Source organism: Malania oleifera, chromosome 6 (genome assembly GCF_029873635.1).
Source record: "Malania oleifera isolate guangnan ecotype guangnan chromosome 6, ASM2987363v1, whole genome shotgun sequence".
In the NCBI taxonomy this organism is placed as follows: Eukaryota; Viridiplantae; Streptophyta; class Magnoliopsida; order Santalales; family Ximeniaceae; genus Malania; species Malania oleifera.
The window spans coordinates 54,798,859-54,870,947 of NC_080422.1; the positions used below are offsets into that span (position 1 = coordinate 54,798,859).

Sequence of the window (72,089 nt, forward strand, 5' to 3'; positions counted from 1 at the left end):
ATCATAGATTGTGAAATGGGTTTATTTATGGATTAGTAGCACTCCAGGCCCCATCGGGTTCACGACGCTACAATTAAAACTTGTCAAAGTGAGTTTTCCCATAAATATAAGATATATTGTTAATAAAAACACATTTGAAAAACCATTTTGGTATCTTATGTAACAACCTAATTTTTCATGTCATTTATATATATATCGTAAAATTATACTACTCTGATACCTTGAATAAAGTCTGTAACGTCATCCCGATCCAAGGGGGACCGTGAAACCTAAACATACATATAATTTCCTCTGCAGTGGTAAACATAAAGACATACATCCACATTTACTATACCAGAGTTTCAGTATACCCAAAACACATACATACAATGTGAACATTCCCCAAAAATTTTCCATCTGATCTCCAAGAGACCACTCAAAATTCATCTTTCTAACAATACTCACCCTATGGACAGGGCAGTACTGCAGTCCCCTCTACCTCCGAGCCTTATCTACACGCCTATTTGATTCACTTGAAAAGTGATGATTTTCTAGGATGAGACAACGCTCAGAAAGACGAAGTATGCTATTATCAGTGTGTGGAAGATGAGTTTATATAACTGTAATATTTGTGATTAAAAAATATTGTATGCTGTAAACAACTAAGTCTGAGTAAACACACATAAATAAATTATAGTATAACGCACACTTATGTTGCTTAACATAAACTGTTTTTCTGAATATTCTATTTAAAATACTTTAATATTTATAAGTACGATTGCAGTTTCTGTAATTCTAGATATATAATAATATCTGAGAAAAATTTCCCTGCAAGGATAACTGAAAGTCATGATTTAACCAATCACGACAGGGTTGTGCAACCCGTAGGTGGGACTTAACACTGGTTGGCCGATCAGGATAAGTCAACTGAACTTCAAGAGTCATATCGGCTATCTCAACCCTAACTGACGGGGAGCCTGTCCACAACAAAGGCACGATCGATTGGTGAAAATCCACATACTATCTGAGATATGTGATTGCACTCTAAACTAAAATAACTACGGTTTCGTGCTCTGAAAATTGATCTAATCCATCAGGGTTTGATACTATAAATATATAACTGATATATCCATATTATTGATTAACCATGATTATGTTTAACTGAAATAACCATAACGCTGTAATAAACTTATCTGAATAAACTGAAATATTTGTATGTTATGGTTCTTAATTTGTATATCATGGTTTACTGAAACTGAATTCTATATTTATGTATAAGCTATAAAAATCATAAATTTGCATATATCATAATTTTGGCTAATACTGCGTATCGTGTTTTCTATATAAATTGTATGATTATGGTATTGAGAAAATTGAACATTTTAACTGGGTAAAATTACATAAATCCTAATAACATGAAAACTGCATAAATTCTATACTATACTAATAAATTCTCATGCCACACAATTAATTAAATAATACACATATATTGAAATCTATAAAACTATATAATTTTTCTTACTCTGAAAACACCCATAATCATATATCATATTTTACTGGTAAATATTTCTAAATCAACTAGCATAGCATAATTCCCTTACCTAGCTTACTGAGAGTCTAGTTAAAGCCCAAATCCTATGCCCCCGGCTCCCGAAACTCAAATCCTGCAATTCACGTTCTCCCCAGATTAATTAACTCATTTCCCAAAATAATACCCATATAACCTTCCCTAGGCTTCATATACTCCAAATTAACATTTAAACAAATATTTAACACCCTTACTTGATTTCCTAAACTGTGCCTGTAGGGTCCCAAAATTACACCCGCGGCGCCTACCAGAACCCTAAATTCAATAACCCTAATTCAACTTCAGAATGCCCAATATTTTAACATTTCTAAATCTACATTAATTAAATAATAATTAGCCCCTTAATAACCCCCTTATCCTAGGAATAAGAATTTAACTTACCCCAATTGATATGCCTACACCGCTCTTATGGCAAATTCGCTCCAATAGAAATGTCGATGGCGAAAAATGGAGTCCATTGAAATTTCTTGATTTTTGATCGGCACTCGTTAGGCCATAAAAATCAAAGAAAAAGAGAGACAGGCGGAGACGAGCATGAGGGGCCAGGGCTACTAGCAGGATCTCTCTAAAATTGAATTTAGATGCTTCCTGAAGCTAAGCTTACTTATATATATATCTATTAATATAAAATAATAATAATAATAATAATAATAATAATAATAATAATAATAATATCATAATATTGAATTAATAATAATAATAATAATTTATTTAATTAATAAAAATAAAAATAAAAATTAATTATTATTTATTATTATTTTTTTATTTTTAAATTTAATTTAATTAATTTTTTTTAAACCACTCCACTAATCTTGTATAACCATTTTTGGGGTTATTACATTCTCCCCTCCTTATAAAAATTTCGTCCTCGAAATTGTTATATACATTATACACCATCCTCTAAGGAAAATTGACTACTTATTTTATTAATTACTCTCACTTATGGTAGAGGAATACCATGGTTACATTTAGGGTTCTGGGAGATTACAACATATACCTAAAAGAAAACTCTCCCAAAATCAAAAACACTATCTATCTTATAATCTAACATACAATTCATACCTTAACTATTCTGCACTGAAATAAATAATATTGATTTTCTCCAAACTATCACTCCTAACTACTACTAATTCCCACCAAACAACTGTGGGTACCTCTGTCGTATTTCCTCCTCTGGTTCCCAAGAAGCCTCCTCTACTACATGATTTCTCCATAAAACTTTTACTAACGAAATTATCTTAGTGCGCAATACCTATTCTTTCCTATCCAGGATCTGCACTGTTGTCTCTTCATATGTTAGTGAATCTTTGAGCTCTATCTCTGCATAACTGATCATGTGGGAAGGGTCTAGAACGTATTATCTCAGCATGGAAACATGAAATTCATCGTGTATTCTAGATATGGCTGGTAGTAGAGCTAACCTATAGGCAACTGACCCCACTCTCTCAAATATTTTGAATGAGCCAATGTACTTAGGGCTCAGCTTACCCTTCTTCCCAAACCTCATAACTCCTCTCAGTGGAGCTACCTTCAAAAATACCCGATCTCCCACGTCAAACTCTAACTCCCGGCGACAAGTATCTTCGTAACTTTTCTGCCGACTCTGAGCTGCACTGATTCTATCTTTAATAAGTCGGACTTTATCGTACGCCTACTGCACCAATTCTAGTCCCATAACTTATTTTCCTCCCACTTCTTCCCAATATAATGGAGAACAGCACCTTCTATAGTACAGAGCCTTGTAAGGTGTCATGCGGATGTTGGCCTGGTAGTTGTTATTATAGGCAAACTTAACCAGTGGCATATACTGGGTATAACTACCCCCAAAATCTAGCACACAAACTGGCAACATATCCTCAAGTATCTGAATCATCATCTCTATCTGTCCGTTAGTCAGAGGATGAAAAGCTATGCTGAATGCTAACTGTGTCCCCATAGCCTCCTGAAAGCTCTTCTAAAATTGTGATGTAAATCGGGGGTCATGGTCTAAGACTATGGATACCGGCACACCATGGGGGTGAACTATCTCCTGAATGTACAACTCTGCTAGCCTATCTATAGAATAGTTGACTTAGATATGAATGAAATGAGCTGTCTTCATCAGTCGATCTATGACCACTCAAATACTGTTTTGTCCCTGTCACGCTGGCGGTAGCCCTGTTACAAAGTCCATAGAAACGTGATCCCATTTCCACTAAGAGATGTAGAGTGGTTACAACTGCCCCGTGGCTCTCTGGTGCTCAGCCTTTATCTGCTGGCATGTCGAGCACTACTTCACGAATTCAGCAATCTCCTTCTTCATGCCGCTCCACTAGAAGGATTCCCGTAGATCCCAATACATCTTTGTGCTGCTCGAATGCATAGTGTAAAGGGATCTATATGCCTCCTCTAAGATCGTCCTCCTGATCTCGGCATCTACAAGAACGCAATCTTGGTACAGATACTCAAAACCCCATCATCTAAAATACTGAACTCTTCCCCCTGTCCACCTTGTACTTTTTCTATTAGCTCCATTAACTCTGCATCATTACTCTAAGTGTTTTTAATCCTCTCCTGCAAAGTAGGCTGTAACACCAAAGTAGCAATAAATACCTGGTGATCACCCTCTACTATCTCTACCCTGAGTCTCTCCAGATCCACTTGGATCGGATGTTGAATCTTTACTGCTGACAACTCTGCCCCCACTGATTTCCGGCTCAATCCATCAGCCACCACATTTTCCTTCCTTGGGTGGTAGCTGATAGTGCAGTCATAATCTTTAATGAGCTTTAGCCACCTCCTCTGCCTCATATTTAACTCTCTTTGGGTGAAGAAATAATTCAAACTTTTGTGGTCCATGAAGATTTCACATTTTCCTCCATACAAATAATGCCTCCAGATCTTGAGAGCATTCACCACTACAGCTAATTCTAAATCATGCACAAGATAGTTCTTTTCATATTCATTAAGTTGCCTAGATGCATAAGCAATAACTCCCTCGTGCTGCATCAACACGCACCCAAGTCTCCTCTAGGATGCATCATTGTATATGAAAAATCCATCCTCTCTTAATGGAATAGCTAACACCGGAGCAATAACCAGCCGCTGCTTCAACTCTTGGAAGCTCTACTCACACTCATCAGGCCATGCAAACCTTGCATTCTTCCTTGTAAGTCGTGTCAAGGGACCTAATAGTCTGGAAAAATCATCTACAAAGAGCCGGTAATACCCTGCCAGACCTAGAAAACTCCTAATCTCATAAACATTCCTCGGCTTTAGCCAATCTACCACTGCTTCTATCTTACCTGGATCAACTGATATGCCTTTCCCGGAGATCACATGCCCTAAAAAGGTGACTTGCCTCAGCCAAAATTCACATTTCTTGAATTTTGCATACAATTTTCTTTCTCTCAATATCTGTAACACCAGTCTCAAATGATGCTTGTGCTCCTCAAAACTCTTCGAGTAGACCAGTATATCATCTATAAAAATCACAAAAAACTGGTCCAAATACGGATGGAACACCCGATTCATTAGGTCCATGAATGCAGTCGGTGCATTAGTCAGACCAAATGGCGTAACTAGAAACTCATAATGCCCATACCTGGTCCTTAAAGCTGTCTTCAAAACATCCTCCGCTTTAACTTTTACCTGGTGGTAACCTGACCGGAGGTCAATCTTGGAATAGGACCTGAGTCCCCTAGAGTTGATCAAATAGATCATCGATTTTGGGAAGCAGGTATTTATTCTTAATTGTTACTTTGTTTATCTCTTTGTAATCAATACACATCCTCATGGTCTCATCCTTCCCTTTCATGAACAAAACTGGCGCTCCTTAGGGTAACACGTTGGGCCTGATAAAACTTTCATCTAACAACTCTTGCAGCTGGTCTTTCAATTCTTTTAATTTAGCTGGAGCCATTCTATAAGGCGCTTTAGATATTGGTGCCATCCCTACAAGCAAATCAATTGCAAATCCTATCTCCCGATTTGGTGGTAAGGCAGGTAACTCCTTTGGAAAGATATCTGAAAAGTCTCTAACCACTAAAATGTCAGCCTGTTTCAGTTGTTCCTTTGGCAACTCCTTTATGAAGGCAACATATCCCTGAAAAACACCCTGAAGTAGCCTCCTCGCCTAGATAGCCGACACTAACTATGACGAGGCACGCACACGCGAACCCATGAACCTGAATTCTTACTCACATAGGGGTTTAAAGATCACCTCTTTCTGATGGCAATCAATGCTGGCGTAATTAGCTGTTAGCCAATCCATACCCAATATCACATCAAACCGATACATGTCTAACTCCACAAGATCGAATGGTAACACTTTTTCCTGAATACCCACTGGATAGTTTCTAAGTACCCTCCTACGTCTCACTATTGATCTAGTCGGTGTAGCTACTAACAACTCAACATCTAATAATTGTGCCTCGACCCCAAATACTCTAACATATCCTGACGACACAAAGGAGTGGGTGGTTCCTGAGTCAAACAAAAAAAACAGCTTTATATGGTAAATCAATAAGTGTACCTATAAGAATGTCTTCGGCAGCCTCGACGTCTCCCGGCGTCAAAGCATAAAACCTCGCCGAAGCTGCATTCCTCTGTTGACCTCCACGGGGTGCCTGATAACCACCCCGAAATGGTCTGGGAGCTGGTGCGTGAATTGGCAGTCCTGGACATGCTCGTGCCATATGGTGGGGTCTCCGACAATAATAGCAGATGTCTTTCCTTGCTCGGCTCTCTCCTAGATGTTTCTTTCCGCACGTCTAACACATAGGGTAGGTCTGCATACCGTGATTCTCGCGATGTCCCATTATCTGCCTCTGACCTTCTCCTCTCCATGGGCTCCAGCTAGAATCGGCCTGAAAACCTACGGGAACAGACCTCTTCTTCTAGCTCGATGTTCTTGGATCTCCTTGATTGCTCTCCTATGCTATGGTGACCCTATCTACTAACTCAAAGAAATCTTGTACCTTTAGAACTACCACCTATTTATAAATGTCCCACCTTAAACCCCTCTTGAACATCCTAGCCTTATTAGCTTCATCTGGGATGATATAAGGGCAAAAGTGCAACAACTTGATGAATTTTGCCGCATACCTCTGAACTGCCATCTGTCCCTGGGACAAATTCAGAAGCTCCTGTACTTTAACCTCTCTGATAGTGGTGGGAAAATATCTATCATAGAATATCTCTTTGAACCAGCTCTAGGTCATAGCCACCGGTATGGGTCTTTGCTCCTCCAATAACCTCGTAGCTGTCCACCACCTCTCAGGCTCGCCGGTCAATTTATTGGTAGCATATAGGACTTGCTGCTCATCTGTGCACTAGAGCACCGTCAGTATTTTCTCGATCTCTTGAATCCAGTTCTCAACAACTACAGGATCAGTTCCTCCTGAAAGTGCTGGATGATTCATCTTTGTAAACTTTACTATGGTACAGCCCGGGCTTAAAGTCGAACCTCCCTGTACTCTGGAGCTCCGTGTAATCTCAGCCATGACTTGCTGAGCTATACTACGTAATACTACATCTGAATTAGCTCCATCTGCATTCGAGGGCCCTGCACCCTCACTACTGCTCGCATGAGCACTGCCATCCCTAGGGTTTATCCTGAAAAAAAAAAACAATAACATGACTTAGGGACCCTATCCTTAAAATTTATGTATCTAACCCAAAATCTCATATTATCCATCCATCCTGACATTCTTATTTTTAATTCAAGATTCAATCCTACACTTTAAAAACACAACCCGACAATAGTTTACTATGGCTTTCCTGAAATCGTCACCCAAGGAAAGGCACAGAAACCACCATGGAAGTTCTGCCTCCAAATTGCAGAACAAAACCTCAAATCCTTTTTTTTATACTTTAGTATTGTTTCCGCTGCACTCTAGAGTCTACAAAGATTTCGCTCCTCAAAGAGCTGATTAGTACTACAATTCAGCACTGTAACATACTTCAAAGTAAATAACAATATGGAAATTAACTTGAAGCTCAATGAAGTATATTACTAATTTATTCTTTCAATGATTGAAATATTTAGAATTTGTAGCACAATTCTGGTGGAAAAAGATGAACAAAAACTCAGTTGAATTCGTGCAAGTTGAGAGCAAGAGAAAGCCTTGAGAATTTGAGAGCAATTTGAGAGAGACTTTGAATTTTTCAAAATTTGAATTCTTGGTGCATTGATTCAATGATCTTTGAGACTTATTTATAGACTTTAAAAGGTATGTAACTTGATCCCCAAGTGTCTTGGAGTATTCCCCAAGTTTTTTTTTAAATTTTGAGCCCCAAGCAACCTCATTTAAAAATTTGATCATTATGAAAAAATTCAAAACAATCGTGTGGCAGTAGACTGTCCATTTGTGGTAGTCTTCTATCTAGTTAAATTAAAGACATAGCAGGGTGGTAGTCACTTGTCTGAACATGGACAAGTGTCTGACAGTGCAACACCAGCTTCTATGATAGACGACTGTCAAGCTGTCAACTTCGAGCACTCATCAGTCTTTTGGTCTTAACTTTTTATACATAACTTTAAATTTGATGATATTGGTGTCAAATGAATTCTAAGAGAAAATCCTAAAACTTTTATGTTGAAAACATTTTAAAATAAAGATTTTTTGATGGATAAAAATTTACATAAATGCAGATGTAGAAAAATTGATAGCATTTGAGAAATCCTCTTTTAGTGCTTTTCATTCCAAAAATGATTCTAACCTTTTTGAAATAATTTTTGACCTTATAAAAATATTTTTCAAGTATGTTCAAAGGTATCTAGGTCCAATAAATTTATCTAAGAGTTTCATGCATCCATATTGAAATTCTTTGAAGTACTTACATGAAATTTCCTAGACTCTTTCGAATTTTCAATTCTTGAATTCCTTGAGGTCTTTATGCTTGTTTCATCTTGCTTTGAACTTTCCATGTTGATCACTTGAGCTTTCATTCTTGAAGCTTTTCCTTTAATATCAATGCTCTTATGATCTTCAAGTTTTAATCCATGCCTCAAGTTTTGATATAATTATCCTTCTTTGAAGTACAAGCTTTCATGAATTCTTTAACGCTCTATCCTTGAGTCCTGAAAATACATCACTTAACACAGCATGTTAAGTTCTACTTGTTTGTTAGCATCAAAATAGGATATTAAGCCTTGTAAGGCCAATGGGCAATTTAGAAAATAAAATGTAAAAACTGAAATAAAACTGAGATAATAATATAATATTATTTCCACCCTTTTGAGGTACTTAAATATGTTTCTTCAATAATATTATTTTATTTTTCTCAATTTGCACTCTTTACAAGTATGATTCCAATTTACAATATTAAATTGGGTAACAATTTACCACCTATTCTAGAGGTTAAATATACTATCTCATCTGGAGGATAAATGTTTCACCTCTTTAGGAGGTCGAATTTAACATCTGTTCGGGAGGTTAAAAATATACCCTCTTTAGGAGGTAAATATTACCATCTCTTTTGGAGATTAGATACATAACATCTTCAGGAGGTCTATCTCTTCGGAAGATTAAATATGTAGATGAGAAATTTAAATATATTGCTTCATCAAGAGAACTATCTCTTCGGGAGATATATATATATATATATATATATATATATAAAGAAGATATAAATATATAACTTCTTCGAGGACTATCTTACCATCTCATATGGAGATTAGTATTCTTTAAACTTTAAAAGATACATTCTCCTCTAGAGAATATTATATTCCCTTGGAGTAAAACTTTCAAGAATAAATAAATTAAATAAGAATTAAAGAAATGACTTAATTGGTTAGAGTCTCATGCTAATAACGTGTTATAAAAGATGTAGGAAATAAATAGAAAAATAAAAAGAGACAAGACATAAATTTTACGTGGTTCAGATACACCTACTCCACGGGCGGATGAGATAAAAAATTTCACTATCTCGGGCATAATTATAAGATGATTTGGGACTGAACTTGTACAAAATATCACTTCTCTCTTTATCCCTTGTACAAAATGTCTTTCTTCACTTTATATCTCATTTTCTCTTATCCTCACTATATATCTACTTACATAGAAGCATTATATGTGTGTGTCCCAAATGAGAAGGGCAGGGTGCCCTTTTATAGGGCAATATGGATAGTTAAGCATTTATTGAGATGGAAAAACCGAAGTAGTAGAAGATGGGGTGACATACACATCTTTCATAACAAAGTAAATAAAATTTCTTTTATTGTGATTATTGGTATTAATTCAACATTTTGTACACAAAGATGAAAAGGAATGGAATGGAATGGAGTTGGCCTTTATATGCTTATATGTTTTCAATATAATTTTTCATTTCATTGCACTCTTGACTTATTCATAACAAATAAGTAATAATTGTTATTTCAATGGAGAAAATATCTTTATATAATTATCAAAAAACTCTATGCCTATGTTTGGAGAAGTCTTAGATTTGAATTTGTATTTGATTTGGATAAGATGTAATATAAAATTATATTAAAATTTGTTCAAATCTACTCAAATTCATATTCAAGATCTGAAATCCTTTCTCTCAATGCAAATATTTACTCATATAAAAGAAATTGATTCACTTGTTCGTATTATTTTTATCCTAAATACACATATAAACAAATATTTAGGTTAATGATAAACCAACTTGCAAAAGGGGTGAAGTGACATTGATCTTTCACATCATGGACAACAATAATTTACTATTGAATAACCACAAGCCATCTAGCCTTGAAGATTTTAGTAGACTATAACTTTTTCTTCTAGCATATCTACACCATAATAAGGACAATGGAGAGTGAAAACAAATTCAAAAGTTGTGTTATGTAAACACCTTTTAAGCGATGATGTTGGTAACTTGCCTAACTTTGGTTGTCTAGATGCCCAAAGGGTGCTTCATTCCTCCTTTGTGGAGGAGGAGCATGACCACTAAGTGCTATGTCCACCCTATCAAACTCCTAGTGCTTTCTGTCCTTGTAGATTAGTAGCTCCTCATCCACAATAGTCTCCTTTTGATGCAAGTTTGTTAGTGGGTTGGCTGTGGCTGCTAAAGTTCCGTGGTCGAACACTAGGGCACCTCCCTCGACCTCTACATCATGATCACTTTCCCGAATCTAAGCTTGGGGAAAGGGCAAGGCTGCATTGCAAGAAAGCTTATGTTGTTCCACTAGAATTCTCTACACATGTCCTCAATTCAAGTCCTCATCTTGGTTTTGAAGTTTTCCAATATTGGTCTCATCACCATGAGGACCTCCTAGGAAGTGTGGCAGGTCAAGTATTTATTTTATTTGGCCATTTGTTGCATGTTGGCTACTAAGTCAATGTTGGTCAGCCTAATAGGTGTTGTTAAAAAAGGGGCGAGAATCGGGTTCCTACCTTACTCATCCCTATTAGCCTTGGAGGCTACATGTTCTTAATTGTCTTGTTTTGATGATAACAACCCATTCATGGTTCTAGGTTTGCATAATAAGTTATGGTAAGTCAAACAAAAACGCAAAGATTAAGTAGATTATTAATAGGTTAGACATCATAAAAAAGGGGGAGATTGTTAGCCTTGGTGGCTACATAATTATGATTTGATGATATTAACCTATTTGTTGTTCCTAGTGCATTCCATCATTACAGATCATGTTTAGTACAGGTACAAGTGACGATAGCATCTATTCAAGGTTTTCATCACTGTCCTCTCGTTATATGTGTGGACGGGACACACTTGTACAGTAAGTACAAGGGTAAACTCCTAATTGCAATGTGTCCAGATGTAAATAGGCAAATATTTCCCCTTGCATTGACTATTGTTCAAGAGGAAAGCTTGCACACATGGAATTGGTTTTTGTATTGTCTTCGTTCCATTACCGATAGGGACGACATTTGCCTTATATCAAATCGGCATCTAGAAATTCTCGCTGCAGTGCAATGCAATCCCGATTGGCAACCACCATGTGCCCACCACTGATTCTTCCTTCGACACATGGTTAGTAACTTTAATACGAAAGTACACAGTGTCAATCTTAAGCGTATGGTTGAGCGAGTAGGAAGGGAGCATCAGGTAAGAAAATTTGACAAGTGGATAGAGAGGATATTCGACGAGGGTGGAGAACCCGCAAAGTCATTTTTGATCAGACCCCTCCTCATATGTGGACTCAATGTCATGACAGTGGACGAAGGTATGGGAACATGACCACTAACATTGTGGAATGTTTCAACGTAGCCCTTAAAGGCACTCGTAGCCTCCCAATAACGACCCTTGTGCAACTAATATTTTATCACGTTGCACATTATTTTAATAGCTGATGGGAGGTTGCTTGTAACGCAATATTTTGAGGAAATGCATTCACTTCACATATCTTGCTAGCAAGGGAAAGAAGGAAGCTGAAGGCGATCAGACATCGAGTCACGACATTCAACCCGAGTCATGACATTCAACTAGTCTAGGGGTAGTTTTAGCATCACAACCGCGCAGTTGGGGCCCCATAAAGGAAACAACGTCCAAACTTTAAGCATTTAGGGTAGACGTGAATGCTTATGTGGGAAGTGGCAAGCTTTACACTTTCCCTGCTCCCACCTTCTCGTTGCATGTGCAGAAAAAAGGTTGAATGATGTCCAATACGTTGAGTCATGTTGGAGCACTGTTGAGCACTATGTGACATATGCTTTATATTTTCATCCGATTATGCATAAAACATACTAACCAGCATCTTTGTTGTCGACTTTGTAGGTAAATCCTGCATATGCTCGACATAAAGGTTGGCTTAGGAGCCCACGTATACACAATGAGATGGACGCCAGGAAAGGTAGGAAGAAGAGCACGTGCAGCATATGTCATCAAGAAGGACATAACCACACAAGGTGTCCAAGAATGACCCAACCTAGGGATGTAGCTGGTCCATCACATTGACTTTGTATGTACTTATAGGACTTTTAGTACACTTCTTGTTTTTTTATATATTTATTGTGTTGCACTGATGCATTTTGTAGGATTGATCTAGGGCCGTCTAATCGGAGCATGTTGATGATGGGCAATGATCACCAATCCAGCCGAGCGTGGGCTGATGGGCATGCCGACCCCTTGTTCTGCTGAGGGGGCACGCAGTTCGCTGAGCGCTGGTTGGAGGCAGACGACCACATTGTTCAATGGATACGTGATGCAGGGTTCTACGATAAATATCGGATTGCCCATATCAAGTTGGATTGGCATCTCGTGATAGCTTTGGTGGAGCGATGGAGACCGAAGATGCACACGTTCCACCTACCGCACAGGGAGGCAACCATCACACTCCAGGACGTCGTGGTTTTGTTCAGGTTGCCGATTGATGGGAGCCCCATTACTGGTCGTACTGCCGGACCAGTTGAGGGACCTACCGACCGTCAAGGACGACTCGCCCTGCATACTATGTGCGAGCATTTGTTAGGAGTCGTGCCACCTGACAGCAAGTTGGTTGGTGCACGCATTCGTATGTGGTTCCTCGATGGGAATATGTTTCGTCAACTCCCATTAGATGCAGATGCGCAGACTATAGCATGCCACGCATGAGCCCACTTGTTGCGCTTGATATGTGGGGTGCTATTTTGTGATGTTTCGAGGAGTTACGTGCATATAATGTTCCTTCCACTCCTTGCAAACCTGGGAGTGATTCCCTTATGTAGTTAGGGGTCTACGACTTTGGCGTGGCTTCACAAGGAGAAGCGCCACACCACTCACCTGTCGAAGACATAGATTGCTGGCCCACTCTGCTTACCACGAGTTTGGGCCTAGGAGAGATTTCCGTCTTTAGCTCCTACGCGGTGAGGTTTCTTGCAGATTCCAAAGGGGTCAAGACAGTCGTCCGGTTGACCCACTCCCACTCACATACCGGTTAGTACCAACATTATTTATTCCTCCTTATTCATTCTATAAGTACTACGAATACTAATTCGTAGTACTTACTAGTCGTTACATTCGGAAACTTACGTTTCATCTTGTATAAATAGAGGGACGACTTAAGGGTGCCTTCAGTTGCGCAACACACATTGCCCTAGTACATGTTCGAGTTGGACATGCACTGGGAGCATGCGGAATAGTCCGATTAAAGTGTAGCACATAATAGTCTTTTTCTACCATATACATATAGTTCACTTACATTTTACTTATGTTTAAGTGCAGTTCCTATGGAGGCCCTACACGATTGAGATTCTAGCTGACCTACCTCCTATTATGCAGTCGGGAGTGACCTGTGGGTGGCCTGAGTGCTACTCATATGCTTTTATATTATCGAGTGGTATCTCCCTGACCGAGTCATGTTGTAGTTTGGCTATCGACAGGGCATTCCCGACCGCTTCTTGATGTCGAGGGTAGATGTACTTAAGGATGACCTCCATGGCATGGATGGACGCAGTCGAGGGGTCACGGACTGAGAGACTACTCACGCTATATTCATGACTACGTGAGAGTATCAACGAGAGTACATCCTACCATGAGTGACGGAGGACAGTTCGATGCTTCTGGATGACCCATACTTTACCTAGTATAGGTTTATCACACGATGCTTCGTCGACAAGACTGCTGCTGTATATCTAAGCCTCGTAAGAAGACTTTAACCCACACTTCTCTTTGTTATGTGTATGTTATGATCTGCATGGGTTAACCAATTTTTTTCGTATCCTGCGGGTTGACATACTACATGAGGCAGATCAAATCTCGCCATATCCCGCAATCCACTGATTGATGAGTGTTGCATTGGACCTTGTCCATGAGGACAACCGATGGATTCCAGTTGCACGAGGAGGTCGACTAGCTCTAGTATGAGGAGGTTGAGCAACTTCAGTAGGAGGACAACATGCCTCCTCTAGTCATCCAATGAGTCCCATCTCCTCGCCACCAGTTGTACAAGCAGAGTATGTGTTCGGTCTGTCAGTACCGTATGCGCCTTCGTTAGCAGTTGATATTGCGGGATCATCTAGTAAACAGGCTGACACTCCATCTGACTTTGCTGCCACCCCATTAGTGTTATTTTTATTGGATGACATTTTCAGTGGGGAGGAGGTTGATGTACCCATTATGCCGTCTCGTTCTCGTTTAGAGACATCATATCAATTATCTCCGCATGCGCTTGACATGAATGATGATTATGTAGTACCTCTTGGCAGAGATGATCCATAGATAGGACAACGACGAGATAGGACACCTAATGCAGATGACCAGTAGGGAGAGGGCAGACGCAGACGACAACCACCATGACCCTGGAGACGACCTCGCTGCGGCATTGAGTAGTATAATATTATTTTCATTTCATTTGTATAACATTGATTATTTTCATTTCATTTGTATAGCATTGATTATTTTTATTTAATTTGTATAGTATCGTTGTACTATTTATGTATAATTGGGAATGTTTATTCATTTTCCCCAACATGTATATGTGAATTAAAGTTGTGCAATTATCAAATATCTATTACTTGTTTTATATTTTGTTTGTTAAACGAAATATAATAAGATTCAAGTAAACAATAATTTAGGCATAACACCGGTTGAAAATAAGGTAAAGAAGGAACGAATTTGATGGTTTGAATATTTGAGATGCAAACACAGTAACACTTGTGAGGAGGAGTGAGTGAGTGAGTCGCTGTTTTTAAAAAATGTTCTGGATCGAGTGAATTGATAAAAAATGATTCATCTAATGATTTAGACCTTTTGTTGTTTCTGGTGTTGACTTTATAATACGAATTGAATTTCAAACTTTTAGATTTTGAATTTAAATTTTGGTGAATTAAGTAAAATTTTATAAAAATACAAATTTAATACTTAAAATTTGTATTAGTCCAAACACAATTTTAATTTCAATTTGTTGTTTACATTAATACTTGGCCAATTATAGACATTTGTATGCATTTAAAAATCGAGAAAATTTTGTCATTTTGGGTAGACAGTGATTGGGGCCAATTATGATACAAAATTTAAAACATTTATTCTCTCTCTCTCTCTCTATATATATATATATATATATATATATATATATATATGAATATTTAATGAACAAATATGCATTTAAGAGGTTAATTAATAAGAAACAAACTCTCAAAAAAAATAATAATAACTCGGCTCTTTATTTTTTTTTATTGGGTATAAAAGAAATTCAGCTCTTTGATGACCAATAATAAAAAATATACATTTTTAATTATATATATATATATGTGCGTGTCAAGTCTCGTAGCATCAAACTACGATATTTGATTGACCAATGTTATTAGGTTTTTGATGCGTGGTAAATCTCGTAGTACCAAACTACGAGAATTGTTGACGAAACTGCAAAATTACTTAAGCATTAATTTGGGCACAAGCAAGTATTATTTAATATTTTATTTTAAAATAATAGTGAAACGGGAAAAAATGTCCAAAAATTCTCCCAAACAGAAAAATTAGCAGCCCTCACATCGCAATCCAGTTTGCTTTGCAAGTCGCTGCCGACAGCCGGCTGCTACACCTACAGAGATCCTTCATTCATTCCCGTCTAAGAGGGAGAAAGAGATATATATCTCTAGAGATGAAGGGCGGACTCATCTTCCACAGCAACTCTCATGTCCTTCCTACAGTTCCCTTGTTCAACTCCACTCGCATTTCCAACTCCAAGGCACTTCACAAACGTTGGCGGATATGTGCAGCGCTCGAAATCAGGGTGTGCGTGAACAGGACTTGCAGGAGGCAGGGCTCCATGGAAACCCTGGAAACTCTCTCCGGTATTGCCCCGCCCTCTGTCACCGTCAAGTCCTGCGGCTGTCTTGGTCGCTGCGGCGCTGGTCCCAATCTCGTCGCTCTGCCGGCCGGCGTCATCGTGGGCCATTGTGGCACTGCTGCTCAAGCTGCCGAAATTATGGTGGATTTATGCGACGGTGGCGGCGCTGGTGCCATGGATTCTTCTTCGAACAGTTTGGCTGCACTGGCGTTGAGGAAGAGGGCCGAGGATGAGTTGCACAAGGGTAATTTATCGGAAGCAGAGCTTTTGCTCTCGCAGGTGCTCTAGATTGATTCTTTTTTTTTTTTTTTCTATTTTCGATTAGTTTGTAGTTCAGTATGGCCAAAAACGACATGGATGCTACTAGGAGGGAGGAATTTTCTTATTTTAGTTTTAAGTTACCGCAATAAATTGTTTAGCAGAGTATGGATTTACGACTTCTGTTGAAGATCATAAATAGATATTTTAGGCATTGCTAATTGATTGGTTTCGTGGCTATGCTAGACTAACATTTGTTACCTTCACAATTACCACTTCGAGGTTAAATCAAGCCATTCCTGAAATTTGCACCCCCATGGGAGGATGTTGGGATCTGAAAGTCAATAACTTAACCTGAAAGTTTAAACTATCATGTCTTAGGTCTATCCATGAATATAAGCTACACACCTCCATTTAATTTTTCAATGTAGGACAACTCTCAGAAGTATATTTCCAACATATCATCTCCCTTTGAGAACCTGTTCAATTCTCCAACAATTGTTCAAGCATGTCTTATCACCGGGCTTTAGATCCATCTACTCGATGGACACAATCCTTATTGGCCATAGTCATCCATTTGTGAATTTTTTTTTTTTGATTTTTTTTTGGCCAAAGTTATGAACCATCAGTTCTAATATGATTAATATAAGCACCAATTTGACCAAAAAACTTAAGCTATTATGTATTGGGGCCATCCATGTTTGTAAGCGACCCATACTCCACTTAAATTCTAATGTGGGTAACTCTAACAAGTGTATTTTCAACAGAGGATAGTGGTGTACATTATGCCCAAGTAACTGTTTAACTTTTAAGAACCTACATGTCCAGAATTTAGAGAGCCTTGCCTTAGCTAGTGTGCATGTAAGTCTCATGTTTGGAAGTTCACAGATGCCAAGTAAGATTTTCATATATATGGCAGTCTAAGTGAGGCTTTACAAGCAATGTTGGAGGAAAAACTGAATACTTCAGCTCATGTAAAGAAACCATAGAGGTTAGAAACAAAAAGGGTTCAACAAGGCAAGTTTATGCTTTTTAAATATGTTTGAAAACACAACTTACGACACAATAGGCCAAAACACAAATTTACAACACAATTGGGCATTTTTTTTTTTGCAGTATTCTCTGACACTGGGATACTAATTTGAAAATGTAACTTTGTAAGAGTGCATATTGTAAACTCTATTTTTATATTAATATTTGCCGTCTTTAACTATAGTCCTGATATTGCTACTTGTTGTAATAATATAGCAGGGTATGTTTTTTTGATGAGAACTCTACATTTCTAAATTTTTGTAGCTTGACCACAAGTATAGCCTTAATGTGTGTGATAACTTCCCTTAATTATTTTTGGGCACTATTGAATTGAGAAGGAAGAAGGGAGATCTGGAAGGGCTCTGATGATGCCATGTTTTTGATGGGTGCAGGCTATAGATCGTAAACCACATGGAGGTATCCATTTTATATATAAGCACAGGTTTGCTCTGACATTGTGGGGTGTGTTATTATTTTTACTACTACTATTATTATTAAATTTCCAGTTAAAGTTGAGTGCCTGCCTCACTTGCATTCTGCAGTACTAATGTCTGCTGTCCATTTCAACCCAAAATCCTTTTTTAATTGTGTTTTATTTGAGCAACAGAACATGCCCCTGGATACAATTTTATTGGGGATTGATATGGAAAAAAGTTTTATGATATTTCTACTTTATTTTTTAGATGAAAGAAAAATGTTATTATTCAAGGAAGAAAGAGAGATGCTAGTTCTATTGTATTCAGGTCTTCTGTAAGGTTGGCGATGGGCAACTACTCTGGGGCTCTAGAAGATGCTAAAGAAGCTTTGGCACTGGCTCCTCAATATCCTGAGGTGAGCAGTATTATGTTTTTTGAATTCTGATGAGCAGAGTATCCCAACACTAGCCAAATGGCTCTGGGGCAAGAAACCCTTGGACCCTACAATTGACGGCCTTGGGTTTTGTTGATGTGAGTATTATGCTCTAAAATTTTTAATTACTTATGCGGGCATCATTCTGATATGGCTAGTTACTGTCATTCTAGTATATTATGCATGCACATGCATTGCATGTGCTCCACCTTTGATACAAGCGACTAGTAGAATTTGCAACTCCAAATGCACCTAAAGTTTTTATCTTGTTCATTATTGGAATAGACTAAACTAAATATTGAAACTTTTTTTTCCTCCTAAATGGACAGCATTTTGTTTATGAAAATATTGTAGTCTTAGGGAAAAAAATTGTAAGATTTAGTTACAACAACAAAACCAAGCCTTAGTCCCACTAAGTGGGGTTGGCTATATGAATCATTTTCCGCCAATTTATGCGATCATGAACCATTTCTTTTGATAGATTCAAGGATATTAAATTCTTACTCACTATCTCCTCCCAAGTTATTTTAGGTTTACCCCTACCTCTTCTACTGCCCCCCATAGTAATTAAGTCACTCTTCCTCACAGGTGCACTATAAGGCCTACGTGCAAGTGTCCATACCATTTGAGTCGCCCCTCCCTTATTTTATCTTCTATAGGAGCTACACCTAACGTACCACGAATATGTTCATTCCTTAATTTATCTTTCAATATTATACCACTCATCCATCTAAGCATTCTCATCTCGACAACTTTTACTTTTTGGATATTATATTTCTTCGTCGCCCAACATTCTAATCCATAGAGCATAGTTGGTCTTATAGCTGTCCTATAAAACTTCCCTTTCAATTTTAAGGGTATTCTATGATCACAGAGCACACTTGAAGCACTTCTTCATTTTACCCAACCTGCTTTAACTTTATGCATTACATCATCTTCAATTTCTCCAATAGATCCAAGTATCGAAATCTACAAGTGCTATTTATTTCTTCATCATCAAGTTTAATTTTGTCTCCAATATTCCTCCTATCATTACTAAATTACATTTCATATATTCTGTTTTATTTCTACTTATCCTAAAACCTCTAGATTCCAAAGTTTCTCTCCATAATTCTAACTCAGCCTCTACTCCGTCCCTCGTTTCGTCAATTAATACAATATCATTTGCAAACAACATACATCATGGAACCTCCTTTTGAATACTCTTAGTCAATTGGTCCATCATTAAAGCAAAAAGATAAGGACTCAAAACAGATCCTTGATGTACATCTATGGTAAGTGGAAATTCTCTAGTTTCTCCATCTATAGTCCTTACACTAGTCATTACTTCATCATACATATCCTTAATGACATCAGTATACCTACAATATACACCCTTTTTTTCTAAAACCTACCATAGAACTTCCCTAGGTATCCTATCATATGCTTTCTCAAGGTCAATAAATATCATATGCAAGTCTCTCTTCTTTTCTTTAAACTTTTCCATTAATCTTCTTAAAAGATAAATAGCTTCTGTGGTAGATCTCTCAGGTATAAAACCAAATTGATTTACTGAGATCTTCGTTTCTAACCTTAATCTTTGTTCAACTACTATTTTCCATAGTTTCATCATATGATTCATAAGTTTAATTCCGCGATAGTTATTACAATTTTGAATATCTCCTTTATTTTTGTATATAGGTATTAAGGTGCTTTTCCTCCATTCATCTGACATTTTCTTAGTTTTTACAATTGTATTAAATAAATTAGTTAACCATATAATTCCGTTATCACCCAAGCATTTCCAAACTTCAATTAGGATGTTCTCTGGTCCCATAGCTTTCCCATTTTTCATCTTTTTTAGTGCAAACTTAATTTCGTTAACTCTAATTTTGCAAATAAATCTTATATTTTTAGTCTTTTCCTCATTTGACAATTCTAAGCTTAAGCCTTTTATTTGGTTTTCATTAAACAACTTACTAAAGTAACTTCGCCATCTTTCTTTAATATCTTCGTCCTTAACCAAGACAATATCATCCTCACTTTTTATACATTTTACATTTCCTAAGTCCTTGCTCTTCCTTTTTCTAACTTTAGTAAGTTTAAATATATCTCTTTTCCCTTCTTTTGTGCCTAATCTATCATACAAACTATTAAATGATCTATATTTAGCTTCACTAACGGCCCTTTTTGCATCTTTTCTTGCCTCCTTATATTTTCAAAGTTATTTCTGTTTCTACATTTTTGTCACGTTTTATACCAAATTCTTTTTGTCTTTATGATTTTTTGTACATCTTTATGTTACCACCAACTTTCTTTGCTATTCGAGAATCTTTCCCTTGATTCACCTAAAATCTCTTTTGTTATCTTTTTAATAGAGCTAGCTAATCTATTCCAAAGAGTATTTGTATCCATCCCATCCTCTAAGGTCCAATCCCCATTTATGCTCATTTTATCCTTAAATTTTATTATATTTTCTCCTTTTAGGTTCCACCATCTAGTTCTCCTGCACTGGTTTATTTTGTCATTTTTCTTCCATTTTTTAATACATATATCTAACACTAAGACTCTATGTTGTGTGGTTAGGCTTTCATCTGGAATAACTTTACAATCCTTGCATGATAAACAATCTACCCTCCTAGTTAAAAAAAAATCTATTTGACTTCTATTTTGTCCACTTTTAAAGGTTATTAAGTGTCCTTCTCTCTTCTTAAAGCAAGTATTCATTATACTATCTCCCCAGACTCATTTTTGTTTCCATATCCATATCCTCTATGTATCCTCATAATTTTTATTATCTCTTCTTACGTGTCCATTCGGATCTCCTCTTATAAATATTTTCTCAGTCCCTGGTATGCCTTGTATAATACTATCCATATCTTCCCAAAATTGTCTCTTAAGATTTTCTGGTAAGCCAACTTGAGGAGCATAAGCACTAATGATATTTATTATCTCTTGTCCTAATATCATCTTGATTTTTATAATTCTATCTCTTACTCTAGTTACATCCACAACGCTATCTTTTAAGTTTTTGTCTATAAAATTGCCTACTCCATTCTTATGTTTTTCTTTTCCAGTGTACCAAAGTTTAAATCCTGATTTATCGATTTCTCTAGCTTTCTCCCCCACCTACTTAGTTTCTTGAAGGCAAATTATATTAGTTCTTCTTCTAATCATTGTATCCACAATTTCCATGCTTTTACCCGTAAGTGTCCCTATATTCCCAGTTGCTAATCTAATTCCAGTTTCCTGAACTAACATCTTTACCTGCCCACGTCCAGAATGATGCAGGAACCCTCGCATATTTGACACAGTACCTGGGCGCCGACACGGCGCATCGCTTCGGGGCGACGACCTAGCCCACTCTTGCCCACTTTTTGCTACACCCAGGTGGTTCAAGGGCAACGCGTCGCTCGTAGGGTATGCCCCAACAATTATTTGGTAAGGATTCATGTCATAGTAATCTGACAAATTTTATGCTGGCTGTCAATTACCTAACGCAACCCTCCTCCTTAACTTGGGCTTGGGACCGGCTGTGTGTGAAAAAATTAGGACATTAAGTGCATCACAGGCGGAGTTTGTAAGATTTAGTTAATTTTTTCAATTTTTTTTGGAAAAAAATGAATGTATTGATACCATTTTCAGCAACCTTGCTGTGGTATAATATGTGCCAAATCCAAATTTATGCAAAAGAATTGTAGTTTGAAACAAAAAATTTGTTAAATAAATAAAATTTTGATTGGATGCGAGTTTAGTAAACGGAGGTTGACATAGATCTTTTTTTTTTTTTTTCCTTTTTGATGAGTAGTCAAAGTAGAGAAAGTGTCAAAGCAAGTCAACCCTTATACAATGACAAAATAAATGAACAAAAATTGGTGCCAACAATTGGCCCAAGAAAAAGAGGGAAGAAAAAACTAACAAGCACAAATGTCTGAAAAAGCCATGAAAAAAAGATGAAGCAAAAAGATGGTTAGAAATGCAACTAAAAAGCAACACAATAAAACTCTTCGAAGCACCCTGCAAATATTTTTGACTTTCTGGCTTCATCTGATTTCTCCAAGCAAGTACACCATGTGAGACCAATAGGAGTGGTTCTTTAAGTGATACTCCATCTCTTACTTGCAGCCCTTCGCCCCTATACCCTAATGGGGTATTGGGAATTTGGGATCAGGTTTTCTTTCAGCATTCTTGGTAATCTGCTGTGGGCATGTAGGATGCCCATGTTTGGAAACCCATGGTAATGCTTCATGGTAGGCATCTTGGATTTCCTTTGGATTGCAATTTTATGGGACAAAATTATCCCAACCGTCATTGCTTTGGGATGAAATTGCCCCATCTTGTTCAAAAATTATAACAATAATCATTATCATTATTGTTGTCATTGTAAAAAGTATTATTAGAAATCACTATTATTACTATTATTGGTTTCCTATAGTCTAATTGTTATTGTTTAATAGTATGGAAGGTTTAGAGGATATCTTTGTATTTTAGGAGAATGGAATGGATAAAGAGCAACAATGTGAAGATGGGATTTTCTGCACTCCTATAAATGAGTTTAATGAGAAGGACTTAGAAGCTCAACAATTATTGGATCAGTTGGGTTTGTAGCTATTTGATCTTGGAGCCTGGAGGTAACGAAGTTTGTTTTGCATGGGGGGTAAAAGGAAGTCAAAGAAGGGTAAGTGTGAATTAGAAAATTTGAAGTGGCTTGTGAATTATGACAAAGGGTTTGAAGACGGGTTTTCTTATTTAAGTTCTTAGGGTTTTTTCTTTATTTTTATTTTTATTTTTATTTTTGCTTTCCTTCTTGAGGATTTCTTGTCCTTTTTAGTTTGTAGTCTCTTTTTCCTCTTTTAATGTATCTTCTTATATTATCTAAAAAAAGTTATTATTTTATAGTAATTCTAATAATAATAATTACTCTCTTGGCCCAAAAAGAAAAAGAACCTGCCACGCCTTGGCAATGGTGATCTGTGATTTCTGTCACTGTCAGCCTCCCAAAACAACATCAAGTTTCTCACAGCCACATCTACTCTTGCTGTTGCTGGCGTCCCATTCATCGAACTTCAAGTGTTCATATTTGCTAAGGGAAAGAATTTCAGTTTCTCACGACGCACTTTAAGAGGATCATTCTTGATCCGATACAAGCTGAAATCATGGATCAAATTCTTGGAAGTTCTTTGGTAGCAATGGAGAGATTTATTGCATGCAACCTTTGAGATATTTTATCAAATTCTCTCAAAAACCCACAATTAATCGAATTCCTCTTTCATCTACTTTGACTCAAATTCCTCTTCTTTTTCTTTCTTTTACTTCTACTTCTAAAGGTTTCTTTTCTTTTTCTCTTCTTTTTTCTTTCTTTTCTTTCATTCATTCTTTTCTCCTGAAGACCCAAACAAATTCTAGGATTCTTGTTTCTTCAACCCTAAAAAATCATGAAGAAGCAATAAAGATTTTATGGGTTCATAAATGTTGTTTCTTCAATATTCTTGGATTTTGAATCTTGAATTTAAATTGAAGAATTCTTGCAATCCCTTGTTGCTTAAATATTCTTCAATTGTTTTCGTTAGCAACATCAAATTTCCTGCGGCAAAGGGTGCATACTGTAGTATTTTTCAAGTTGTTGTCATTTCCTTTTTTAGTTTTAGTCACCGGTGAGATCTCCTCTCTTGTTTATTCTTTTTCTTATTACTATTATTAAAAAAATTTCTGATAGTTGGTTTGTAGTGGAGATTTTGTGTTTATGATTTGTAGGCTTAGTATATGCATATTTGTGTTTTTCATTTGCAAGTTTTGGAATATACAAAATTTTTTAAAAAGTACTATTGCATGGTTTTTTTTGTTTTTTTTTAATTGTAGTCTAGCTTGATTCACACTCAAAATTGTATGCTTTAATTTTTTTTAATGCATTTGTATTAAATTTTGTGTGTGTGGTTTCTATTAGTTGTAGGTGTGATATAGAAAATTGTCTATGTTAAAAAAAGAAAAAAACGCAAATGTGTACTTCGCCTAAAAAGGGCAGCTTGGTGCACAAAGCTCCCGTGTATGCAGGGTCCAGGGAAGGGGTGACCACAATGGGTCTATAGTACGCAGGCTGACCTAAACATGTACTTCACTTGTGTAACACAAATTCTTTGTGCATACAGCTGGTCTTAAGCCCAGATAAAGGAGCAAGGGTTGTGTTAGGTAGCTGACAACCAATGTAAAACTTTGTTAGATCTTATTATTATCAATTCTTGCCAAATTCACCTAGGTCAAGGGAATAGATCGGGTCAATATAAAAGGGAGAGGATAAATAAGTTAGCGCAAGAAACTAAGATTAGACTAGCAACTTGGAATATAGGAATTTTTACGGGAAAAAAGTATGGAAATAGTAGAAATAATGTTTAGGAGGAAAATTAACTTAATCTGCCTTCAAGAGACAAAATGGGCAGGAGAGAAAGTTAGAGAAATTGAAAAATCAGGATTTAAACTTTGGTACATTGGTTTAGAGAAACATAAAAACGGGTTGGGTATTATTATAGACAAAGATCTAAAAGATAACATAACAGATGTTAAAATAATAGGGGATAGAATCATTAAAATCAGGATAGCTTTCGGCTTGGAGATAGTGAACGTCATTAGTGCGTATGCTCTCCAAATAGGATTAGTAGAAAATCTTAGAAGACAATTTTGGGAAGATATGAATAGTATTTTACAAGGGATACCTATGTCTGAAAAGACATTCATAGGGGCTGATTTGAATGGTCACATTGGAAACGATAATATAGGATATGAAAGGGTGCATGGAGACCATGGATATGTAGATAAAAATGAGGCCGGTGATACAATCTTAGAATTTGCCATGTCTTACGATTTGGTTATATTGAATATTTGCTTTATAAAAAGAGAATAACACTTAATAACCTTCAAGTTGTATAGTAATAGCCAAACAAATTTCTTTTCAACTAAGAACAAGGATCGCCTATCTTGTAAGGATTGTAAAATTATTCCTGGTGAAAGTTTGACTACACAACATAGAGTCTTAGTATTTGGTATATATATGTTAAAAAATGGATGAGAAGGAGCAGCATAAATCAACGCAAGAGATCTATATGGTGGAAACAGTAAAATTTAAAGATAAAATGAACAAAGAGTGTGATTGGACAGTAGGGGATAAGGTTGATGCAAATACTATTTGGAATAAAATAGAAAATTCTATTGTAGCAAAAGAGTTTTTAGGTGAGTCCAAAGGAAGATACTCGGGTAGTAAAGAAAGCTGGTGGTGGGATCAAGAAGTCCAAAAAGTTGTTAAGACAAAAAGAAATTGGTATAAAATATAGCAAAATTGTAGAACTACAGAAAATCTTGAAAAAATAAAGAAGTAAGAAGAAATGCAAAAAACACTATTAGTGAAGCTAACATAGAGCTTATGATACTTTATATATAAACTAGATACAAAAGGAGAAAAAAAACATTTATAAACTTGCTAGAACTAGAGAAAGAAAATTTAAAGATTTAGGTGACGTAAAATGTATAAAATACGGGAATGATAATGTCTTAATTAGAGAAGAAGACATAAAAGAGAGGTGGTGGAGATACTTTGATAAGTTGTTTAATGAAAACCAAAGTGAAAGATTGAACTTGGAAGTGACAAATGGCGAGAAGACTAAAAATAAAAGATTTATTTGCAAAATTAGAGTCCTTGAAGTCGAGATAACATTAAAAAAGATGAAGTGGGATATATGTAGGACCAAAATCAAGAAATGCCAGAAGAATGGAGGAAAAGGACATTAGTACCCGTGTACAAAAACAAAGGCGATATTCAAAACTGTAATAACTATCGTGGAATTAAGATTATGAGTTATACAATGAAATTATGGGAAAGAGTAATTGAACATAGAATAAGATTAGAAATAAAGATTTCAGAAAATGAATTTAGTTTTATTCCTAGGAGATCAACAGTAGAAACTATTTATCTTTGAAGAAGTTTAATGGAAAAGTTTAGGGAAAAGAAGAGGGACTTGCATATGGTTTTTATTGACCTAGAGAAAGCTTATTATAGAGTACCTAAGGAAGTTCTTTGGTGGATATTAGAAAAGACGAGAGTTTGCAGTAGATATACAGAGGTCATTAAGGATATGTATGATAGAGTAGTGACTAGCATTAGGATTGTTGACTTTTTGGTCAGATCCCTGTTTTGATTATGACAAACCACAGTATCTCATCTGTGTGTTTTGAGTTTTGAACAGGTTTATGTTTTAGTTAGCACAGATGATGATTCAATTTGGAAGCCATAAAGAGCACCTAAACGAGCATACCCCGACATATTCCATGGAATTGCAAAAGAGCAGTGCATGAAGAATGATTTTTGTTTTAAGTTGTATTTTTATTTATCAAGGGTTTGTAATTATTATCAAAGGTTTGTAATAATTAATGCATGACATGCATGGTAGGACTGTAAGCTCAGTTTTGACCGTAGACAGACCGTAGGTTAATAAGAAGACCATAGATAGACCCTAGGTCCTTGCACGTAACTTTTGCTCAAAAACAAGACCTAAATCTTTAGTTTGAAAGGGCTTCGGGCGACCGAACCATGTTCGTTGAAAACGCCTTGATCGACCGAATGGTTGAACAGTCAAAAGGTTGACTTGGGTCGGGCGACTGAACCAAATTGAACCGAGTGTCCTCGGTCGACCGAACATATAATACTGACTTTTCCACCTTCCTCGGGTGCCCGAACTTCACGTTCAAATTAACCTTGAGTGACCGAATCTTCAAGTTTGGTAGACCGAACTTAGGACCAGGCTACCGAACCTCGAGCAGTTTGGAAATTGCCTTAGACTCAGCCATCCGAACGTTTCACCAGGCACCCAAATTTCAAAAATGCCTTTTCTTTATGTGTCTGTTTGGGTGACTGAACCTATGGCTCGGGTGACCGAAACTCTTGGGTCGACCAATTTTTACCGCGGATAAGTAAGGGTAAATCAGGGTTATTTTTGTTAAACATGTTTTAAACAATTTTAAATATTACCCTTACGTCCCCAACGGTTATTTTTTTGGGTATGTCTATAAATATGATCTTATTTGCAAAATTAAGATAGGATTAGGGAGTTTGATTAAGAAAATATCCTCTGAATTTTTGAGAGCTTCTTCTTCATACTCAAAGCTAAGTACTCATTCTCTGATAATTCTTTTGCAAAACCTATTTGAGTGAGAGTATTTTAAATCATCCTACACTGCTTCAACTCTCATTGTTGTGTTGATTATTGATTTTCTAAAAAGAGATGAGCCAAAAATTTTCCCCATAGATTTAGTTCATAAATTTATTGTGTGGGGAAAATCTTGCTAGCTTGTGAGTCTTTGCGTTTTGATTGCAAGACTCTTAAGCTTGTCTTGTGTTGTGAAGCAAATATTTTTGACAAGCTTGGTTTATAAAATGTCTCTTGTGCTTAAAGTTTTTGAAAATCATTTTGAGATATTTGATTTTTCTCTTGAAAATCTTTGAAACTTGATTTTTGATTGATATATTGATACATTGTTTCAAAGATATTGTTGTAGCACACTCTCACACTTTGATTACATATTCTCAATATCTTGAGAGTAGATTTACACATTTTCACTGAGCTTATAGATCTATCATTTGGAAGTGCATTAATTATTGCATGTGCGTATTGGTACAAATTTGCTTGTGTTTAGAAGCATTAGAATTGTACACCAAAATTTGATACTCATTGTTGTATTCCAGGTGTGGCTTGAGGGGGCGTTGATTTAGCCCGTAAGGATTAGTAGAATCTTCTCCGCCCTGTAAGGAGAGTTTGTAAAAGTCGAGGTCAGCTCTGAGAATTTGACTTGGTTGTAAACGGTGTCGCTTCACCCGTTAAGCGAGCAATAGTGGTAACTCTCAGGCTTGTGAGTTGAGGCGGGGATGTAGGAAGTATTGGCCGAACCCCGATAACATATCGTGCGTGTACTTTATATTTCCGCAATTTATTTTCTACACTTTCATTTTTAGCACATGTATGTTGTATGCCTGTTTCATTATATACTGTACATGTGTTGATCGGGTTTACAATTATAGAGACAGACCTTAGGTTGTGTATTACTGTTGCTGATTCGGATAAATTTAGGAATAAGTTTTTAAATACTCAATTCACCCCCTCTCTTGGGAATTCACCAATTCCAACAAGGATTGTAGAAGGAGATGCTAGAGATTTTCCAATCACAATAGGTGTATATCAAGGTCCTAGTTTGAGTCTTTATCTTTTTACTTAAGCAATTGATGAACTAACTAAGAATATCCAAAATGAGATCCCTTGGTGTATGTTGTTTGTAGATGATATCGTGTTAATTGATGATAGTAGGAGCGGAGTGGAATCTAAGCTAGAACTTTGGAGAGTCACATTAGAGTCTAGAGTTCAGGATAAGTAGGAATATGACAGAATACATGAAATGTAATTTCAGTAATGTAATGAGTAGCAATAGAGAGAACATTAAACTTGATAATCAAGAGATTAATAGCACTAATAGATTTAGATATTTTGGATCTTTTATGCAAGATGAAAGGGAAATTGAAGAAGATGTAGTATATAAAATTAAAACAGGTTGAGTGAAATGGAAGAGTGTGTCAGGTGTGTTGTGTGATTGTAGAATACCCTTAAAATTAAAGGGAAAGTTTTATAAGACGTCTAAGTCCAGTAATGCTTTATGGTTTAGAATGTTGGGCAACAAAGAAACATGTACAAAAAATAAAAGTTGCTGAGATGCGAATGTTAAGGTGGATGAGTGGTTTAACATTAAAAGATAAAGTAAGAAATGAACAAATATGTAATAATTTAGGCATACCACTGGTTAAAAATAAGATAACGGAGGGGCGGCTTAGATAGTTTAGACATTTGAAACGTAGGACTAGTAGAGCACCTGTAAGGAGTGAGTTAGTTATTTTGTCCGACATGAAAAGGGGTAGGGATAGACCCAAAATAACTTGGAATGAGGTAGTGAGGAAGGATTTAATAGCCCTTAATCTAATAGAGGAAACACTCTTGATCAGGTGAATTGGCGGAAAAGGATTCATGTAGCCGACACCCACCTAGTGAGACTTAAAACTTATTGTTGTTGTTGTTGTTGTTGTAGTAATACTAATAGTAATTACTATCATTAATACATCATTTTTACTATTATAATTTATTTTAAATATTACAATTATATTGGTATTATTATTATTATTATTCTACATATGTACTTATGCAATTAGTGGAATGTGCATAATAGTATTATTATTACAAGTTAGGGGTATTCCAATAATCTTATTGAAATAATGTTAGGATACCAAAGTTATGCGAAACACTTTAATCTTATATTCTTAGTAATCCTGTTGAGTAAGCCATACAAAAATGTTCCTGTGAGATGGTAATCCTACTCCCAAGCATAACTTTTCAATTTGAGGAGGGCATTGAAGATAACCCGAGCGAAATGCCATAGGTCAATGACCCTCTCTGGCTATGCCACAACACATCGGAAAGTGAGTAAAGAAATGAAGTCCATGACTCATGATCTCATTGTCAATGAATCAAAATGCCAGCAGTCTCCCAATCTGTTTTGCAGAAACTGCACCAACCAACTATTACTGTACATCTCATCAAGTTTTAGTCTAGCAGGCTACCAAAAAATTGATCCACGGCTATTGTCCCCTTGAAAAAAGATATGACTTATGCTTGCATCTGTATTGTGGATATACTGCCAGTTCTATAGCTTCCTCTGACTTTAAAATTTTCTGTTAAGTAAAATTATATAGACCTAGCTAATTTCATCTTGACCTTATGGTTTTCTAATGCAAATTGGTTGTAATTTAAGAACTTCCATTTTGTAGGCTTATATTTGCCAAGGTGATGCTTTTTTGGCTATGGATCAGTTTGATGCAGCTGAGAAGTCATATTCAGCTTCTTTACAAATAGATCCTTCTATTCGTCGTTCCAAATCTTTTAAGGTATGATCTGATTTCTTAAGTTAGGCTTTGTTTCATTCATAACTTATGTTTTGGCACATGTGAAGTGCTGAATACACCAACACACCCAAGCCCCACAATCACCCACCTTAAACCATGTCAGGATATTGGAGGCTGGACAGAGAGACATGGGTCATTGGGGTTGAGGGTCCAAACAAATCTTATTGAATTTCTACTTCACCCTTTATATAATTTCACATTAATGTGAGCAAAAGCACATAAAGGATGTTGCTCTTTGTAGATCCAAATGTATGACATTGCTGCAAAACAATGGATTGTCGAGCGAGGTCTCCCCTTAATATAATATGATATAAAAAAATAATTTCATCATTGTAGAATTTTAGTAGATAAAAAAGGCATCCCTGGGCCATAAGGTTCCCTGCTTTGTGAGGGTAAGGGGAGGGTCGTCACAGTGTATGCAGCCTTACCCTTACCTTTATGTAGAGAGGCTGTTTCCTTGGACTCGAACCATGACCAACCGGTCACAAAGGAGCAACCTTACTGTTGATCCATAATGGTGGTTACTTAGTGTTGAACTATTGAGTAGCCATTATCCAATTTTCTCAAACTAGAAAGACCAATTTAAATTAGATATCTAATCCAACTATTCTCCCCTACAGTAGGCTGGAAGATGCTCCTATTTCAATTTTTATCTCATGGCCAAGAAACCCCAGCTGTTCTAAATCCCTTTTGAGTTGCTGGTTGATATTATTTGCTAGATCTCGCGAGTTGCATTTTGGTGAAATGAACTTGTGTAATCAATGAAATTCTCAAATTTGACTATTTAATTTTAAGAAAAGCATCTGGGTCTATCTGCAATCAATGCCATGGACATCTTATCTTAATCTTTTTGATGATCTCCTACAGATCATCATGAAGAGTCCTAGGCTGATGATAATGTTAAGTTACCTAGACACCTACAGTAATGTGTCTTTGGCTACTCATTGTGCTAATATTGTCTGGTAGATTTCAGAAGTTCCATTTTGGAAAAAAAATGATTCAAGAGTTGAATTGTTATTGAAAAGCAAGCGGGAGGAGCAAGGATAATATGCTAAACAAGGTTAATAACAAGAAGAATATGCTCATGACTAGGTAAATTTTTCTTTTTTAAATCAATGGGCAATTTCAAATGGTTTTAGCAGCAAATATAACTGATGATGGTTTGAAATTTGCTCACTTGAGTTTGACAAATTTTGCAAAAATGAAGGCATTTTCACAAATGAGACAGTTAGATATATACCACAAAAGAATGGGGTAGCTGAGCGCGTGAACATAACCCTCTTGGAGAGAGCTCATTGTATGCTCTCAAATGCTGATTTATCAAGGGGTTTTTGGGCAAAGGCTATTTCTACTACTCGTCATTTAATAAATCGTTCTCCAACCTCAGCGTTAGAGTTCAAGACCCCAAAATAGGTATGGTAGTAGATCTATTGATTATTCTAATTTGAAAATTTTTGGCTGTCCTGCCTATGTATTAGTGAAGGGAAATTAGAGCCAAGATCCAAGACATGTATTTTTCTTGGTTATGCAACCGTGGTGAAGGGTTAATAGACTTTGATGTCTTGCTTACAAGTTAGCCAAATTTATTGTCAACAGAGATGTTATTTTTTATGAGATGGTAATGTTTAACCCGAAGGAGAAAGATACCATTGCAGAAGTTAACAATTCAAGAATAACATCAAGAAAGTGGAGATAGAAGATGACACTACTCCTCTGCAGAGACTACTCCAAGTTAGACTGCCTTAGTTGAGAACACTAGTGAAGTAGAAGAGATGCCACATGAAGAATCTTATAGCATTGACAAAGATTAAATTACCTTCAAGGCATAGTATTGTTGTCCAGTTTTGTCATTCTATTTTGTTGGATATGCTTTGGTAGTTGTGACAAGAGACCAATGAAACTGGAGAATTATCATATTTAGAAGCAATTTCTTTTGTTGATTTTTCTAAATGGTTAGTGGGTATGCAAGAGGAGATTGAGTCTTTACACAAGAACCACACTTGGAAATTAGAAAAGCCTCCCAATGGAAAGAAGATTGTAAGTTGCAAATGGGCTTTCAAGAAAAAAGAAGGTATTCTAGGAGTTAAGGATGTAATGTATATAGATTTTAATGATGCTTTCTCTCCTGTTGTTAAACATACCTCTATACGTGTATAGTCCCTTGTTGCTATGCATGATTTGGGATTTTGGAACAACTAGATGTTAAAACATCTTTTCTGCATGGTAGACTTGAGGAAAATATTTCATGTGTTAGCTTGAAGGTTTTATTATTGATGGAAAAGAAGACCATGTTTTTTTTATTAAAGAAATCATCATATGAATTCAAGCAATCTCCTCGTCAGTGGTATTAAAGGTTTGACTTGTTTATGTTGGACAATGGTTATTCAAGGAGTAAGCGTGATAGTAGTGTGTACTTCAAGAAACATAAAGATAATTCATTTATTCATTTGTTGTTATATGTTGTTGATATTGTTATTGCTTCTAAAGATAAGCTTGAGATCAACAGGTTAAAGACCTAGCTTGTTGGGGATTTTGAAATGAAAAATTTTGGAGCAATGAAGAAGATTCTTGGCATGAAAATTCATAGGAATTGAAAGGAAGGATTGATGTATTTGACACAAAAGAAATATGTTTAAAAAGTTTTGGAGCATTTTGGCATGGCCAATGCCAATCTAGTTAAGCACCCCACTTGTTACTCATTTCGAACTATCATTTGTTTTGTCACCACAATCAAACATAGAAAGTGATTACATGTCACATATTCTTTATTCTAGTGCAGTTGGAAGTCTAATATATGCTATGATTTGTACATGTCCAAACATTTCTCGTACGATTATTGTTGTGAGTAGGTACATGACTAACCTATGTAAAGACCATTGGCAAGCAGTAAAATGGATACTTCAATATTTAAAAGGTATTTTTGATGCTTGTTTCAAATTTGGGAGATATAGGTCCAATGCTACTGGTTATGTTGATTTAGATTTTGCTGGGGATCTTGATAAGAGAAGATCTATTATTGGTTATGTGTTCACTCTCAGAGGATGTATTGTAAGTTGGAAGGCAACTCTACGACATGTTGTTGCATTATCTGAGGCAAAACACATGGTAATAATAGAGAAAATCGAAAAAGCTATTTGGTTAAGGGGTTTGATTGGTGAGCTTACATCTTGTTGGGACATTTGTTGTGACAGCCAAAGTGCTATTCATTTGACTAAAGATCAAATGTTTCTTGGAAGAACAAAACATATTGATGTCAGATATCATTTTGTTCGTGATATTATTTCATTGGGGAAAATTATTGTGAATAAAATTAGTACTGCTAATAATCTTGCACATATGTTGACAAAGTCTCTAGCATCAAATAAGTTTAAGCATTGCTTGGATTTGATTGGAATTTGCAGCTCATGAAATATGCCCATGGGGGCATAATATGCAGAAGATGGAAGAAGAAAATTATCATCCATATGTAACTGGAGGGGGAGATGTGTTCATGACGGACCAGTCCTATATGAATGCTTGGGCTAGTCCCATCTCTCATTTAAGCTCTCATTCAAGAGAGAAATTACTTATCTTTCCATGCCTTGGTCAATGTATTCATGCTTCGCAATAAATCTCTTATTCAAGGTGTGAGTTATTTGTAATAAATTGAGAGTTTATTCTCTCACTAAAGATAGCATTTTTTTTTTGTATTGGAATAAAGAAAATTGAAGAGTTGACTGCAATGGCAGTTAATTTATATCTCTGATTTGTGGGAGAGCTAATTTGATATGGGTGCGAGTTGTTCTTGACTGGTGTATATATTGGTGCCTTTTTGGGTCTTTGGAAGGTGTGTCAGAGAAATAACATCTTAGATGCTCTTGTATTCTATTTCTTCCCAACAGTGAAATTGTCTTGTCATTTTCTCCCACGGATGTAGGCTATAAGTTGAATCATGTACATCTTGTGTCTATGTTCTTGCATTTCTCTTTTATTATTCACTTATTTTCTCAATTGTCGTACTTATCAGTCCTAACATGCTTACGTTCAGAAAAGCTTAATTCCTAGTAGATTGCTATTTTTCCTCATTAATTGGTAATACATTTTAGTTTTAAATTTATCTTATTATAGGGACTGAATGGGACTTATTTGTTTCCTGTTTGTGGTTAGCTTTATGCCCATGTAGGCTTATGCTACTGTGATTGGAGGGTGATCTTAATGAATTGGGATTATTGATAGATATTGATTTTTGAAACCTTAACTCCCTCTGTTTTTCCCCTGTTAAAGCTTGATAGACATTGTTGGCCCACAACCTAAGAGCTTAAGCTTTTAGGTAAAGTGGTAATCTAACATGGTATCAGAGATGTTCACCAGGAGGTCCTGGGTTCTAATCTCCCTGCCTGCTTTTATTGGGTAATGTTTAAAAAATTATTTACTCCTTGTAATGGGTGTTACTTATTCTTTCTTCATCTCTCCACGTGCTGTTGGGTTGTACATGCGGGGGAGTGTTAAAGCTTGATAGAAATTGTTGGCCCCCAATCTAAGAGCTTAAGCTCTTAGGTAAAGTGGTAATCTAACACCCTCCCACCCCCAAGCCCCCCAATTTAGTTTTCTCTCTGCATTGTACATCAAATTGGTAACATAGGTTTCCCTCAATTCAGCACCTGTGAGACCCTCACATCCTTTCTAACTCCATGACTATCTGAGTACTTGCACTCGAAAATCTCTTCAGCAACTTATTCTTTAAGCTTATCAGGTGAAATGTACTTCAATTCCTTCATAGCTCCTAGTCAGCTCGTTGGAATTATTAATTCACAATTGTGATATGGACGCTGACCTGATCAGGCTCAGCCATATCAAAAACCACCATAAAAAAAACCACTAAAACACACCAAGAAACTCACAAACTAACATGTCCAACAACTAAAACAACGCAAGGACCCTTGAGAATCACAAAGCAGTCACTATAATATGTTAGTCGCCACCACCCTATGAGAAAAGGGTTTTGAGCCATATCAAAATCCTTATTCTCATTTTGCAAGCTCAAACACTCAAATCACATATGTTTGTCACCACCACTTTAATGCTAGGCCTTGAATGAAATCTGAACATCTTGAAGGACTTTAGACCACAAGGAAACCCAAAACCATCCAAAAATATCAGACATTCCATAAATAATACGGAAACAGTCCATAATTTGATCTAAACAACAAAATGATGCACTTCTCAGAGTGAAACACTGCAATTTCACAACCAAAATGCATAAAATGTTTGCAACCATTTACACAACACAAGATGCAACAATATGGAGAAATCACACCAAACTGACTCCAGAGAGACATCCAACAGCAACACAAACAGCAGCCTGATTCCATATCACCATGGAGCATAAAACACTACCTTCGCAACATACATAAAAAATGGGGGTTTGGGGCCAGGCTGATAGCTATTTTTTCCACCAATTTTATGACAGCAGAAAAAAGCTCACAAGGCAATTAGATTTCCATTCGTCACTTCATATACCTGAGTTAGCCAATAAGAACTACTTAGTAAGGAGTCCCACACATTGAATGCCTCTGGAGAACACACTTGCCGCAAGCTGCATCAATGCTTGATCAACTAGTTGCAGAATTGTACCAAGCTTGCACAAAAGCACTACCCAAGCATCCTTCATGTATAGAGATAGCAAAGAGTCACCCCACAAGCATTGAGGAGCACTCTCTTGCGCGCAATGTTATCTTCATGCGAGCAAGGATTTGTCGGTACTGGTCTGCTGCCTCAAGCCATTTTGCTATCCTACATGCCAAGCACAACTCACTCAATAGAATAGAAGGCAGGACTCCATGCCTTCACCGATAAGCCCTCAACTGTGACATTGCCTTCTTGCCTGCATTTATGGTCATGAGAACCCCACAAATGAGCTTGATCCCGAGTCAACACCCATGACTAGGATTGTAGGAACATGAGGCTATGGCTGCACGTCATTAGGTCAGTCGGTCCAAGATGGTGTGACGAGATGATAGCTTGCTAGACGTATGAGTGCCCATACTCATAGCACTGCCCTTGGGGCTTAAATCCCCAAGAGTCTCCAAGCACCTCTTGTGGTTGGCTGTCTGGAGTCTGCCCCAAAGTTGTCTTGGGGTGCCCACTTATTATTGACACCATGGCATTAGGGATGGTAGGGTGCTCACTAAGGCACTGCCCCTTTAAAGAGCATTTTAAACCATTTCCATTGTTCCCTGTGGAAAGGCCAGTAGCTAGTGTTAGTACGGCCAAAGCATGGACCATGTTTTCATTTGCACTAATCCCTCTTACAGGCGCTCATGTTGACTCCAATAACTCTCCTGGGCTACCCCATGCACCTCCAATGCACTCACGAGTGGAGAAACATGAATGCCATGACATGTATCCTGGGGCATCAAACCCTAAAATGAACATTACACCCACATTTAGCAATGCTGGTGGTTGTGCAAGTTTTGTTGGTACGACTGGTGTTTTTCTCCATCTTAGGTCTCTTGATGACTTTTACTCTCTTGTCACTGATAATAGTGTATTGGACATTGAAGTTTTTCATGTCCCTTTACTGCTTAGGTATCACATCTTTGAGAAGTATGCAGAGGTGTGTATTTTTAATTTGCTTAATAAGTATAATATTAATTTATTTATTATTTCTATTCAGATTCGGATCTCAAAGCTTCAAGAAAAGCTCACTGCTGCACATGCATGAATGGATTATATTTGGGATGGAGATACGGCAAAATCTTGGCTGTTTCAGGTTTGACTTTCCAATCTCTTCAGATTAAAATTTAAAGCAGCACTGTTTGTATGATTCATTTGCATATGGGTTTTCAATTTAAGCATAAGATGAATGGAAACTTAGTTTCTCCATGACAAGTATGGGTACTTTCAAGGAAAGGGTGTGCACAAAATATTCTTCTTTCTCATTTAAATTTTCACCTGACCTGAACTTTTGGTTTTATGTCCTGCTTCACGTGTCTTTCCTTTTGAGTAAAGGAACTTAAACGATTACAAACGAATATTTTGCTTTGAAATGCACTATTTTATTTTATTTTTTGGTTTTGTTTTGTTTTATAATATCTACCTATATAAGTTATAAATAACAAGCAAAAATTATAAAAATTTAGTTTGAGAACCTACCAATAACAGAATAAAAAAATCTTGTATTATTAATATAGAATACGAGTCATAAAACTCATCCATTCATACACCACAATAATAAAAGTATGTCCACCGTCATAAAAAAGAAAATTATGATAATAAAATTATCTACCATAGTAAAAGCATGACTACGAAAGTCCAATCAAAATCATAAAAAGAATCCTAAAGATTTTAAGTGTAGGTCATTAATCAAAATCATCAATTTGTAGCAAACCAATGGTAAGACTCGATTTCTCCTTGGAAAAACATCAGTTTGTAGTCATTTGGCATGCTGAAAAAGACTTCCCTTTTATCATCTTGACCAATAATACTTGCAGCTTTAACAACTTACTTTGGAGTGAGTCCTGAAAGTCCCATGAGCACGCTGCACACCAAATACCTTACCTCTATGGCTTTAAGTTGCTGACGTGAAATACTGGATGGACCGGCTGTCTATGGCTTTTCATTCACTCTGGTTGTTCTACTCTGTAAGCTGCATGTCCCACTTTTTCTATCACCTTGATTGGGCCTTCCTATCTTCATAGGAGTCTTTTGTCCTTGGTGCAAAGGAACTGAAATGTTCTTGGTGGTTCTTTAACTAGCACAAGGTCCCCAACTTCAAGTTGCTGTGGACGTCTCCCTCTGTTTACCCATTTCTTCATCCACTTTGAAGCTTTTTCCAGTCAAGCTTGAGTTACTTCAACATTATGTATCTAGTTCTTTGTAAATTGGTATGCTTTTGGGTAATTTCCGCTGTATGGGTCATTGAAAGTGTGTGGGACAGCCGATTGTTGACTTGTCACAATCTGAAAAAGTATTTTTATTAGTTGCTGCAGATTCATAGAATTAAAGCAGAATCCAATAGTGAAACCCAATTTTTCCAGTTAGCGTTCACAAAGTGTCGCAAGTATTCTATTAACAGTCCATTAAAATGTTCTGTCTGACCGTTTGTCTGCAGATGGTAGCTTGTGGACACATTGAGATTTAACCTCATTAAGCGAAAGAGTTCACCCCAAAATCCGCTTGTGAATCTAATATCTTGATCGCGGATAAGGCTCCCGGTGACTCCCCAGTGTTTCACCACATGCTTGAAGAATGACTAAGCTGTCTTTTTTGCAGGATACGAGTTTGAAACGGGCACGAAAGTCGCATATTTAGAGAATCGATTGATCGCTACCAGAATCATATCATGATCTTCCACTTTTGGCATGGAGGTAATAAAATCTAAGGAGACACTCACCTACGGCCTTGTCGGTATCGACAACAACTTTAATAGTCCTAGAGTCTTCTTCCTCTAAACTTTGTCTTGTTGACAAATCAAACAAGTTTTCGTATACCCCATCACATCATCCTCCATTTGTGGCCAATAGTATCCCTGTTTGTCAAGGCATGAATTCATTGCTATCCGGAGTGGACACCCATAAAGTGTCATGGCACTCTTTTACTTCTGTAAGTTTCTGAGTTTAGGAACAAACAATTGTTGCCTTTTTGTCATCCATAGACCGTTTCCATCTAGAATGGTATGGTTGTCCACTCCACTATTTTCATCAGTGTTTTGGCCCACTAATATGCTCCCAAGTGTTTTTGGATAAGGTCTTTCATGGATAGGGTAGTTTTGCTGGCTAACAAGTGGCTTACTAATTTCAAGGCTTCTAGTTTCAATTTTTTTTTTGCTCAAAGCGTCTGCCACCAGATTTGTTCTCCTTGCCTTATACTTGAAGTGGAAAACAAATTTTGCGAGTCGCTTTTGCCAACAGGCTTGCTTTGAAGTTAATCTTGGTTGAGATAAAAAGTGAATGACCACCATGTTGTCCTTCTTGACCACAAACTAGGACCCACGAGGTAGTGTCTCCATACCTGAAGGCAGTGTACCACAGCTAGGAGTTCTTCCTCTTGGTATGTATAGTTCCATTTTGCACTAGTTAATTTGGACTTTCGAACACAATCAGAAGACCTTGTAGAAGAATCCCCCTAGTGCAAAATCAGATGTGTCTTCTTAGACTTCAAATGGCTTTACTACATCTGGAAGGGCTAGCACTAGGTCCCCTATACTTTTCTTCTTCAGCTCATTGAATGCAGATTGACAATCTTCCAACCACCACCATTTTACTCCCTTTTTTAACTAGTCTATCAACGATATGATTCTTCTAGAGTGTCCCTCTATGAACTTCTTATAGTAGTTGGCTAAACCAAGGAACGAGCGTATACCGTATACCACTAACGGATGTTTGTGGTCTCCACTCGTACATGGTTTGAACCTTGGTTGGATCCATTCGTATTTACCCCTCTTCGATAATATGGCCTAAGAACTTGATACATTTTTTGGCAAAGACACATTTCTCCTCTTTTAGGTACAAGAAGTTTTTCCTGAGCTTCTAGAAGACCTATTGTTCCTTGTGTTCAACTAGCATTGAGCTAAATGCCACAATATTGTTGATGTAGACTACTACAAATTTGTCCAGATAGTCTCAAAAACCTTGGTTCATTAAAGTACAAAAACTAGCAGGTGCATTTGTTAGTCCAAAAGACATAACAAGAAATTCAAATGCTCCATATTGAGTGACACAAATGGTTTTCGCTTCATCTCCTTCAACAATGCACAGTTGGTGGCACCCAGATCTTAGATTTAGCTTGGTAAAATATTTAGCGGTGCTTAATTGGTCGAAGAATTCTGCAATCAGGGGGATGGGATACTTAGTCTGAATTGTCACCTTATTCAGGGCTCGATAGTCCACACACAAGCGTAAGCTCCCATCTTGTTTCTTTTGAAACAAAGCAGGGGCCCTAAAAGGGCGCTTTTGATGGTTGGATAAACGGAGCTTCCAATAACTCATTTAATTGCTTTTGAAGCTCTTCTAGTTTTGGTAGTGCCATACGGTAAGGGGCTTGGGCAGGCAGTTTTACCTTTGGAAGAAGTTCAATCCCATGCTCTACTTGCCGTTGGGGTGTCAACACCTTGGGTAGTTGATCTAGCATCTCATCTTTGAATTCTTCAAGAACATCTTTGATTTTAGTTAAGGCACAAAACTGGTTCTTGGTCACTTGGGTCTACTTGTAGCACAAAAAATGAGAGCTCTCATCTCTTCAACCCTTTCTTAAATTGAAGGGCTGAGAGCAATTTCTTTTCATTTATAGTTTTGCGGGCTACTAACAGTGTACTAGGTGCATCCCCCATCATTAAGAGATAGTTTGCAGTTGCTCTGGAACAACTTGAATAACCTTGAGGAAGTCCATCCCCAATACCACGTCGAAATCATCGAGGGATGCCACTATGAAATCTATCCTTCCTGACCAAGGACTCATTTGACGAGTTACCTTGGAAGCAACCCTATTGTGGACAAAGCTTCGTAATTCATCACCTTCATTTTTCCTGAATCCTTGTCAGCTTGCATGCCAAGCTTTAGTATCAACAATGAAGTTGTGAGTGAAACCTATGTCGATCATTGCCTTGGTATTCTTTCCATTCAATACTAGATCAACATACATGAGACCCTTGTCTTGTGATTTGTTAATACTCACTTGATGTTCAAGGAACCCAAGAAATCTTAAGGCCCCCACCATATCCTATTTCTTCCCTATGTCTTATGTCATGGTGTTTGTTCCATTTCTTAGGGCCTTTTGTTCAGGATATTCAACTACTTGATGAGGTCCTTTGCAAAGAGAACAAGAAATGGGTGGTTGGTTCTCTGCAATCACTGTATATATGCTCCTTGAGTCTCTAGACAAGAAGGGTTTCTTGTCTCTTCCAAAGTTAGTAGGCCCTTTGTTCCTTCCTCTGTTTGTAGGTTTGTTCATATTATTGGGCCTCTGCTTTTTGTTGAAGTGGGGTTTTTCCTCTTTAAATGTCTTTCAAAGTAGGCATCTAATCATTCTACGGTAGCGAGAGTAGAGGGAAGGTCATAGACTCTTTGTCTTTGTAACTCATTTTAGGCCATGTCTAGAGTCTTGTTAAAAGTGAAACAATCTATCTGACTCAATGATGTATTTGATATCCAACATCAAGGCTTGAAATTCCCTTACTTATTCCCTGGTCGGGCCAAATTGTTGTAGATCATAAACCTTGCAAAAGCAATTTACTCAACATTTTTCAGGTAGAATTGTGTCTTTAGAGCCTGTTATAATTCATCTCGAGTATTAATGGTACAACTATTGGTCATCCACCACAACTTTGCATCATCCACAAGGAATATAGTGGCAAATGTCACTTTGCCTTCTTCTAATTTGATACTGGAGCACTTGAAATAATGTTCCAACTCAAAGATGAAGTTTTCCATTTCCTTGGCATCACAAGCCCCACCATAAGATTTGGGTCCGATAATTTTACTTGGGTCCCTTAACTAGCATATACCACGAGTCTCTTGGACATTTAGGCCACCACATTCAACTTGGCATTGAACTCTTGCAGTTGGTTTGGAATTGATCCATTGTGTTTTGAAACTTGCCCATCTCCTTTAGCTCTCCCCTTAAGGAACTAATGGACCCTTTAACATGATTTGCAAGTAAAATAAAAATTCTCATTAATCTCTCCAAAGGAGGCCTCATGCTCTATTGGCCTTTCCCTTTGGGATGATAATGATGGCAACACGCCCTTTATTTGTTTTACCCCACTTTCAAAGGCTTTCTACTGCTCAATACTCCTTTGGAAGGTCTCAATCTCTATTGGCTCATTTTACAAGGATTTCACATATAGAATAAGATTCTCTAGCTCTACAATCTTCCTCAAATTCAAATGCACAATAGAGGATCCCTCTAGTGGTTTCATAGGCAACCTCAAGCTTTGTTATGCCCTTCTCTTTCAACAGTTTAACCACAAACGCCTAGAGTTCAAAGAATCTTGTCTCTAGGGTTTCCAATTTGGCAACTCTTGCCTCAAGTTCTTCAATGCGCTTTGTCTTAGCAGACTTAGAAGTTCTCGGGTTACCACTCATGTTGATTGACTACTGTGCTTTGATACCATCATGGACCCCAATAGTTGACACTAATGAAGGCCGTGTGGCACTCGTTGAGAACCCTTCCCCAATCTAGTTAGCCAAAGTGCACACGTTCAAGCCTGTAGGCACATGAATCACATTAGTCTTTTAATAAAAGTTGTAACACTAGGAGTAATATTATAGGCAACCACAGTTCATGAAGGCAAGAGTAAATCAGATAAAAGGCATCCCTAGATTAGCAAAGTGCACCACAATCATACATAGTAAAACACAATAATAATAGTGTGTACTTGTTTTATTCAATCAAGAAGGCAATAGTACAAGTGTTAAAAAAAAACAGTTTATTTATCAATACAAATTCCTAGAGAGTTACACATAGGGACATTATCTCCTCCTTGTTATCCCATTACATTGTTGCTTCTAGCTTAGCTATAAGACCACATCCTGGTATCTTTTCCTCTATAAGATTCTCAATATGAGAATAGAAACCATTTTTATAATGAGTATCTACTTTCCAAGTGGTTCCAGTCAATTCGTAAAGAATATCAACTAGTAAAGCTTCTTCCTCACTAGTCCAGTTCTTTTTGTTTTTCCTCTTCCTCGGATAGACTCAGTTTGTTTATTAACTTACAGTCTTAGCTTCTGTATGGTCCAATATGTGTGTATGTGCAAATTAATAATAAATAGAAAACTAAAATATACCATTCATCAAAACAATTAAAAAAAAATCCAATCAAATAAATATATGCAAGACATTTAAACACATTCAAGTGATTGGATAAAAGGAACAAAGCATAGCCACTATATAAGGAAAATTGCTACCAAGATGACTAAAAAATAAAAATTCAAAAAAAAATCAGAATGTACGAAGGAACTAACTAAATGTTAACAGTATCATCCAGGCCTTCTAACTCTCCAAAAAATAGACATTTCTCTAGCTAGATTATTTTTCCAAGTAGTCCATTGGTTTGATGTTTCAATACTATCAATATAATTTCTACTTTGATCATTATCTATTTATACAACACTCAATTGCTCTTTCATTGGATCAACCTTGATTTTTTTTGTCGAATGAGATTATGGATGTAGTAAAATTATATAAGTTTGCATGCCAACCGAATTGTACGAGGGATTTTGAAGTATTGCCTCTCCACAACTTTATTAACCAAAGTTCTCTTTCAGTGACATTCCTAGCTGCCCAATTTCTCATATAAAAAGGATTTTCAGATGTTGTTGGTTGATGACTTGCTCTCTTTTGATTGAGGTGATAATGTTTACCTCTGTAAAGGGCACAGAATACCCAACCATTTTGTATATCCAACATTAACAAGATAATAGTAGCCTATTTGATAAAAATTGAGAAAACATATATATAAAATATTAGTAATTTAATATATAAGAAATAGCATGAATATGTATTATACAACACCCTACCTTGGGGGATTTTTAACACATATCTCCATAATGCATTTCAAAGCACTCTTCCATCTGCAACTGAGCCTTCCTAACATGGCAACACATAAGAACTGCATATCTACAGTGAACAACTAGAACATTTTTTGCAATTTCATTTTTCCTTGAGGATATTGTGGCTCATCAAGAATTGGAACATTTTCCTTGACATATGTCCCATCTACGACTCCTAACCAATTCTAAGTTTATTATAAAATATTATTGCTGTTGTTATTATTCTTATTATATCATGAAAAAAAACATTCTAGTAAATCATCAAATTAAAATTTTTTAACTTGAACAATTCCATCTTTCATCATTGCCCACTCTCATGGATTGGTTCTGAAACATCAAATGCCTCCAAAGTTTTAGTACATCCTTTAAAACATTACAAAAGTGTACTTATTGTTTCTCTAGAATGTCGGAAATCATATTTAATTTCTTGATTCTTCTCATCATGCCCATTAAGATGTAAAAATATTGCAACTATTTCTGCTACATTCATATTTTTAGTATCTCTCAACCCACCAATATTGCAAACCGTTAAGATTAAAAGCACTTTATCCTTCTAAATTTCTCAATGCATGCAATATCACTCTCAACAATCATATTGTTATGTGTAATTCATGAATTATGTCTACTAGGTTTCTTTATCATTCTCAACCTAAGCCTCCTAAGTCGTAACAAAGTACATTACCAAAAATAACATCACTAAAACTATTGTAATATTACATTGCTTCATTGCATGCCATACATATTAAGATTCCCGACTAGAAGGCTGATGAGCTAGGACTATTGATATAAAAATTACAAAAACAAACAATAAGTACGGTTGATTAGAAATTAGAAAACTATATTCGTTTAGAGACATAATCTAGATGTAAAAGTATTTTAAGACAGTAGGCCCCTTACTTTTATTATTAATAGACTATAATTTCCACACTTTTATTTTGGTAAGATCAACTTATATTCTCAAAAGCAGACTTACTACGTAAGAGAGAGGACCAAAAGGCAAGGATAGGAAGGGGCATTTGTAGGATATTAACAATATTGAGTTTCTAACTAAAATTTAGTTTGATTGATGTGCTTTGTAGGTGATAATTATTTGATTGCACACATATTAATTATTAATTAATTTCAAATTACATTTTTTCAAAATTTTATTGTATAAAATACCCTCACACAAATATTGGTTAAATAGTACTTGTAGTGTAAAAAAAAGAAATGTTAGGTTGCCCTAACTATTTAAGACTAGCACATAAATATCTTATAACAAATAACTAATCCATAGCTACATTTCTTTATCTAGTTTTGTTTTGCAATATTCTAAAATATCAAAAATTTTCTAGACCCTAATACTTTGTCAAACAATTTGCAGTAATTCAAATTGTGGTAGTGCCCAATGTTGATGTTTGGGACTTGGAGGTATTAGGCTAAAATTATGGGGAGGGATGGGAAGGAGTATTGAGATGAAAGGAAATTTTTTTGGTGAAGTAGATCCTCGACTGAAATCAACTGGTTCATTCATTAGAAAAAAAAAAAAAGCCTGGAATTTTCAATCAACTATTCTAAATGAAATAAGAAAAAAATTAGCACAACAAACAAATTCATTCAAAATTAAACCAAGTCACCAATAAATCAATTGGAAATAAAATACCAAGCACAAATAAGAAGAAGAAATAGAAACCTTTACTTGTTGGAGAAAAGACTTGACTGAGAAGATGCAACCTCTGGAGGATAAGAAGGGGATTTCTCCTTATCTAGAAGATGAATTATATTAAGAAGAGTCCTTGAAAAATAGTCCACTCATTCCCGTCCTTTTTTTCTTTTTTTAATTTTTAATTTTAAATTCTAAAGTTCATGGTTCTAATCCATACCCACCCTCTTCTTGGTAATAGAAATCCAGTAATATTTGATATTTATTTCGAGATTCCAGGTGTGTATTTCCATTAAAAATGGCTAAATTCCAGAAATTGGGAATGGAACCTTCATCCTTGTTCCACTTCTTTAATTCCCAATAACCAAACAAAGCCTAGGTACTTATTTTTAAACTTAAAGTAGATGTTTTTTCAAAATTAGTTTGCAGATGCTTGAGGAAGAGTAAAAGGTTGAACAATACGTTTTTATATTATATTATGGTACAATAATATACTTACATATAATACAAGAATATACTAATTTTATATTATCATATACTGTAATATAATAATAAATAAAAATATATTTTATATTGTTACATTTATAAAATGATATAACAATGTATTTACCCTGTAATCTATTATTATCAGACATTAGTGTGATATTTACGATAATAAATTGTTCCAATATTGAAATTATAATACTATATTAGTATTTATGAATTGTGCTTAATGTGATAAAAAGAAGGTTCTATGGGACGACTATAAGACCAACTATGCTATACAAGTTAGAATGTTGAGCAACAGAGAAGCTAGCATTTAAAAAATGTAATAAAAGTTGCTGGAGTGGGAATGTATTATATAAAGAATGAACACGCATTCATGGTAAATTAGGCATGAGAGTGGTGGAAAATAAGATAAAGGGAAGGGTACTTAAGATGGTTTGGGAACTTGCAATTAATGGGAGTAGGAGGGCGAGGGCTGAGGGCTTAGGGTTAGACCTAGACAAGATGGTGAATGATGGCACTTTGATAGATCATATAGCCGATCTCACCTAGTTGGACTAAGGTTTGGTTGTTATTGTCGTTGCAATTGAGTAATATATCATATAAAATACATGAAGAAGAAGAAGAAGTCCTACTAGGTGGGGTAGGCTACATGAATCCTTTTTCGCCAATACAATGAATGGGAGCATTTTCCTCTACTAGATTAAGTGTTATTAAATCTCTCCTCACTTCCCCATTTCAAGTCATTTTAGGTCTTCCCTTACCCTTTTTCATGCCAAAAACAATAACTACCTCACTCTTCTTCACAGGTGCGCTTCTAGGCGTGCATTTCAAATGTCCAAACCATTTAAGCCGCCATTCATATAATATATGATAATATAAAACTATAATACCACATATAATATTAGAACAAATTCTTTATACATTAATATATACACTATACTTATACATTATTAACATACGATTATATGATAATATGCAAGATACATGCGTACATACCTACATATATGTATATGTGTGTGTGTGTGTGTGTGTGTACATGTCATCTCTACTACTATTAGTCTAGAAAGGGAGCCTATGCCAACGGTAAAGTTGTTGCTGTGTGACCGGTCACAATTTCGAGGCGTGGAAATAGCTTCTTGTAAACATGCATGGTAAGGTTGCATCCTATAGAATCATTGTGGTCTGCCTTTTCCTCGGACCCCACATACGTAGGAGCTTTGTGCATTGGACTGCCTCTTTATTTATTTTTTTAATCTCTACTACTACCTAAAATAATATATTATTATTATTATTATTATAAAATTCATGAGATTGGTTAAATTAGTACTTAATTTCTAACATTACTGGAACCTTTTTTTTTTTAAATAACTTTGAATACTTATAACTAATAGTACCTAAGTACTTAACTAGTACTTTTTTGGTTTAAGTACTTATTATTAAGAGGTACTAAATGGAGCCTTAACCCTAGATTCACTGATTCATATGGTAAATCCCTTCTTATAATTTGCCACCAATCATGAGACATTCTGCTTAGAATTGCAAGCTAATTATAATATGAGCGATGCTAGTGAGTTCCCCAAGGACAGTTGTTAAATTTACTTTTGTAAGAGAGATTCATTTAATGCATGCAGAATAACAATATTAGAGGTAAAAAACCAATAGTGCCCAATCAGAAAAATACTTTTAATATTTGGGTTACCTAACTGTTAATGCTTGGGATAGTTAATAGTTGTTAATGGCCTGAGAATTAATTGATTATGCATAATAAACTTTGAATATTTCTAATGAAAAACATTGTGGCCAATTCTAGAATTTTATGTCCGTGTAATGCATGTTATCAGTTCACTTTGTGTTCAGGAAACAGTGTAGCAAGGCATTGGTTTCTCTAATGCCTTATGTAATTTATTAAAAGCGAGAACAGATAGCATTTTCTTTATTCTGAACATCTAAATAGTAAGATGGACACAATCCACTTTATTCAGGGAACCACATTGATGCTGAGCTTCTGTCCATTTTCACAGTGATCATCCACACCACATATATATGACATTTGACCGACCTCTGCAAGTGGTAATGAGTCGCCGCCACTAGTGAACAGCCCCATGTTTGGGTCCTTTATGCAATGTTCATATGCAGTTGTGTTCACCTGCATTACGTTGTGAAAGCCTTTTTCATAGTTGAACACTGTTAAAAGAACAATAATGATCAGTAACATTGTACACCCACTTATAGAAGCAAGTTCTTGTGCTTGAAACTTATCTATCATGTTCTTGTAGGTTCATTTCTATTTACATATGAAACTGTCAATGGACCATACACATTGAATTGTTGTTTACACACACCCATTCTGTTCTGCTTGGTAAGATGTTCTTATTTATTCTATTTATTTCATAGACTCACCAAGGATGTCGCCAACGTGGAATTCTTTTCCTTGAGCCCAGTTACTGGAATTGATGAAGAGCGTCCATCCATAACTGTCTCCAACTGTGTAGGTTGCTCCGTTCACGTTGCGGGTGCCGAAGGAAGCAAGCAGGAAAAGGTAGAATATGATCATTCTGGGAGTATTCATGGGCTCAGAGAAATTTGCATTCTTGAATGCTGGTAATGTGCAATATGCTTTACTGATAAATGACTAGTGCTGCTCACGGGAGCATCATTTGACATGGGTAGGAAGCTCACTAACATTGTGCTGTTAAAGGTGCTCAGGGGATCATGTAAATTATGTCAAACAAATCATTTACATCATGTTAGACAACTACTATTAATGGAAATGAGTTCTGTTTTTCCAATGTGGATACTGAATTTGAAAACTATTTTGTCAACCAGCTACAACCATTTTTGGTTCCATTTTGATTGAAAAATATTGTTTTGAGGAAGGGAAAATAAAAGGACAAGTCATTTTTCATTAGATTTTCTCTGTACATAGAATATTATTAAAAAATAAAAATTTGTTCTAATGTGATTTAAAGTTTAGAAAAGAACTAAGTGTTATGACATGTAAAATTCAAATTTTGTTAATTGGCTATGTATTAAAAGTTGAGAAAAATTGAATGTTATGACATGTAAAATTCAAATTTGGTTCATTAAATATGTATTTTATCTTCTTTCCCATTTTTCTTAATTTCCAAGAATGAGAAAGGGGATTTTTTTTTTTTTTCATTTTCTTTAGTATTTTCAGGTTTCATATAGGAGCTTAAAGAATTTCATATTGAATAAAAGAAGTTTTTATAGAGGCTTCAAACTAAGAGGAAAAATGCCAAAAAAAAAAAAAAAAAAAAAAATTTTGTAGAACAAATTTTTATATTCTCCGTGGAAGTTGCTGGGGAAAAACATGAATTCTTGCTAGCACACGTTGGTTAGGACATTCAAAGAGTACCACAAATTTGCATGTAAGGCTTTATAATATAAATGATGAAATGAGTACAATGATGTGTAATGCTAATAGGATATTAATTTAACTCCTTTTTTTTTTTTTGGAATATCGCCGGGTGTCCGCATCCGTTTTACGGTCTGTGACTAATCCCACGCCCCGTGAAGCTGACCCCACAACTCCAGAGGGGGGTAAATTTAAGGAGTCCAGGGGCAGGAATCGAACACGGGAGGCATTTCTGCTGACCGTCAAGCGGCACTCCCGGGATTCGCCTTGCCACCTGAACCATACCCTGGGGCTAATTTAACTCTTTTTGGTTCTAGACTAAAAGGATATAAAAATGTGCATTTGAAAAAGGGAAATAATTGATGGATATATTTAAACAAAGTAGGAATTGTAGACGCCCCAATTTGTTCGGGGGTCTTATATTACAAAAATAAAGAAATTTTTTATTTTTTATAGGAAAAAATATAAAAAAATAATACAAGTACAGAAGAAAATACATGAAAAAAAAAACATTGGACAAAAATTTTAAAAAATACAGAAAAATGTAGAAAAGGAAAAATGAAGGTGGGCTAAGGCAATCTTCAATCTGCAATCAGCAATGAAACCTGTGAGAAAAAAAAAGAGGTCAAAATATGTGCCAAAATTTCAAAGTAAATGTGACAGTGCAGATTAAATTGAGAATTGATGATATTGGAAACTAATTGAGCTAATTAGAATCAATCAAAATCAATCACAATTTAATTGGACATTTCATAAAATTCTATAAATAGTAGAGTATTTCAGAAGCAAGACACAATATTCATATTGTTGAGGTGTATGAGACATTCAGTGTGAAAGTTATAGTGAGAAATTTTCAGAGTATTTAGATAGTGAAGGTTCTCATATTGCAAGTCACAAAGCATAAGAGTATCATATGGTCTAAAAGGGTGCGAAAATTCAGGAGGCTGATTCGTGGAATTTGGAGTTTTCAGGAAAAACAGATTGTGGGGTTTCAAATTGCAGTTGAAATCAAAGAAAAGAGGCTCAAAGTTGGAGGAGTTAGAATACCAGAGGTAAGATTCAAATTCAATTGAGCTCTCTCAGTGTTTTGTTTTGAAATTAACTGCATATGAGATTTGATTCATTAAGTTGGATCTAGTAACTTGACCCATTTGGCCTGGTGATTCATTTGACTTAGAGATTTGCAGACTCGAGACCCAGATCCAATTTGGATCTGGTACTTGGCCTAGAGTTGCTTTTAAATTAAAAAAGCCCAATTTTAGAAGCCTAATTTTAGAAACCCAAATACCTAGGCCTAATTTAAAACTAGGCCCAATTTTAAACTTAATAAGCAAGGCCCAAAATTTCTATTCAAAAGCCAACTGTGGGGCAAGCCCACATGTGCAAAACACAGTCCATTTTCAAAATTTAAAACTAGGCCTGATTGTTTTGTTTTTTATTTTGGTTTTTTTTTTTGTTTTTTAAACCTGGGCCCAAATTTTCAACTTAAGGTCTAACTATGACTTGAGCCCACATAAATCTAACTCACCAAGACTCAGAGGGTTAACCCATTGAGTCAATCCATAACCAACCCAGTGGTTGACTCACCCGAGTTAACCCAAAGTTAACTTAGTGAGTTGACTCATTTGATTCAACTAACACACTAAGTTTGGCAACCCAGTGAATAGTGCAACACAACAGGTGTTTGGGTTTTTTTGCAAGAAATAAGGAAATGAGGTACTTATCTTGATTTTTATGGGGAGGATTTTGGAAGTTCGAGGGTTTTTGATTCTTCTTGTAGGTCAAATCTGCAAAATAATATAAGAAAAATTAGAATAAAAAAATAAGATAGGAATTTGAGATTAGAAAAAAGAAAAGAAAAGGAGAATAAATGAAAAAGAAGAGAAAAAAGGAGTAGATCTAAGTGAGAAAGAGTTCGGAGAGGCCAAGAAAGAAGAAGGGAAAAAAAAACATATTTGAGAGAGGGAAATCTTGGAGAGGTTGAGAAAGAAAGAAGAAGAGGAAGAGGAAGAGGAAGAAGAAGAAGAAGAAGAAGAAGAAAGAGAGGCGAGAGGGAGAAAGAAGTAGAAGAAAGAAGAAGAGAAAGAGGGAGAAGAAGACGAAGAAAGAAGAAAAGAAAGAAAAAGAGGAGGAAGAAGAAGAAGAAGAATGAGAGGCCAAGGGGGAGGAAAAATAAGAAAAAGGAGAAGAAGAAGAGAAGAAGGAGAAGAAGAATAGTAGGAATCCGAGAGAGAGAGAGAGAGAGAGAGAGAGAGAGAGAGAGAGAAGATTGGAAAAATGAAATAAAAAGAAAAAAATTTATTTTTATATTGGGGGGCGGGGGGTAGTGGGCCAAGTATCCCAGGTGTGACGTGGCCCAATCTTGGCCGAAAAGGAGAAGAAGAATAGTAGGAATCCGTGCGAGAGAGAGAAGATTGGAAAAATGAGAGGAAATGAAAAAAATTGATTTTTATATTTTTTTGGGGGGGGGGGGGGGCTTAGTGGGCCACGTGTCACTATTGTGTGGTGACATGTGGCACTTTCTGGACCAAGTATCCTAGGTGTGACGTGGCCCAATCTTGGCCGTCCGATTTGTGTTTTTTCTAGACAATCAAATTTTTACTACGTCAGTGATCCATATTTTAAGATTTAGGTTAATTAGGCATTGACACGTGTCAGTGGTGACATCATGCTAACGTCACCCTATTTCAAAAATTTTTTTAAAAAGGAAAAATAAATAAGTGCACACGTGTCACCACTATGGGTGAACCGGTTGATTGGGTTCGCAATTTTTTTATTTAATTTTTTTAATGATTTTATTTTATATATGATTTTATTTAATATTTCTAATTAGTTTTTAATTTTAAAAATAGAGAAAAATTGCATAAAAATTACAAAAAATTTAGGAAAAATAAAAAAAATTTTGAAAAAATATTTTTGAAGTCAAGAAAAATATTTTGAGTTATTTTGGCTTGAAATTTTTTAAAAAATGGAAAATTAAATACCAAAAAGTAAAGAAAATTTTTTTTTTTAAATCTTAGAAAATTTTAGAAAAATATTGAAAAATTTAAGAAAATTTTTACAAAGATTTTGAAAAACCTAGGAATATTTTTAAAGATAACTTTTTGATGATTTTTCTTGCTTTTGTGTGGGTGCATCCCAATGATTTCAAAAAAGGTAAAAATGTATTTCAAACCTCACCTGTATGAGGGGGGTTTATCTAACAAGATCCCCTTATTTGGAGGACTTATTAGACATTCCTAATGGCATTATAATTTTTTATTATTCCTTTTCAATTTATCTATTTATCTATTTGTTCTTATTTATTTATTTATTTATTCATTTAGTTATTTGTTTACTTTAAAGGAGTTAATTAAAAACCATTAAAATTAAATTTATGGATAATTCATAATTAATTATGTACCGTTAGTAAAATGGGTGTGTAGGGGGGTGCTGATACCTTCCCCTCGTATAATCGAACTCTCGATCTCGATTCTTGTAAAGCAGACAGACTACTTTCCTTGGCCTAGGAATAGTCTAATCACCAATCAATGTGTAGTAACTTGGTGTTCTAATCGCATCAAGGTAAATAATAGGTTAGTGGCGACTCCATTCAAATTTCAATATCTATTATCCTTTCCCATTCTGGACCCTTCTTCGAGACATTGCAACAGTTTGGCGACTCCACTAGGGACATAGAGAGTCAAGCCATCAATTAGTTTTGAATTATCCTAAATATGAATTTAATGGTTTTTTGGTTATTCCATTAGGTTTTATCTGTAAATATGAATTATATTGTTTTTTGTTTTGTTAATATTTTGCTTGTACATAATTCTTATATAGTTAATTTTTGTATGTATGGAATTGATGGATAAACATGTGCAGGGTTTGATGATATGTGGGGGTTAAGGGGATAGACTTTTAAAATTTATGTGAGCACACACATTTTCACGAGCCTCCTACCCGAGCTTTACCTTTTAGGAATAGATAGGAGTTTAATACCGTTAGCTTTCATGAGACAAGGTCTTTGGGGGCGCGCAAATCACTCCGCTCAGTATGAACTTTGTCCAAACCCATTGGGTAAGGATAGGGGAAATGCTAGGAACCTGTTGTTAATAAGGAATAGAGTTTGAACCACACATATTTTAAATCTAATTTCCTCCCTTAGGATAGAGCCTTGGTGAAACCTTATAACGCCCCGACCCGCCACGTGGGCCTGGGTTGCTACTTTAGTGACATCTGTGTACCTGATACCATATTTATCATAACAAATGTAGCGGAAGTAATAAAACAATCTCTAAACATATATTAGTAGAGTTCTAAGTTCCTTTCATACATAAAAATTTCCAAACATCCATATTACAATTCGACTTAAAAAGGATAACTAGTTTGGTCCATACAACCATTATACAAGTCCATAGTCCTACAACATAATTTACATACACCTAAGATCATACAGATCTTCCCAAAATGAAACTATTCTAACGTTCACCCCTTGATCTTGCTAAGCACGATACCTGTTATTTCCTGAAAAGATGATTTGTATATTGGGTTGAGACACTTCTCAGTAAGGATGTTCAAGTTAATATCAGTGTGTGTGCAACCTATATTTAGTGCTTACAAAAAACATTCATTCTTCATTTAACCGAAAATAGCTATTTTACATTGTATGTATTAATACAGCTGAAAATACTTGTCTCATTTTCCTGATATAAACAGTTCGTTAATTATATAACATCATTTACATAAATCTACAGATATGCATAAAAGACAATCCTTGGGACTAAACGCCATGTATAAACCCCCGTGGTCAGGGTTGTGCGGCTCGAAGGCTGGACAAAGCCTAGGGTGATCAACCCAGACAAGGTCAAATATACATCCATGCCTTACTTTGACTATGCAGGCATCCGCAAATTTCTTGCGTGGATCCGATTGCCCTACCACGTCTTGAAAGTCTGGGCTTCCAGGGAAGGTACACCGTTTACTGAGGCTAATCATCTGAAACCACCCATACCACTCTCACAGTACTGTATGGGTGCACACGACCACATAAAGAACCTCTAGCAACGGTACCATGCTCATAGCTTAAGGGTCCTTAGGGTTCCTAAAGCATATCATGCAATTTAGGCAATATGAAAACCATATTTCATATCAATTACATATAAAGCCTACCATTTAAAACTCTTGGCCCTCGACCGTAACATAAAACTCAGCTCACAGCCGTTAAACATAATCATGGCCCTCGTGGCCTCAAACATAATTCTGGCCCTTGTGGTCATAAACATAATTCTGACCCTCGCCGTCGTAAACATATTCCTGTACTTTCATAAATAGTTTCAGTATCTCACAAACATTCATCCTTTCAGTTATAAAATAATAAATACATATCATTCACTTGCCACACAATTTCCTGTATTTTGAACATAGCCCATAGGCAACCGAGAAAACATAGCATATATGGTTTAAAACATAAAACCAGGCTTCCCACCGTTCATTTGTACTTAAAATAGAATAACATATATCTAGGTTTGAAAAAGGGTCTTTTGAACAGTTAGGTTTTGAAACATCAACTGAAAACATAAATATACTTACTCCAAAAACATTTCATATGGTCCAAAATCATTAAAAAGCTGACTTAACTTAATTCCCTTACATGTTTCAGAAAAAGAAACCAAAACGAATGGAAAAACCGAAACCCTAGCTTTTTGAACCGGTGAAACTATGAGATCCTATAAGCCAGGAAGGGAGAGAGTGATCTGGGAGTAAGAGAGAGTCCGTATGAGCCTTTTAGTGAAAAATAATTGAAACCCTAGCAGAGCTCCAAAAGAAGAAATTTTGAGATTCCTTAAAAAATGAGCTCACTTCTATTTATAGGCAAGTAGCCTAGGAGAAAACTGGTGGCGGTTTCCTCTGTTCCCACAAAACTGTCGCTAGTTTTTTGGTTGACTCGCCCAGTTGACCCAAAATCGGCGCTGATTTTATTCCAACTTGCAAGATTGTCGCCCGTTGGGCTCTGACATACCAAATTCCTTCTTTTTATTTTATTTTCCTTTATTCCTCTCTTTTATATTTATTTTCTTCTATTTTTCGGGTTCGGGTTTGTACAATCTCCCCTCCTTATATAAATTTCGTCCTCGAAATTTGCTAACTAATACTGATTACTTCCTAAACTCACGATCCGTCTTTATCGAAAAGTCGGTAGCCACCCATATAACGGCCTTGTCCCAAGTTTATTAGATACCCTCACTTATGGCAGAGGAATACCGTGGTTACACATAATGTCTCGGGAGCTTACAATACCATACATAATTCTCCCAAAGACCATCCATATATAAACTCATAAACAACTAACAACTACACATACTTACCTTACTTGACCTACACATAAGACTAACTCTTACCTGTTCAATTGTACCGGTCTGTCTAATACTGATCTTTAGTGAAAAGCTGCGGGTACTTGTGGCGTATTTCTATCTCTAGCTCCCAAGAAGCTTCTTCAACTACATGGTTACGCTACAGTACCTTCACTAATGGTATTTTCTTAGCATGCAATTCCTGTATTTTTCGATTTAGAATTTGAACTAATACCTCCTCGTAAGCTAAAACATCCCCAATCTCTAAGGTTTCATAGCTGATCATGTGCGTAGGATGTGACACGTACTTCCGCAATGCTGATATGTGGAAGATGTTATGAACTCTAGACAATGTTGGGGGTAACGCCACTCGATAAGCAACTGGACCAATCCTTTCTAGGATCTCAAATGGTCCAATGTACCGTGGGCTTAGCTTGCCTTTCTTCCCAAACCTCATCACTCCCTTCATTAGAGCAATCCTCAAGAATACCATATCCCCAATCTTGAACTCCAGTTCCCATCGGCGAGTATCTGCATAACTCTTCTACCGACTCTGTGCTGCTTTTATCTTTTCCCTAATAAGTTCGACCTTTGCAGAGGTCTATTGAACTAATTCTGGACCCAACACCTGTCGCTCGCCTACCTCATCCCAGTACATCGGAGATCGGCACCGACGACCATATAAAGCCTCGTATGGTGCCACCTCAATACTGGCCTGATAACTATTGTTATATGCGAACTCGACTAACGACAGGTATCTGATCCAACTACCACCAAAATCTAGTACGCATGCCCGTAACATATCTTCCAGAATCTGAATAGTCCTCTCGGTTTGTCCATCCATCTGCGGGTGAAAGGCGGTACTGAAGTTGAGTTGAGATCCCAAGGCGTTCTACAAACTTTTCCAAAAACAAGAGGTGAACCGTGGATCTCGATTTGAAACTATAGAAACTGGGACGCCATGAAGCCGTACCAACTCTTGTACATAAAGCTCTTCCAACTTATCTATGGAGTAACTGACTCTGATTGGAACAAAGTGCGCAGTCTTTGTCAGCCGATCCACAATAACCCAGATAGCACTTTGCCCACGCACCACTGAAGGCAATCCCGACACAAAGTCCATTGAGATATGCTCCCACTTCCACTTGGGGATGTCAAGTGGCTGTAGTGGTCTTGCTAGCCTCTGGTGCTCGACCTTCACCTGTTGACACGTCAGACATTGCTCTACAAAATGTGCGATCTCTCTTTTCATGTTAGACTACCAGAAAGAACCTTGTAGATCCCTGTAGATCTTTGTGCTTCCTGGATGTACCATATATAAGGAGCGATGTGCCTCTTCTAGGATGGTCCATTTAATCTCGTCATTATTTGGTACGCAGATCCAGGTGTGAAATCTCAACACCCCGTCATCAGAGACATTAAAATTTGCATTTATCCCATCCTGTCTTCCACTCACAATTTCTGCCAGCTCTACATCTTTCATCTGAGCTGATATGATCCTCTTCTGTAAGGTTGGTTGCACTACCAAGCCAACAATGAATGCTTGGTGATTTCCTTGTACTAACTCTACCCCCAACCTTTCCAGGTCTATCCTGATCTCATGTTGAATCTCAATTGTTGAGGCTGACGCAGGCACTAACTTCCGACTCAAAGCGTCAGCTACCACATTAGCTTTCCCAAGGTGGTAACTAATAGTACAATTGTAGTCTTTAATCAATTTAAGCCACCTACATTACCTCATATTCAACTCCTTCTGTGTGAAGAAGTATTTGAAACTCTTATGATGAGTAAAGATCTCACACTTTTCACCGTATAGGTAGTGCCGCCAGATCTTTAGTGCAAATACCACTACCGCCAACTTTAAGTCATGCGTAGGGGTAGTTCTTCTCGTACTCCTTGAGTTGGGAAGGAGCATACACAATAACTTTCCCCTGTAGCATCAAAATACACCTAAGCCCTTTTTAGGATGCGTCACTAAAAATCATGTAACCACCATCCCTTGATGGAATAGTCAACATTGGGGCTGTGACTAGACGTTACTTCAACTCCTGGAAGCTCTGCTCACACTCACTAGTCCAGTCAAACCTGCTGTTCTTTCTCATAAGCTATGTCAAAGGACCTGACAGCCTAGAAAAACCCTCGATGAATCAGCGATAGTACCTTAGTAGACCCAAGAAACTTATGATCTCATGTATGTTCTTCGGTCTTGTCCAGTTTACTACTGCCTCTACCTTGCCTGTGTCTACTGATATTCCTTCCCTAGACACCACATGTCCCAGAAATGTAACCTGTTCTAACCATAACTCGCATTTCTTGAATTTAGCAAACAATCTCTTCTCTCTGAGTACCTGAAGTACCAGCCTCAAATGAGCTTCATGCTCTGCAGGACTCCTTGAATAAATCAGGATGTCATCAATAAATACCACCACGAACTGATTTAAGTATGTGTGGAACACCCTATTCATCAGATCCATGAATGCCGCAGGCACATTTGTAAAACCAAACGGCATAACAAAAAATTCATAATGGCCATACCGGGTTCGAAAGACTGTCTTCAATACATCCTCTGACTTCACCTTCACCTGGTGATACTTGGATCGTAGATCAATCTTAGAGAAAATCTGAGTACCCTTCAGCTGGTCAAACAAGTCATCAATACGTGGTAACGAGTATTTATTCTTCACTGTTACCTTGTTAATTTCTCTATAGTCGATGGACATCCTCATCAACCTGTCCTTCTTTTTCACGAACAACACTGGTGCTCCCTAGGGTGATATGCCCGGTCTGATGAAACCACTATCCAGAATTTCCTGTCCCTAGAGTTAACTCAATGGCGAACTCCACCTCACGATCAGGAGGTAACCCCGGTAAGTCCTCAGGAAATACATCTGAGAACTCTCTTACAACTGGGATATCCTCTAGCTTCAATCCCTCATTTGGTGATTCTTTCACACATGTTAAGTACCCCTAACAACCCTCCAGAAGCAATCTTCTTGCCTGAATCACCGAAAGGATCCATGGTGCGGAGCACACACACGAACCTACAAATTTAAATTCCTGCTTCCTTGGAGGTCTGAATACCACCTCCTTCTTATAGCAGTTTATGCTTGCGTAACTAGAGGCTAGCCAATCCATCCCCAGAATAATGTCAAATCCATGCATGTCAAACATGATTAGACTAGAAGGCAACCTTCTCCCCTAAATTTCCACTGGGCAGTCTCTAATCACTTTACTACATAGAACAACCAACCCTGTCGGCGTGCCTACCCCTAGCTCGACCCCTAACGATTGAGTCTCTACTCCCCACACTTTAAAAAACCCCCTAGATACAAACGAGTGGGTAAAACCTGAATCAAAGAGCACCACAACTTTATGGGAAAGCATATAAATAATACCTGTAACTACGTCCCCTATGTGCTTGGCGTCACCTGGCGTTATAGAATACACTCGAGTCTGGGCGGTGTTCCCTTGGTGATCACCTCGGTGTGCTTGACTCCCTCTCCAATATGGCTACTGCTGAGGTGTGTAATTCACTATCGCGTGACAGTCTCGCACCCGATGCCTTGCTACACCGCACCGGTAGCAGACAACTGTTCCAGCCCTACACTCGCCCCAATGCTTCTTATGACATCTAGGACTAGTGGCACTCTGAGAACTCCCTGAGGGGCTCGTGACCCTGTCTCTTGTTGTTGGCCCATAAAATTATCGGGTCACTTCCACATACTCTGGTTGGACCTAGACTGAAATCCCCAAGACAAGGGTTTTTTCTTTTGGTTTGCTGCTCTCTCCCCCTCCTAAATGCTGGTCTCGACTGCCATGGCTCTGTCCACCAGCTCGGTGAAACTCTGTGTCAGTAACACTATAACCTGCGATCAAATACCCTGCCTCGGGCCCCTTTCAAACATCCGAGCCTTCTTTAGTTCATCAGGGACTACATGTGGGGTGAAGCAAGATAACTCCACGAACCTGGCCGCATACTACTGCACAGACATGGACCCCTATGTTAGAGAAACTCCTCAGCTTTCACCTCTCTGGTGGCAATGAGGAAGTATTTGCTGAAGAAGACTTCCCTGAAACGGCTCTAGGTAACAGATGCATACCCTGGCCACTATTCCTTCACTAGCTTAGCTGATCTCCACCATCTCTTTGCCTCTCCCACCAGTTTAAAGGTGGAAAACCTCACTTTTTGCTCCTCTGTGCATTCCAGCACACCCAACAATTCCTCCATCTCCTAAATCCAGTCTTCCGCCGCAATCGGGTTTAGTCCTCCCGAGAATGCTGACGGACTCGTCCAAGAAAACTGCTGAAACATGCAGCCTCTATTAGCTGCTAGCTAACCTTGCTCTCGAGACTCCCTCTGAGTTTCTTTCCTAGCTTGCCATGCTATACTACACAACACGACTGATGCCTCAACGTCATCTTCGCTGGAGGTATTCACATGATCGTCCCCTCTGGCCATGACCTCCTTCCCTTTGGGATCCATCCTAAAGATAGGATGGAAACCGACTTAGAAATTCCACATTTATCAAGGTCGGTGCAAGTATGGAATGACTAATAGTTAAAACATACAAATTTGTAGTTAAAAGAATCACTTATACATTTCTGCTACAAAATTGCCAAGGTACGAATCCCTAATCATGACGTTGACACTACATGCATACTTTTCCAACCTATCGTTCCCAACCTAAATTTCTGAACTCCAGTCCTTCAACCTAGAAATGAAACCATCGATGGATTTACCGTAGTTTTCCTGAAATCGTCATTCTAGGAAAAGCAAAGAAGACCGTTGAAAGAAATCCACCTCCAAGTCTCCATACTAAAACCCGCCTAACTTACTAACTCTTATCCTTATCTCATCTCAACCTATCCTCTAGTAATCATTAATTGTCAAAGTTTGCAAAACCTAGCAAACCTAGGCTCTGATACCACCTGTAACACCCCGACCCGCCACGTGGGCCCAGGGTGCTACTTTAGTGACGTCTGTGTACCTGATATCATATTTATCATAACAAATGTAGCTAAATTAATAAAACAATCTCCAAACATACATTACCAGAGTTCTAAGTTCCTTTCATACATAAAAATTTCCAAACATCCATATTACAATTTGACCCAAAAAGGATAACTAGTTCGGTCCATACAACCATTATACAAGTCCAGAGTCCTACAACATAATTTACATACACCTAAGATCATACGTATCTTCCCAAAAAGAAATTATTTTAACTTTCACCCCCTGATCTTGCTAAGCACGATACTAGTTATTTCCTCAAAAGATGATTTGTATACTGGGGTGAGACACTTCTTAGTAGGGATGATCAAGTTAATATCGGTGTCTAGGCAGCATGTATTTAGTGCTTATAGAAAACATTCATTCTTCATTTAACCAAAAATAACTATTTTACATTGTACGTACTGATACAGTTGAAAATACTTGTCTCATTTTCCTAATATAAACAGTTCATTAATTACATAACATCATTTACATAAATTTACAGATATGTATAAAAGACAATCCCTGGGACTAAACACCATGTATGTTCCCCATTGTCAAGGTTGTGCGGCTGGAAGGCTGGACAAAGCCTAAGGTGATCAACCCAAACAAGGTCAAACATACATCCGCATCTTACTCTGACTACGCAGGCATCCGAAAAATTCTTCCATGGTTTCGATTGCCCTACCACGTCTTGAAAGTTCAGACTTCCAGGGAAGGTACACCCTCTACTGAGGCTAATCGGCTGAAACCACCCACACCACTCTCGCAATACAGTGTGGGCACACACGACCACATAAAGAACCTCTAGCAATGGTACCGTGCTCATAACATAAGGGTCCTCAGGGTTCTTAAAGCATATCATGCAATTTAGGTAATAAAAAAAACATATTTCATATCAATTACAAATAAAGCCTGCCATTTAAAACTCCTGGCCCTTGGTCATCACATAAAACTTGGCTCACAACCATTAAACATAATCATGGCCCTCGCGGCCTCAAACATAATTTTGGCCCTCACTGCCGTAAACATATTCCTATACTTTCATAAACAATTCCAGTATCTCACAAACATTCATCATTTCGGTTATAAAATAATACATACATATCATTCACCTGCCACACAATTTCCTGTATTTTGAACATAGCCCATAGGCAATCGAGAAAAAATAGCATATACGATTTAAAACATAAAACCAGGCTTCCCACCGTTCATTTGTACTTAAAATAGAATAACATATATCCTAGGTTTGAAAAAGGGTCTTTTGAACGGTCCGTTTTTGAAACATCAACTGAAAACATAAATATACTTACTCCAAAAACATTTCGTACAATCCAAAATCATTAAAAAGCTGATTTAACTTAATCCCCTTACCTTTTTTAGAAAAACAAACCAAAACGAATGGAAAAATCGAACCCTAGCTTTTTGAACTGGTGAAACTACGAGATCCTATGAACCGGGAAGGGAGAGAGTGATTTGGGAGTAAGAGAGAGTCTATAGAAGCCTTTTAGTGAAAAATAAGTGAAACCCTAGTAGAGCTCCAAAAGAAGAATTTTGAAATTCCTTAAAAAATGAGCTCACTTCTATTTATAGGTGAGCAGCCCAGGAGAAAACCGGCACCGATTTCCCCTGTTCCCACAAAATCGTCGCCGATTTTGTGGTTGACTCACCTAGTTGACCCTAAACTGATGCCGATTTTATTCCAGCTTGCAAAACCGTCGCCGGTTTGGGCTCTGACCTACAAAATTCCTTATTTTTCTTTTATTTTCCTTTATTCCTCTCTTTTATATTTATTTTCTTTTATTTTTCGGGTTCGGGTTTCTACAAACCTTGTAGGAGATAAATCTACCTAGGGTTGGGATAGAAAATTCATCACTTCTACATTGGAATTGATTGAGTTTCTTTTGTGTGGTACTCACATGTTACATCCACATTAGGCATACATACTACTTTACAAAGATTCTGGAAAAACTCAATTTATTCATGGAGGGTTCGGTAGTATACAAGGAGGAGTAATCCGTGGTACAATTATACTATGAAATTTAACAAAGTCATTGGGGAGATAGTCTAAGTAGAGAAGCTAGGATCATACTGTCGGCTCGGGTTAGGATGGATACCCAGTCAAATTCTTTAAAGGAGCTAAGAATCATATGGGTAGGGTGGACGCCAGAGCAATACCTGAAGTTTTCTCGGTTGTACAGTTGTGATGCCCTGTTTTTTTTTTTTTCAACCAATTTCCTCTGATACCATAATAATAATAATAATAAAGACAACCGAGTAAACAAAGACCCAAAATGGGGTACCAGGAATACATTTGTCTACACACGTACTTTATCTATGCAGCGGAAAACATAACACATTTAAACTTTATTTACAACACCAGAGTACTACATGTCTCCAAAATATACACATAACCCCCAAAATAAGTCAACCACTAATTCAAGGTTTATACACCCATAATCGTGCTTTTCAAAATAAACCCACCTACCCTACACTATAGGGCTACGTATCCTCTATCTCGGAGCTCGCTCTGCCCAACGTTCCGAATTTCCTGAAATATTTAAGATCTATGGGGTGAGACACCTTTCAGTAAGTGGGAATAAATTATTATTAGTGTGTGGTAGTGAGTTTCAGTGTATCATATTATGTTTATAAAAATATTAATTTAACTGAGGTATCATTGGAATCTGTACTCATATCCATAACATATATGTATATTTGTAATCATATACTTTTTTTTTCAAAAATATAATCACGCTCAATAAATATTTCAATATACAGAGTATGATATATATCAATGTATGATGAGTGTATCGCGTCTGTAATGAGGAGACCCATCCATCTCATTGTCATGTAATAACCCCACATGACTGGGTTGTGCAGCCTGAAGGCAAGACTTAACCCTAGTTGGCCTACTAGGCTGAGTCCGAATATCTCTTCTGTAGTATGATTGGCCCACCGCAACCTGGTCCGGACCCAAAGGCAGTCAACATCTCTCCAAAGACCCAATCGAATTCCAATAATTACACACTCCCCGAGACGTGTGCTTGCACTAATTTAATCATTAGCAACGGTACCGTGCTCTTATATCATTAATCAATTGGGTTATCATTTCCATAACTCATTTTACATAAAAATCTATCTTCCCCAAAGCTTTCATTTCTCATAAACATGCCCAAGCACATGAGTATCCATGTGTAACACATCTCGTCTGTAACTCATGGCTGTTCACCATATCTATCAATATAAAACTACCATATCTATCAGTATAAAACTATCATGACTGTGTATATCACATATTATTATATCATGTTCGATAAAAACATGTTTGTATAAATCTCATTTCAACATATCTATCTCAAACATATCAATATATTACTTGTATCATCATATCTGTTTATATCCCAACATAAACTCCATTCCCTCATGTAAAATATCCGCAGATTTATTTTTCAGTAATCAAAATTATTTCTCATGCCACACAAATTTCCAATAATATTTAACCATATCATAATTATCCAATAAAACATTGAATATTTCCAAAACTACCATTTCACATATTTATACCCGATAAGTTAGCAAATTCACACATATATTATTTTCATGTCATACTTGGATTTAATCCTTTAATTTCTAAAACTTTGGACATAATTTAATTCCCCTTACCCGACTTACTGAGAGACTTGCTAAAATACCCAATCCCATGCCCGCGACATACAAAACCCCGAAATTCACATTTCCCCCCAAATCAATCAATTCAATTCCCAGAATAATAATTATTTTAATATTTCCTAAGCCCACACACTCCCAATAGCTAATTAAACTTTAAAAATAAATAATTGATATAATTCCACTATCCTCACCCTAGCCTTGGAGTGGTGCCTAGGAAACCCAAATTAAAAATCTGCTCTGGTCAACATGACGAGGATTGAAGCCAGGACCCTATGGTGGTGTTCGATCATCAATTTGGCTAGAGATTTAAGGAAAAATTAAGGAGAGGAGAGAGAGAGAGAGAGAGAGAGAGAGAGAGAGAGAGGAGAGAGAGAGAGAGGTTACCTTACCCCAGGAATGGTGCCTACGACGCTCCTACGACAAATCCACTCCAGTAAGAATGTCGGTGGCAGAGAATGAAATCCTGTGGTATTTTTTGTTTTCCAATCGACGCACGTATTGCTGAGAAAATCGAGGAGAGAGGAAGTTGAATGGAGAGAGAGAGAGAGAGAGAGAGAGAGAGAGAGAGAGAGAGAGAAGCAGAGAAACAGAGAGTACAGGGAGAGAGGGAGAGTCAATTCGCAGGGGGGGGGGGGGGGGGAATGTGATTCAATTTCTCCTAAAGCTTCTCTGAAGCTTCAAGAGATTAGTATATATATTATATTAATATTATTATATTATATTATATTATCTAATTAATAATAATTATTTATTTAATTTAATTATTATTATTATTATTATTATTATTATTATTATTATTATTTTGGAATCACCACATTCTCCCCTCTTTATAAAAATTTCGTCCTCGAAATTTGCTAACTTACACTTATCACACATTCCTTTAGGAATCACTAAAAATATTTATCCGACTCTAAGAAGAGCCGGTGGCCACCAGATAGTTGTCCCAAATTTATTAATAACCCTCATTTGTGGCGGAGGAATATTGTGGTTACAATAGGGTCTTGGGAGATTACAATCAATCACATAAAAGAAAATTCTCCCAAAACCATTTATAATCAAAACCAAAAAAATTTCTATAATTAGCTATCCTACACTATACAAATCATTACACAAAACATCCAACTCACCTCTGGGTCTCACTGAATAGGTATGGATATCTCTGACACATCTTTTCTTCCAATTCCCATGAAACTTCTTCTATTGCATGATTGTGCCAGAGTACCTTCACTAGTGGGATCTTCTTGGTACGCAATTCCTGTTCCTTTCGATCCAGAATCTGCACTGACAATTTTTCATATGACAAGGCATCACCAAGCTCCAGTGCCTCATAACTAATCACATAGGAGGGAATTGGTACGTATTTCCTCAACATGGATATTATTTTCTCTAATGATATTATCACTTAAATGAGTATATGTTATGATATAATGAAACTCATACTACCACACACTGTAAATAATTTATTCTGTCTTACTAAAATGTATCTCACCCAAATATCTAAATATTTCAGGGGAACCATGACAGGCCAAGAGATAGAGTTTTGAGATAAAGGGGAGCTAGTACCCTGATAGACGGGGTGAGTGGTTTGAGCTATGCATGAGTGATTCCCCTAGAGTTTATGGTTGATTTTTGAGAATGTGTTAGACATATGTAAATATGTGTATGGATGTTTAGTACTCTGTGTATTTGTATTCTAGATGATTTGTATATATTGACTTCCGCTGATAGGATTATATATATAAGTTTGACTGATTACCCGGTATTCCATTTCGGGTCCAGTTTTGTTTTAATGGTATCAGAGATTTTGACGTGACTGATGATTGTTTATTGTTGATGAGTATTATTTAATGAGAAAAAAAATGGTATCAAAATCGGGGCGTCATACTAATAATCAACGAACGTGAATCAAACCAAGAAATTCGTCGAGATCGCGGTGAACCAGTGTAAAGGTTGCTGCTTGTTGTTCGTCATGTGCGGAGGATGTGGGATGATCAGAGATGGAACGATGTGATGGGTAGATGTTGGATAGCTTGATGGATAAATTGTTGGTGTCACACCAATCGATCTCCTGTGAGAACGTCGTTGCCTCTCGTCACTCAACCATAAGGATCGGAACAAAGCTCTGAGCTTTTAAAGGAAGAACCTTTATTTAATCAATAATAATACTTGGCTTTCCTTCCAGCGTTTACGATAGCAATATATATATATATATATAGGGGAAAAGAAAGACCTAGTGATAAATGACCTAAACGTCCCATACAGTCAGGGGAGTTGACTCACTTAAGGAACTCACACAAATCTCTCACAAATTAAATACTTAACACAAATTAAATACCTAACATAGCTCAATGCAATTAATTTAATGAAACAAAGTCAAAAGGGAGGCCCAAGCTATGGGAGGCCTAGAGTAGTCGTGTGGGACCCAGTAGATTCGAGTGGGGTCCACAAGGGTGTTGAGTCTCGGAATTGTAAAATCACAACTTTGGGCTTTTTATTCTGAAAAGTCTTCAAGTATCTCCATAAGATCTTCAAGTATTCCCATAAGATCTTCAAGTATCTCCATAAGATCTTCAAATATCTCCATAAGATCTTCAAATGGTTATCAAGCATTGTGGACATCTAGGGGTCGTCCACGTGTCACTATGTTGGCGAACAAAAGGGAAAGTGTAAGTGGTTGGCGATCCCCATCATAAGGAGGGGAGAATGTAACAACCCCAAAAATAATATGTGTGTAAGTATAATCCTAAAAATAAATAAATAAAATAATTAATTAATAAGAATTATTAATTTAATAATATAATATAGTAATATATTAATATAATATAATATAATATAATAATATAATGATTATATGTATATAAAGGAAGTAATCTTCTTCAAGAAGATTGAAATTTCAATTCCAATTCCAGAGAACCCCTAGTCATGCTTCTCTCTCTCCTCAAGCTCTCTCTCTCTCTCTCTCTCTCTCTCTCTCTCTCTCTCTCTCTCTCTCTCTTCAATTTCTCTCCATTCGTAAACCGAATCAAAAAATGAACACCATATCCGAGTCCCAGCTTTGCTCCTGAACATTTTAACTGGAGTGGATTTATCGTTGGGACGTCGTAGGTACCACTCAAGGGCTAAAGTAAGGGAAATAAATTATGTCAGGTTTTTATGTAAAATATTCCTGATTAAATTTTGAGTACGTGAATTTAATTAGATTTATGGTAAGTAAATATGTCCGATTTGAAATTGAGTATGTAGAATTAATTATATCTATGTTCAGATTTTATTTTAAAAATATGCCTGAGTTAAATTAAATTGTAAGGATTTGATTATATCATATTTTTTAGGAATATTTTGGAATTAAACGAAATTGTAGAGATTTGATTTTATTAGATTATCAGGAATAATATATATGTTTTTATGAATATTCAGGCTTATGGAAATGGAAATTTTGAAATATTATTTTTAATATGTTTTTGGGAAACTAGATATTTTGAGTTGAGTAAACCCAAGAGGATGATTTAATGTTAGTCCTCAGCAAAATATATTTTTCCCAAACAGTTATTATATTATAGATTATCACTCAAATTGTGTGGGATGAGTATGAATATTTTTACTGTATATATATAAGTATGTCAGATTATTTTATGATTATCCAAAGCAAGTATATGATTTCAGAACATGTTACAAATATTATGGAATTATGATATGACAGTTTAGCCGGCTTAATGGCATGATCAGTATATGACAATTTAGTTGACTTAATGTTGTGACAGTTTAGCCCGCTAATTGTTGTGACAGTTCAGCTGACTTTATGCCATGATTAGTGATGAAATGATAATTTATACAAAATATGATATGACAAATTTTATGTAGAAATATGAAAAATGAGATTATGTTACAGTTATATTATATGAATTGTATTATATGGTATCAAAATCCTGATGGATCAATCAAGTTCAAAGCACGGTACCATTGACGTTATGATATATAGTCAGTGCCACCACACTTCTTAGATAGAGTGTAGGTGATTGGATAGTCGATTGGGCCATTGAAGAGTAGGATACCCTCCTGAGTCCGGACTAGGGTAGGGGTTGGCCAATCGTACTTATAGACGCATTATGTTTGGTTTAGCGTGGTCGGCCAACTATTACTAAGTTCCGCCTACGGACTGCACAACTCGATCATGTGGGGTTATTACATGATATTATATGATTGTCCATCCAGGGAAAAATTCAGTTATGTATATGTATATCAGATGATTTACGTACTTAGAGAAACTTATTATGATACAGCATATGTAATGATCCCAAAAATTATATGTCTGGAAATGTAAATAATAATAATAATAATAATAGAAAATAAATAAATTAAAAAATTAATTAATTAATTGATTAATTAATAATAATTATTAATTAAATAATATAATAAGTTATAATCTTATATATACACACACACACACACACATAAGGATATACTAAAGTAAAGTATAATATTATATTAATGTTATATATATATATATATATATATATAATATATATGTTGGTTACCTCTTAGGAAATTTCAAACCTGAATTACAAAGAGATCGTCTCTCTCACTCTCCACCTCACTCTTTGTCTCTCCTCTCTCCCACTCTCCTCAATTTTTCGGTAAATATTTGGCTAATCGAAAAATCGAAGATACCGCTAGGTTCCTATCTCCGCCACAGACATTCTTACCGGAGCGGATTTGTCGTAGGAGTGACGTAGGCTCTACTCCTGCGGAAAGGTATACTCTCTCTCTTTCCCCAATTTCTCCTTGAATCTTCGGCTAAATCGACGATCGGGCACCACCACAGAGTCCTAGTCTTGATCATCATCAATTTGATCGGAGCGAATTTTCAATTTGGGGGTCCTAAGTACCACTCCAAAGTGAGAATGAGATTTAGGGAATTAAGGAAATTGGTTGTTTTCGAGGGTTTAATTGTTATTTAAAATTTATGGGTATAGGAAATGTTAAAATAATATTTTATTTAGGATTGATTTGATTAAATTAGGATATATGATATGTAATTTTGTATAAAATAAATGGTGAGTAGTTGAATATATATATAAATATATATATATATATATATATATATATATATATGAGTGTGTTTATGAAAAAAACTCAATCATAATAATAATAATAATAATAATAATAATTAATTAATTAATCCGAAAAATAACAGGAAAATAAAAAATAATAATAAAATTTATTTTATTTTATTTATAAAATATATTAATATTAATATTAATTATATATATATATATGTTAACCACCTGAAGCTTGAAGCTTCAGGTGGATTCTGAAATTGAATTCACGCCCCCCACCTTTCTTCTTCTTCTTTATCTTCTTTTCTTTTCTTTTCTTTTCTTTCACTTTCCTTGCGCAGCACTGAACTCACTTTCTCTCTCCTCACTTTCTCTATCCCTCTCTCCTCAATTTCGTGACGGATTTTCGTCCGATTGAAAATCCGAAGATACCACTGGACTCCATTCGCCGCTGTCGTCACTTCTACCGAAGCATATCGGTGGTAGGAGCGGTGTAAGCGTGTTTCTTGGGGTAAACCATTTTTCCCTTTTTCTTTAATTTCTTGCAAAATATAAGTCCAATTGACGAACGGACACCACAACAAGAATCTAGGGATGATTCTCTACAAGTTTAGCGGGACGGAATTCTCGTGGGGGTGTCGGGACAATCCCAAATTTGGGGTACGGCAGTTATTAAGGAGCTTATTTTTAATTAATTAGTATTAATTTAGAAATGCTAAAATATTAAGCATCTGGGATTGAAGTAAGATTTCTGGAATTTAGGGCCCGGGTGAGCGCCGCGGGTGTAATTTAGGGACCCGCAGGCAAAATTTAGAAAATTAAGTAGGGATGTTCAATAATAATTTAAATATTAATTTGAGGTATATGGAGCCTAGGGAAGGCTAGATGAGTATTATTTTGGAAAAATAGATTAATTAATCTGAGGCAAATGTAAATTGCAAGAATTAAATTTCGGACGCCAAGGGCGTGAAATTTTGGGTCCTAACGAATTTCTCAGTAGTGAGGTAAGGGAATAAACTAAAGCAGTAATTTTCCATGCAAATTATTATTGATTATGAGTAAATTTATTTTCAAGAAAAGCATATGTTATATTGTGTATTACGAATGAAATGTACAATTGGGAAAATACTACTATGATGATTAAAATGTATATGTATGTATGAGATGTAAGGAAATCACAATTTTAGAATGTGAAGTATGACTTTTAACAGCATATACGTGGCATGAATATTATTTTATGTGAAATGTATTATGATGTAAAAAATTTTACGAACAAAACATGTTTTCAGGTATTATGAAAAGATGAATTATGTTGTGATGGTTTTGACGATTATATGATAAATGATGTATTTTCAGAATATATATACCTGAAATAATTTTGACGCGAGGCCATATATTTATGTTATTGGCATGAGGCCGTATTTATGTTATTGGCGCGAGGCCATGTATTTATGTTATCGACACGAGGCCGTATTTATGTTATCGGCATGAGGCCGTATTTATGTTATTGGCACGAGGCCATGTATTTATGTTTTTGACACGAGGCCGTAATTACTATATTTTCGGCACGAGGCCGTAATGATGTTATATATATGATCATGTATTATATGTTATCACCACCAGGATGTTAGTTTAGTTCAGTTCAGGGGCTCGGTACCGTAGCTATATGTGTAGATCAGATATCTACGTCAGATTAGTGCTAACCATCCCATTAGGGGATGGGAGATGGATAGTCGATGTGGCTTTCAGTAGAGTGTGGACGTCCACCTGGCAGTCCGGACTAGGGTGTGGCGGGCTCATTGTACTTACAGACATATTTGATTTGGCAGTGGTCGGCCAGCCATTGTTGGGTCCCACCTTCGGGCTGCACAACCCGTCATGGGGGGTAATACATGACACCATTTAGCTATTCATCCTGAGTTTGTTTTCAGTACTACAGTTATAACAGATGATTTTATGTATGTTATGATTATTAACAGATGTGAAAATATATGTTTACCCAGTACGATATGATGATGTTCATAAAATTATGAAATGTACTGTATACATATAAATGCATTAAATATTCATGTTGCCACACAACTGTATTTAGTTTATTTTCCCTTACTAAGAAGTGTCTCACCCCCAAACTTAATTAATTTTTCAGGAGCCCCTGAGAGACCGGCAGGTCAGGGCCGCCGTTGAGCTAGTGAGATTACCCTGTGAGAAGGGTAAGATTTTGTAATAGGGTCGAATTATTTTGTGTTTGACCCTAGAGATATTTTGATGTATGTGAGGATGTATAGAATGCTCTGATATTATGTTTTATGATTGGATGTTTGAGATTTTATGTTTACTGCTGTTAGGTTTTTCGTTGTGTTTGACAGGTGTCCCCGCTACCCACGGGTTCGGGTTGACCATTTTATTTATTATATAATATTTTATGTTAAGAAATTGAGGGTCGTTACAGTTTAAATGTGAAATTGTGTGGCTGGATGATCTGAATGGGTTGGAAATTATAAAATACTGAATTATTTGAGAAATACTGGAAATGCTGGTGAAAATACTGGAACTGTTTATGAAATGCAGGAGTTTGAAATAACAACTAGTGGCCGAGTATTGTTTGATTGGCCAAGGGTTAGAATTATTATTTGACG

General features: G+C 36.5%; 2 protein-coding genes across 8 annotated transcripts; one reads left to right on the plus strand and one right to left on the minus strand.

Annotated features, from left to right (window-relative positions):
- Positions 1 to 15,924: 15,924 nt before the first annotated feature.
- LOC131157128 (uncharacterized) lies at positions 15,925 to 48,812 on the plus strand. Of its 7 annotated transcripts, none has more exons than XM_058111032.1 (6): positions 15,925 to 16,538; positions 17,942 to 17,991; positions 18,293 to 18,380; positions 30,226 to 30,342; positions 37,016 to 37,111; positions 48,465 to 48,812. In XM_058111032.1, the coding sequence occupies exons 1-5, from the start codon at positions 16,071 to 16,073 to the stop codon at positions 37,061 to 37,063; spliced, it is 771 nt and encodes a 256-aa protein (XP_057967015.1). In that variant the 5' UTR covers positions 15,925 to 16,070; the 3' UTR covers positions 37,064 to 37,111; positions 48,465 to 48,812. The 7 variants fall into 7 exon arrangements, 6 of the variants coding, with proteins under 6 accessions (XP_057967015.1, XP_057967013.1, XP_057967014.1 ...); XM_058111030.1 differs by having other exon boundaries at positions 15,929 to 16,538; positions 48,418 to 48,812; XM_058111031.1 differs by having other exon boundaries at positions 15,930 to 16,538; positions 48,516 to 48,812.
- On the minus strand, positions 47,910 to 48,592 carry LOC131157129 (mavicyanin). The gene is made up of 2 exons (XM_058111037.1): positions 48,424 to 48,592; positions 47,910 to 48,207 (listed from the first exon to the last, which is right to left on the minus strand). The coding sequence occupies exons 1-2, from the start codon at positions 48,590 to 48,592 to the stop codon at positions 48,002 to 48,004; spliced, it is 375 nt and encodes a 124-aa protein (XP_057967020.1). The 3' UTR covers positions 47,910 to 48,001.
- Positions 48,813 to 72,089: the final 23,277 nt, after the last annotated feature.

What these genes read in the sequence shown, in the direction of transcription:
- LOC131157129 (XM_058111037.1), bottom strand. Translation starts at nt 48,592, where the DNA reads ATGAATACTCCCAGAATGATCATATTCTACCTTTTCCTGCTTGCTTCC. An exon ending in CCACGTTGGCGACATCCTTG is followed by an intron (nt 48,208 to 48,423) that starts GTGAGTCTATGA and finishes TTCTTTTAACAG; the next exon opens with TGTTCAACTATGAAAAAGGC.
- LOC131157128 (XM_058111032.1), top strand. Translation starts at nt 16,071, where the DNA reads ATGAAGGGCGGACTCATCTTCCACAGCAACTCTCATGTCCTTCCTACA. An exon ending in CAGAGCTTTTGCTCTCGCAG is followed by an intron (nt 16,539 to 17,941) that starts GTGCTCTAGATT and finishes TGATGGGTGCAG; the next exon opens with GCTATAGATCGTAAACCACA. An exon ending in GTCGTTCCAAATCTTTTAAG is followed by an intron (nt 30,343 to 37,015) that starts GTATGATCTGAT and finishes ATTTCTATTCAG; the next exon opens with ATTCGGATCTCAAAGCTTCA.